Source organism: Anopheles ziemanni, chromosome 3, assembly GCF_943734765.1.
Source record: "Anopheles ziemanni chromosome 3, idAnoZiCoDA_A2_x.2, whole genome shotgun sequence".
In the NCBI taxonomy this organism is placed as follows: Eukaryota; Metazoa; Arthropoda; class Insecta; order Diptera; family Culicidae; genus Anopheles; species Anopheles ziemanni.
This window is the reverse complement of record NC_080706.1, coordinates 19371546-19443634: the sequence shown is the minus strand read 5'-3', so window position 1 is coordinate 19443634 and position 72089 is coordinate 19371546. Positions and strand designations below refer to the sequence as shown.

General features: G+C 45.4%; 3 protein-coding genes across 3 annotated transcripts; 1 reads left to right on the top strand and 2 right to left on the bottom strand.

Annotated features, from left to right (window-relative positions):
* Window positions 1–11650: 11650 nt before the first annotated feature.
* Window positions 11651–14112, bottom strand: LOC131284297 (vascular endothelial growth factor receptor 2-like). Its single transcript, XM_058313152.1, has 6 exons — window positions 14094–14112; window positions 13829–14004; window positions 13082–13748; window positions 12590–13021; window positions 11868–12523; window positions 11651–11785 (listed from the first exon to the last, which is right to left on the bottom strand). The coding sequence occupies exons 1-6, from the start codon at window positions 14110–14112 to the stop codon at window positions 11651–11653; spliced, it is 2085 nt and encodes a 694-aa protein (XP_058169135.1).
* A 7742-nt stretch (window positions 14113–21854) lies between these two features.
* On the bottom strand, window positions 21855–22317 carry LOC131284296 (uncharacterized). The gene is made up of 2 exons (XM_058313151.1): window positions 22102–22317; window positions 21855–22034 (listed from the first exon to the last, which is right to left on the bottom strand). Exons 1-2 carry the CDS (start codon window positions 22315–22317, stop codon window positions 21855–21857), a joined length of 396 nt encoding a protein of 131 aa, XP_058169134.1.
* A 6494-nt stretch (window positions 22318–28811) lies between these two features.
* LOC131286287 (uncharacterized) lies at window positions 28812–71693 on the top strand. Its single transcript, XM_058315221.1, has 19 exons — window positions 28812–28924; window positions 38965–39000; window positions 47615–47717; window positions 50390–50712; window positions 53016–53637; window positions 58977–59105; window positions 59183–59491; window positions 59596–59736; window positions 59813–59965; window positions 60039–60169; window positions 60315–60398; window positions 61343–61496; window positions 61564–61964; window positions 62037–62351; window positions 62423–62714; window positions 63925–64125; window positions 66115–67972; window positions 70194–70495; window positions 70572–71693. Exons 1-19 carry the CDS (start codon window positions 28812–28814, stop codon window positions 71691–71693), a joined length of 6789 nt encoding a protein of 2262 aa, XP_058171204.1.
* The last annotated feature ends 396 nt before the right edge of the window (window positions 71694–72089 follow it).

Here is a 72089-nt window from a genome sequence, read left to right as displayed (position 1 = left end):
ACTATGCTTGATATCTGAATGGTTCCTTTTGCGAATGTTTTGGTAAGAGGGGTTTTTCACACATCTTCATTTCAGGTTTTTGTTCAACATTATCGATAGGATTAGCATAACATTTTGTTCGGAAAAAGTGGGAGGTTTATCAATATTTGTGAAGAAATAAACAATACACTTTGAATTATTTCTTTTAGTTTTGTTCTTTTTGCATAGAAATTAAAATTACCTTCACCATCAACCCAGGGACTCACTCAATTTCTCCAGCCAAACCTAATAGATTACGTCAACAACTTCCCAGCCAACTGAAGAACGCTCGATACTGGTTCCACATTAACTTCATTACCCTCCCATCCGATCACGTTTCGCGGCGACACTGGAAGCGAACTTCGCGTCCAGAACGATTGTCATTAACCTCAAATTGGTGGAATGAAATGGCGGAAGAATGCAAAGTATTTCTGCCTGTTTCATTTATGCGACCATTGCCACCGTTGTGCGCACTTTATCCACTTGATGCTGCCACAATGGAGACGCTTCGAGAATGTTGACGCTGAACCGGTTGTCCTTCGTTGGTGGGAAAACGCTCGCCGGAGCTCGTCGCTTGAAAAAGGAGTGCGAAAAATGCACCATTAAGCGACGGGCGTTGAGAAATTGCCCACGCATTGTCGCGTCGGTTTTCCTTTCGATTCTAATTCTTTCCCGTTGGAATGTATAGTCCTTGAACTGAGATGGTTATTCAGGCGAGGACGAGTGAAAAGTTTGTGGAACGTTATGGATTAGCCGGGTAGAATTTAATCTAGAAATAAAATATTTTTTGACAACAACGATTGGCCGCACCACTCGTTAATATCAACATCGATTTGGCTACGTGACATACTTGTTTTATCTTCGTAATTTTTCATCGTAATTTATGTTCCATTCCGTACCAACAACTATGCTTCTTGGTACTTGGTTAAAGAAATATTGTTTCGAGCTTTTAGTCTTTTGTTTTGTATTGGAAACCCACATTGAGGCCACGGGATTCACGGTTAAAGGGTATGATTGAAAAATCACCGCCATACTTCTTACACAACTTTTATAAAGCCATTGATCAAAATACTCGACCTTAGAGCTGATGTCCTGCCTTCGTTGAGTCATACATCGATGCAAATTGAAAAGTTGCCTATTGTGTCGTTTTCACAATTTTTTTTCATTTTGTCAAGGCTTAGAACGTTCAAACCGCCGGTTCCCGTCGGGTTCTACACGCGAACCGGTTTCAACGAGACGCGATAGTCCCTTTGGTCAATGCGCATCGTTGACAGCGTCCTAATCTGGCCGTCCGCTTCCGAACACTGAGAAGGACCTATTTTTGCTGTTCTATGCAACTAAGCATAGCAATCAACACTACGACGCATTTTCCTTGTACGTCGAATATAGGCGCCCGGTGAATGACAGTTGCATACAAAAGCGCATCGTGCGATAGCAAGGTACAGCAAGGTACGGTCCTTTCCCATGCCCGAGGGAACGTTCACTAAACGGATTTGGGATTGGGTTTTGCTGGTGTAACGAAAACTGGTAAAAAACGAACCTATCCCAGCCTACCATATGAAATGTTTCTGTTTTTATTGGGCAGCTCTGTGACATGAATTTTCTTACAAAAAGAATCCATATTGTTGTTTCCTGCAGTACACTGTTGTACGGATCATTCCGAACAGGGTTAAGGCGTGTCCTTATGCATTTTTTTACGATCCAAAAGATCGAGGATAACCCATAGTATTTCAAATGTATGTTTGAAGGCTCGTAAAGGGCACTTCATGAAAGAGTTACAGATCGAATGGGCTTAAAAGTTGTATAAAACTTATGCTAATGATAATTCATCCTATAACCTAATCTCCAATCTTGCGACGTTTTCAAAAACATGAGAATTTTAAGTCAAATGTATTTATCAGTGCGGAAATTCCCAGAATCATATTGGGTATTCTTATATGAAACAGTAGCATCTGGATTAATATTTATAAAGGCTATACCCTATTATGTTTTTTGGAAATATGTCTATTGTACAAATTCATTCGTATGTCCTAGGTATCTAAACGCCATGCAAACATGATAATCTAACATAAGTCATGTGGTTTTAGACGATGAAGTCATGTTGTGAGTGTGAGGGGAGGGGTGAAATGAGTTGTTAACAGATCTCAAACTGTATAGTGACTGGATTGCAAAGCTGGATGTAATCAATAATTATGCCTTACCAATTCACATATTCATACTCACTGAAACAGATGCTTGTCCAAGCCTGAAGTGCAGCCAATTGGCAATAATTTCAAAGAAGGATGGACATCCTACAACAACGATGTCCTTGTCCGAGCGCTTCAAATACTCCTGCCCAAGGCCGTCCAAGAACGGAACGAGCGATGTGTGAACAATTTGGAAAGCTTTTTAGCAAAGAAAGCTGCACCGGATTGATTGCTCGTTGTGCGATGGAAGTTGTCTCGGATGCAATGCAATCGAAACAATCACCGAAAAAATTGCAACCATTTTGCTGTGGTCCGAACGCCTGATGTGCCTGCAGTGCCAAGCTGCCAGTGGTGGTAGTAATGTATTATGCATACATCGGCACCATCGGCCAGTCGTTCCCAGCGTCGACATTGTTGTTTGACTTGGGACGAGCCCGACCGAACGAGGAAAAACTTTGGCAAACTGCCTACTGATGCCTTTGTCGGCTGGACTGAAGTCCGTTAGAGCCGGGACCGGATCGGTTGACGGGATTCTCGTAGCCACAGAAGCCACCGGCTTACAGTTGACCTGATTTTCGGGGTCGAGCATCTGTTATTCTGCTGCCCAAAGAGATGCTCCCACGCTTTTCCGTAGATTTTGGGCCGGGGTAAAAGTTTCCTGTATGCCTCAGCAGATATGGGCATTGCATCGAGAAACTGCAAGTGCAGCACTCTGGAAAGCTCTTGAAGGAAGAGTTTTTGTGTCAATGGCTTTGGCCATCATCCGTACAAAGACATTCTTTTCGCAGTAATACCTGACGACGTAGAAATTTTGTTGAAGACGTTTTTTGGGATGTATTTCAAAACGAAGTTACGTAACATTGTCATTGCTCGGTGTTACGACGAAAAGAGTAACAAACGCCATGAAGGCAAAAAAAATGTGCCATCACACACTCGATGATATTCTACAAAAAGAATTTGTGTCAACCAGCGAACCATGGAAGGCCAGGTTAAAGCCGTTCAACCAATAATTAGAAACCTAATAAAAGAACAGGTTGAAATGGTAGTAAAGGAAGTTCAAATGGGATAAAAGCGAACACTATAAAACCGAATGTCGGACAGTTTGAATCAATTTTTACCCCCTGACTCGGGAAATGGCTGGGATGGGCATTCGAGCTGGCGAACGACCCCGGTTGACACTTGAACCAGCACACGGTTGTGGTGCCATTTGTTGGTATCATTAAACGTCGAGTTTATTTGATGGTGAAACATGATTTTGAGTTCTCCTCCGATGAGATTTTGATGTTTTGCGATGTCATGGGACACATTGGTGGCTCATTAAAGTGGTTTAAATTAAATTATTGAATCACCGCTCGTTAGGGTGAAACTGCAGTGTTTACTATCATGATGTGTTCGATAAACTCCTTTTAAAGGGCAAATATCCGCTCTTAGAATAAACCCGGTAAACATGTGGTACATTCCAAAAGGAAACTTATCGATTTCCTTAAAACATGACACACAAAAAGCGCTCTGCTGTATCCTATTTTTTATTTATAAATTTCTCGTTACTATGCAAGATTACTTTAAATTAACGTATCACGGCGGGATCGTATCTTTCAATATTCATTAGGCAACAACGATCCTTCGACGAAATCCTTCACGCCCTACCTGTTATGTAAACCGAGCTATTATTACGAGTGGGTGTACGTTTTGTTTTTTTCTCCCCCTATGTGTGTAAATCTATTAACACCCCTTTTATCAGTTAATGGGAACAACGGATCGAAAACGCACGAACATGGTGCTGCTTCGAGCCGGGGATTATTTTCAGTCCGGTCGATAAATCAGGCGCACATGAGTCTTGGGAGTTTTCCCTGTCGTTCCAGCACCTCGCTGGTTTCTGCTCTTCGCTCCTTAGCGGATAAGCGCAGTGGGAGGACGAAAAACGAGGCTACCGGGAAGGTCAGGATTAACAGCTCGTTAGCATAATTTATCCCATGAAACGGCGATGGCGAACGGCGGAAATGGTTGTGACGCGAGCGAGTTCCGTCGTTTGGAGAGCTCCATCAAAACCGAAAGGCAATGGCGAAGGAGCAGCGAATAATGATGTGTTTCAGGGCTGTTTTCAAACACCAGCCATCACTCATGCCTATCGATGATGTCGCTAAAATGCGCCCAATCGATGGGCGTAATGGGGAGTTTGAAAAATATGTATATATTGCTTAGGTTCCGTTTTACGTTTCCCTCACTTTGATATTTTTATGTTACGAGGATCTTCCGTCCGGCGCCTCGGGCCCACTACCACTTCGCCATTGGATCATCCTCGCGTTGACTCGGTGGGTGGTGAAAAATTCCGCAAACCTCGTCGAAAATCAATCACAACCGAATCACTCGCATGGTGTGAACTGTGCAGGATGCGGGCACCAAATGGGCACCGATTGGCTCACGCACGCACGCCGGTTTTCAAAGGATTCTTCCACAAGGAATACACCCTACGATGGGTTTCCATTGCGGTGCACGCGGAGAAGGGTGCGAGCAAAAGCACTCGTAATGCGGGATGTGTTCAATCAAATTTTTCGAATTTGATTGATGGAGTGCCCCGGGTATGGATACGTCGATTTACTTTGGTGCGCGCGATGACGTAAGGAATTGAGCAGTCCACAGATCCCGATAGAACTACGTTAGCATTTTATTTCGTTCCCCTCGGCCTTCTAAGGACTCGTTACGACGTAGACATAGTTGAAGACGCTCGCCGCCGGGTAGTGAGCAATAAAAAAGAAAAAAAAAACCGGAGGTAAATCTGTGTTCTCAGTGACAGATCGATGAAGTGATGGAGTTTCAAAATCTGTTCCGACAAGCTGCAGTGGCAAGTACCGATAACAGACGAACTACGTTTGGTAGTACAGCTTTAGTAAAACAAGTCGGAATATAGTGATATATTGAGTCAACATTTGCATTATTTCATACATTATTTCAAAAAACAAAATAACACATGAAAGACGTGAATAAAATGTTGAATCTGGATTATCAAAACACGTTTTATCCTAGTTCTATCTCTAGATGACTTTAACCTCTTTTGTAACGAGGTTGTTTCTCGGTTTTCGTCAACAGCATTGTGGTTCATCCCATGCAGCTTTAAACACTTAAACCACTATCGACCTCAGACGTCAGACACTCTAGTCCCCAGCTGCTTACCATTAAAGGGTCAACCATTCCGAAACTGCAGCTTGTCAGTGACAGGTACTTGAATTTGTAGCACCCTAGCATAATTTTGCGCTCCTTCCCCAGCACTTAATGGTAGCAGAACACCTCATTAATGGTGCACTTACGGGACTCCGTTTGTCGGGTGTCGGTGTTCGGTATTGCTACTGTCGGAAGTAATATGGAAATCAGGAGGAAAGCCCGTTGGAAGCGAGAAGCATGCAGCTTTCTGGACGATGTGTCGGGAGCGACTTTTTTTTTTGTTGCTCCCTTCCATGTCAACACTGCTTCCGGCCATGGGTTAAGCGCGCTAACCTTTTACCCACACACTGTCGACCCGGCTGCCCTCACACTAGATGGATCTTGACGAGTTCTTCCCTCGGTAGTGCGATGAACATTGTGGCTTTTTGCATTTGTGGCAGAGAGATCTTCTTGATTTTTTCAAGAACTTTAAAGCAAACGGAACATAAAGTTTTTTTAATTTTACTGCCCTCCTTAAAAGGTAAATATGTATGCAAATCAAAAGTGTTCATAACATACAAATATCATAGGCAAAGGAATATGTTCCAAAACCAACAATTTTCATCAATTTCGTATACCAGCAAATAATGTTTCGTATACCAGCAAATAATGTTCCTTTTTTCAATTTATCTCCATGCATGTGTTACCTCAGCCTGCAAGTGGTTCTTGTCGTTCCACAAGGTAAGCAAAGAACTTTTTCTCCGTGTGGCATGCCCTTCGTTTGAACCCCATTGAAGAACGTGCCATTTGGCCACAATCAAAGAGAGTGTCGAAGGAGGAAGCGCCCACGAGAGGGAAAAGATAAACGTTCCATCGTCCCATGTGTGACCCGGTTGGTCGGTACGTCTTTCACTTTGCCACATTGGGGTTGGTGCAGCGAGTTGATGTCCTTTTTTCCTCTATCCGGTCTTTATCTCCTGTCGCTAGCGGTAACAATAGCGCTAATTAATTAATTCTGCTAGCCAAAGGGAGCACGTTCCATGGGCGGGCGGGTGCGTGAGACATTGCTCGAGGTAATTTTCGTTTTTCCATTTCGTAAAAATGTGTGTACGTGTGTTTGTGCATAGAAACTAGCGTGTGACTTGGCAGGAACTGACGGGTATGCAAACCTGGACGACGCAGGGTCGTTGAAACCATGGTCGAAAGAATGAACACTCGTTGCTTTGATGTCTGATGCTTCTTCTGTTCGGACTTTCCGAGGTCAAGCAGCAATTGGCAAGGTGCTACTATAAGGATCTAATGTTTAGTCAGCAGAGTGTTGGGAATCTTCAGATGGCATCACTTGGGACATCACTTTGATGCTCAAGTCATGTGCAAATTATTGTGGACTTTTTTCTTGGACTATTAAGAACATGTGTCGTCATAGAAACAGATTACGAACTTTTTTCCAAAAGCATTACCCATACCAGTAAATACTAGTTTGAAGAGTAGTTTATTTTTTTCACAAAACTACGATCTATTAAACAACGTAGCTGTTACATTTTATATTGATGTTGGTTTTATTCATTACCTTCATCATAAAAGATAGTTCACTAGCGAGAGCTAATGATGGAGGGAAGGAAAACTTGTTCTTATTGTCATTTCCAACCAAGACATAAATCTCCCATCAAATCGTCTGACCCGTCCATTTGCTTAATGAGTGGATGAAGAAAGTTTAAAATTTTCAAATTTAATTACCAACTGCGTTCCACTGTACTTATCAACAGTAATGATCGTTTGCGCGTTTTCCGAAGCAACGCTTTAGTGCTGAAACTGTGTAGATAAAACATTTATCAATCCTATGAAATCGCTCAACTGTCGTTAGTAAGTGTCGGATTTTTTCTCGATCGCGTGGTGGAGAAATGTTAAGAACGAAAAAGTAAATCCCAATCAACTGCAAGAGCTGGTTCTAAAAAGCGCTTTCGCGGAGAACGCGATGCTCGGAGTTGTAATAAATGATTACAGTGCCGTGCTGCAAAAATAGATAATCGTAGTGAAACTTTTCCATCATGTTTGCTTGGTACACTAGTTCCAAGTTCTTTTTGAGCCACGAATCATCACTGGGCAGCAATACTTTCCTAGCAGACATAAAAACAAAAAGCGACAAGTAACTGATCGGAAGGACAAGAGTACAGAACGCGCCAGCAAGGTGCAGGATAGCACTGAAGTCGTTGGATATCGATGAGCATAAAATCAACAAAGTCTCGAAGGCACGCGGAGAGAGACGGGATCCATCACACGGTCGGATGCCAACGCACTTCCGCATGACCACCCGCCCATCTTCTGATGGTACTTGGTCACGGCTCTTCCACGACTATTGACGCAAGGTCATCAATCATGTTTATCTAGCCCACGCCCAGCCCTCCGAGTGCTGCCTCATTGGAAGGGAAGGCCTTCGTGGCGGAAGTTACTAATGTTACCGAGCTTGGACGCCGCCGGAGTGATGGCACTATCTGTGATGGCGATTTTTCTTTCGGTGTCTTTTTAAACCCGCGCCTTTGGCCTTTCCCGCTCGGGCCGTTCCGTCCGAAGTGGAGCGAAACCGTTGGCAGCGAACGAGCCATCCGAGGTTGGCATGGTACTTATGAGAAATCACCGTCTGCCGCCGAATGAATGGCCTTTTCATGGCAGTGCCCAGCGGTTTGCGTTCGCATTGAAGGCCGAGATAAGCGATGGATTGGCGAGTGGTGAAATTGCGGTTGCAAAAATGCAGCTTCATCGGTTTTCGCGTTAGAAAACTGCATCCGAAAAAAAGGTCAATCGAGTGGGAGCTACCAAATGGTGGACCTTGGAAAGCCATTTGTACTTTTGCTGCCGAGAAGGAAGCGGTTTTTCTTTTTACAAAAATCCCCAACCGCACCCTTTCGCTGCATTCAAACGGTCACGCAAACATGCCGTCTATTTTTAGCCCTTCGTCCTGCGGGATGAATTGAGCGATTGCGATGTGGATCGGTCGGTTTCGATTGGTTCAATTGAAAATATTGAGATGGCACAAAATTGCTTCCGAGCGCTTGGGATGTACTGTAGCCATGCGCTGGTCAACTGGTAAACGCCAGTTTTTTAGAAATACAACACGAACGAATCTTGCACAGGAAGCTTGATACAAAAATAAATCAGTTGAAATAGATCTTATTATCTTATTGGGATTCAAATTGAAGACAAATTGATTTCTTATGTGTTACACAAAGATAGTCGATCTGAACTGAGCTACACAAATGTTTGTTTAATTCAATCCTTTCCGCGTGGATGTAACATTTGATCAACTAAGCTTTCTCTTGCAGATATTAAAAAAAAAAAATACTGGCAGGAAAACTTCCATCGGAACTATGGCATTGCCTCTTAGCGCTCGAACATTCCATGGGATCAGCGCAGTAAAGAGAAAACGCTACAGACCAGCTATATCACTAATTGTTTTCTCATGTGTCTAGTGCGATTGGTTTAACTCATCCCTTTGCCCGGACTTCAATGTGGGAGGACGATGCATGCAAAGATAAATTGGATTAAAGATGGCACATGATTGCCAAGAGTGAAATTTTTAATTCCGAAGTAAGGGGATTATTGCGGTAAATTGCAATTACGACGAATCAACACTGAGGCAATCTGAACGTAGAGCAGTTGTGTGAAATTGTTTTTCTCTCTGATACGTTAATTATCAAGCCAATATAATAGAGCCAGGCTCTGATCTTTTGATTCAAGTAATTATGTTTACATGCCACAGTCAAAGTATATGAATTCAGTATTTGAATTCTGGATATTATGAACATGGTTATCTACCAACGATGTATAATATATGTATAAATAATTGACCATACCAAGCTCGGACGATTGCTTTTGTCGCTTTCTGCTTCCATCGCTTATCCTAAAAAAATTGGTTGCTAGCTATAAACGGTGTTTGTTTTTACAACTTCCAATATCCTATCGAGCCCGCGTTCAAAGCGAGAGCCGCCGAACCGTTCGACAATACATTAAGGAAGGATAAATCCTTCTAAGTCCTCTGCCATCCCTTGATGGCCGAATGGAGTGGCAAATGGCGGGCCGATTTGAGCCCGCGCCACCATTACGGTTCAATAAATTTATGCCATCGTCGTGGCCAGTGCGGGCAGGACTCCTGGCATACCAGCCACCAAGCCCTCCCCCTTCATCGACGAGGCCCCGGAAAGTGGTAGCATAAAATATGAGCCATTTATATCGCACTCAAGTGACGACCATTACGGCGACGGGGCCGGGGTCGACGAAAGGCGCAACATTATCCTCGGAGCCTCATCCCCCTACCCCCCGCTCGGGAGGGACTCAAGTGGAGCGAGATTGGAATACAATTTAGTCGTGGGATGAATATGATTTTTCACCATCCATTATTGCAGCCGCCCACACCGTTCCGTTCGCTCTCGGCCACAAGGCTTCTAAGGCTTACTATGGAGACGATGTTTGAGCTGCCGGGAAAACCCACCACGAAGCCACGCAAAGGACGTGTGTGTTTGTGGGTGCCTGTGCATGTGTGTCGCATCTAGCGACACAATCGATGAACGTTGTGCCTATTGTTGGTGTGGTATTACACCATCGTCGGGATGGAAACATGGGCTGGAATCGAGCGGGCCGGAAAAGTGCTACTGTTCCCATGCAGCTTTTTACCGATACGTCGGCCTGGGCCATTCTGGTTCGATTTTCCGTTGCCCTGACAGATGGACCCGGGGAAGCTGCACAAAACATTATACATTGTTATAGGTTTAGTTGGTTCCATCCGGTGCGTTTGATTTTGTGACGGATGTTGCTTCTCTTGTTTCCGATGTAAGGATTTTTTTTTGCGACATTCATATAGCACGAGCTGTATATTAAAAATAATGATGTCACAGGAAAACAAACTTTTTATTTTAGTCGGGTCGTTCGACAAACAATAATATTGAAAATACAAGCAAAAGATCATTTGAATGTTTTATTAATTTTATTCTCTTGAAAAATGTTAGGTAAGACTGAATTTTCCCATTTAACGTCAAAATACAATTTCATTCCATAAAGAGAGACACTATTTCTGCGCGTATACTAAGCTTAGCACAAGCGGTCGTAGTTCTCCATTACGGGTACCCTCGGAGGAGTTATTTGAACAAACGACCCCATCTTACTAATGTTTTACACACGCCCGTACTAGTGTTATCTTTGAACGTTCCAAGACCACCTGATAATGAAAAAAATCTAAAGCGCCACATAAATATAGAATAATATTTCCCCATCAGAATCAACAAGGTAAGGTTGAGCTGAAAAGGAAACGATAAGTCCCCGCGATACAACCGCACGGTCGCCCTGGGAGTTGAAGGGACATGAAAATGTAATGAGAATCAATTTGAAGCCATTGTGGCCCGGCTTCTATTTTCCCGATTTCGCTACACGATTTGGTCCTGCCAGGCGAACGGACGGACGGTGGGGAGAGACATCGCACGGATCGCCAGCGCCCATTACTTATCCAATCTCGGCAATGGATGGTCATTACACCGGTGTGAGGCTGTAGGTACACCGGTCCGTAAGATTGGCGCTCCGCGTTGGGGGACGGACTACACGTTCGTCCATATTTGCCAAACTAAGGGGCCAGCCGGGTAAATTTGATTACCCTGCCTGCCCTAACGAGAACCGCATGCGAGTAGGTCATAACGCTTAGGGCGAGGTAGGACGGCGGAATGGTGGTTGGAGAACGATTTCATTAGCCTTCCGATGTCGAGGTTGACCCGTCGGCTTTTTTGCTTTTCCAATTTCAGTTCAATGTACCGAAGTGTCGTAAAAGTAATAGGAAGCTTTCGCGTTGATCAAGAGGAAAATTAATCTACGTTTGGATGAAAAAATCTACTTATTTTAAACATGATTTTAAGGTAAATATTAAACTTGTGTGAATCAAAGAACTTTTTTCAAATGTTATGGAGGATTTTTTTTAGTGCTATTTATGACCAGATATAGTTTCTCGATTTGGGTGTAATAGGCATGTTTTTTTTGTGGCACGACATCGCTTAGTAGGAATAAGGCCTCTCTCCGATGAGAGTTTCTGCTTCCGAAAGACGGTATACTATAGATCGGCGATCACCCGTTCGTAAATACCGGAGGGTGCCGGACTCGAGATTCGATCCCACACCTGTGGTGTGGTGTTTCTTCGCGCTACCGCTGCGCCATGGTCAACCCCGTTGTATGCACTTAGGATTAGAATAATAATTGCATTGGTAAACAATATATAAATATTTGAAAAAGTAACGTTGCAGGAACTGCTCCAAATTGCGCCATAGATGTTTCCTTCAACCACGCACATAGTGATTATTATCGACAGGCTCCGGAAAGTCATCGTCGTCCTCCTCCGGGGTTCGGCCTTCCTGACGCGCGATCCTTCTCTCATTCGCTCTCATGTACCGCTTGTTCAAGGAATTGTAGAACTAAGTAAGAAAGAAAGCAAGAAATTCAACAGCTTGAGGTGATTAAAAGAGTGGAAAAGCAGGGGGATAGTTTCAAACATACATCTCTGATTCTGTGCGAAAGCAGCCGGTGGAACTCGTGCGTTAATCTTTCGAACGTTGGTCGAAGAGTCGGATTCACGTACCAGCAGGACAGCATGATGTCGTACAGCTCCCGGTTGGTGTGCTCCGGTTTCTCCAGCCGATACCCATCCAGCAGCTTCTGGTGAAGGATCTGCGCCGAGCTCATGTCGGCGTACGGCGTTGCACCGAGTGAGAAAATTTCCCACAACACCACGCCGAACGCCCACACGTCCGTGTTGGCGTTGAACACCAGCTTGGGAAAACTCTCCAGCGCGAGCCATTTGTGTGCGGTTGTCTCATCCTCGGCACGCTTGGACGCGCTGCTGCGGAACACGGTCCGGGTGAGGCCGAAGCCGCAAATTTTGACCACACGCTTTTCGCACAGCATAATCTTGCGTGCCCTCAGCGAGCCGTGCAGAATGCGGCGCGAGATGAGATACGCCATACCGTTGGCGATCTGCGAGGCGAAACAGTGCAGATCCTGGGTGGTGTAGCTTTGCAACATCTCCGGCGTTTCATCGTCGGGCAGATAAAACCAGCGCGCCAGCGGTCGGGAGATGAAGTTGGCCCTGTTCTGCCACAGGAACTCCTGCAAGGTTCCGTACGGACAGTACTCGTACATGACCATCAGATCACCTGGCATATAGGAAGATTAACAATTAGCACCTCGTACAATTAGCTCGGTTCGAATGCAATTCGCACCCATGCGAACGGTTTCCGTAATGGCCCCGAGAAAGTTGACTATGTTCAGATGCTGGCCAACTTCAATCATCATCTTAAGCTCCGCAATCAGCACGTGCATGACGGAGTCGCACTCGACGTTAGCCACTATATGCACTGCCACCGCTGTGCTTGGCTCCCGGGGTACGATCGCGACCGCTTTGGCCATCATGATGACGCCGAAAACACCATCGGCGATCTTTCGGCGAAAGCGCAGTATCTCCTTGGAAAATTCGTACTCCGGTGGAATCTGTAGCACATGCTCTTGGGCCGGAGTGACCGCTTCCATTTCCGTTCCCTGATGATCGCCCTTCATTTTCCTTCTTTGGCTGCTTTTCAAGTAACTCAACGGGATGAGCAAACCCAACAGGGTTCCGATTGCACCAAAAAAGATGAGAACTCCAGTCGGGTACCCTTGAAGAACGAGAAAAAAAGAAATAGTTTCACAACGTTTGGGAAGATTTCTTAACTAACATTGAAATTGTGGTCTGACTTGGATGTACCACGTCGTTGATCGTTCTTTTCCACGGATCTTCGTGAAGCATGCTATAACGGCGAAGTTCTCCTTACGCTCAAGCGTTAGGGTTAGAGTCCCCTCCTCGTGCTTCAACGAACGGCCATTTTTGTACCATGAAACCGACCTGTCTCGGGGAGTGCAGTTCAGCAATACATTTTCTCTAACGAAGAGTGTTATGTTGAACATGGCATTCTCAATTGGCGGGTCATTGAACTGCTTCATCAGGTTCACTTTTTTTTCAATGAACCCACCATTGATGTCCCTAGATTTCGCTTTGCACGATATGACATAATCGACCGTACGCAGGGTGATGCTTGCCGACCATACGTAACCATCCTTGGCGGCCAAGACCGTCACCTCGTTGCCACCAAATTCGAACGTGATCGCATTAGTGTATTTGTAAATGTCTACCAGGCATCGCACCTTCATCGGTGAGGACAGTTCAGGTGGAGTTTCAAGCACAATTTCATCAGTGAAATTACGCACATATACATAAGTGTATGCTGTTTCTGAGCCATTCACGATCCAAGCTTGGACGTCTAGTCTACCAGGAACATTAATATCATCCAAAACATTTACTTTGAAACAACCCTCTCCTACTTGAAACAAATCACGATGTATTGACTGTAAAAGAAAATGTTCAATAGTGCATTAGTTTGAAGTAATCAAAATACGATGAACTTCTGTCGAAACGTAAAACTTACATACTTAAGACCTTGCGATGGCTCTAGTTTGTTTTTTGCACTATCATAGTAGAGTGGTGTGAAGTAAACCCCCGTGAATGGTTCTTCGCCGTACAGCGAGCATACTTGGAAAGCAATAGGCATGGGTTCTTGAAGTATTAACACCACTTTTTCATCGAGTTTAATCTCGAGCAGTGCTACAAAAAAGGAGAAGACGAGAGAACTGTCTTGTAAAATTGTACATAATTTGAAATAAATATTTGTCCAAGAGTTTATAATAACTCACGTCTGATGCTGATGCGCATGCTATGTTCCTCCGATATCTGTAAAGCCCCTTTGCCCTTTGCCGTGACTAAGAACGTACCGCTTTGCTCTGGTCGTGCGTTTGTAACGGTGTAAATCACCTTATCTAGTCGCTCATTTTTTTTGCAATTACTTCCAAATTTGAACAGCTCACAAAAGTCAATATAGCGTTCCCATGTTTTTTTCACGATGTTTACGATGATGTCGACACTGTGGTAGATTGTGATAACAAAATTCTTATCCACAAAATTAAGCACCATCGGCTCTGGATTGATACGTCCAGCATCTGCTAGTTGTTTGCTATCGGTTGCTATTATCAAAAGATAATGTACATCACAGTTGTAAAATTGATAACAGCATTTGTCGCTAGTTGTTTGGGTCCTTGTAATGTTCTTTAAGGTTTGCTGTAATTGTAAGAAGCACAAATTATTCCATTATATTCAAATTCAAAGCAGAAATACTTCTAAAAATATGAACCTTGTTGTTGTTTCTGAAATTCGAGGACTGGAGAGCAACAGGCATGTAAATGTTGCAATAAATATTCAAATTACTATTTTCTAATACAAGCCATGTGTTTCTGGCGGCGCTCGGGGGTGAAAAGTGTATATCTCGTGCAGTCAAAACTGTGCCTTGAATAAAGAAGAAAAGTTTGAGAAAGTACAAAGAACAGAAAAATATACAACTTGCCCACCTGAACTCAGCACTATAACAATATAGGTGAGGAAACCGCCAAGGGAAAAATTAAAATAAACCATTATCACTACCCTTAGAACCAGTGCAATGATCTTCTTAACTATCAAAAACACTCCAATTTATCACGAGCGCTCTATTTTATCCGTTGTCGTTGCTTAAAACACAGAGTTCGACCAATATGGTTCGAAGTTTAAACTATAACTGAGTGTGTAACATACAACTAACTGCGTCAATGTGATGAGGCGTTTCCATAATAATTTGCATTAGTCACATAAGAAACACCACCACTGTAATCAGTAAACTACCGTTCGTCACAATCGCACCCGTAGAGCTACTGGAACCTATTGCCCTAAATGTTGCAATGATATCGTGAAATCGAAAACGAAATGAGTCACAGACAATTTATATACAATTATTGAAAAACAATTCTAAATTACACATTGTGGGAAAGTTTATTTCTTTGTGATGTTGAATTGTTTACAAGGTAAATCTAATGATAAACAGCCGGCCCGAAATTCGTCACACCCGGCAAGATAAATTGTTTACCCTAGAAACATACTGTAGTTAATGTGTTTTGCAACATAAATGTCTACACAATTGTTTTTTTTTCAGATACATATTTGATTTTTTCCTAGCACAAGATTTTTCAATTTATTTTTAAAACTAATCTTGAAACTAAAACGACTGAGATAGTTGAGTCTTTGAAATGGGAGTAAATTAAGTTATATTTTCATACTGTGTTGTTAATCTTAAAGTAATTTTTTATGTCATTTTATACTGCCATATTCGATTCGACTTCGATATTTGATTTGAAAGTTGAAGATGTACTGAACTTCAATTTCAAGCTATCAAGAACTATTGCATAAGTAGTTGCGCTACGCTGAATGGAGCAAAATTGGTAATATTGCCGTGAAACTGATTATAATATATGCCTGCCTGATGATATGACGATTATTCAACAGCAAATGAACAACGGTTTTTTATCTTATCTACAGTCTCTTTCTACCGTTGCATGAACCCGAATCGTTACCAGAATTCTTTTATGTATCTGTCATGTTAAATACGAATTAGTAACCTATACCTTGCTGTGACTATTATGATAAATCATTTCTTGCCCACAGGATCCAATCATCCTTTTTTGCGTACAGCTTTCGAGACTGAAAGGTTTTTCTATGGCTCCAATATTAGTTGTCTTGCATAGATTGAATATGCTTTTTCTTGGAAACAGCCTTACAAATGCCTTCTTCTACCTTCCATCAGCCGGATATTAAATACTTTTCCACCCATCCATTTTTGGACTCACTTTCCAATGGCGTATCCCTTCTTGAACCAATTAATAATTTATTACGAACGCAAAAAAAAAAGATTTCGTCAAGAAAAACAGGCTGCAATGGATATGACGCGGCTAGCGAAAAGAAGTGCAAAAAATCGCTTCGTTTTTATTGACAAATAAAGCCACTCAAAGCCATATTGAACCGAATGGAAAATTTGAGGAACTCAAAGAAAGGCGATAACCTGCGCATGTAGAGGATTCCCCGGATCACAAGTACTATCACAAGTAATTCTTCCACACCCTGGTCGAACCCTAAATCAAAATTTTCCATTTCCGTACCTTTCCTATCATTCTTCTCTTGGTAGAAATGGATCTCATTTCGCCATTGCTTTAATGGGGTTGCCCAAAAACAAGGATCCAGTTAAATCACTGACACAGATTAGTTTTCTACAATCTTGCTCATCGCAAGTTGAGGGCTACTTTTCACGCCGTTGAAAATGGTTTTAAATGAAAACAAAGCGTGGGCCAAGTGGTTGTGGTTAGGAAATAGGAACGAAAAATCAGTTCGTTTTTTATTCCACAGTGTGCAGTTTTTTCTATTAAAACTTAAAGTAGAGGATGGCTCAAGTTCCACCTGCTTTCATCTGCGTTAAGATGAGTTCAAATGGGTGTCTACGTTTTTCTCTGCTGCCATCCACTGGCAGAAGTTTGCCAACCGACATCCAAAGAAATGTTTCGTTAGCGCTGTTTTGGAGTTACTCTTCCCACTAACGCTTTTCTTTTACAGTTCATTGAAGTGGGTGGGTAATTTTAATTAGTATAAATTCCCAGAAATACCAACTCTTGTTCTCTTTTCCAAATTTCCATTACTCAGAAAAGGGTGGATGAAGAAATTCAATAAATGCTAGCAACCTTTTCTTATTGACCATACCAACCTCTGGTTACACGAATTATTCTTAGGAATACACAGTTGCTCACACTCATAAACCGTGACTCATCCTTGCAAATATGTAGACATGTTTGAGTTGTAAGTGCCCTGCTGAGTTGTGCGAGATTTGATCACGTACATTCGAAACAAGCAGCTGTTTTCGAGTTTCTTATCCAATCTCTCAAGTATCACCATTTCGCTGAAGGGCTGTCTGAAACGATGATTGGAGATGTATCGTTTTGGAATATGCTTCCCTGCCATTGCCTAGACATCATAAGCATTCGGAGGACCTGGCATGCATAATTAAACTGTGCTCATATGTATTTTTCATAATTCGAATATGCCATATAGGAAAAATACTCTATGTTTTCGCTGGAATTTTTGGAACCAAAAAAACAAATACGTTCCCTCAAGATTCATCAAAACCTTACGATACCTGCCATCCGTACATTTGCAGCAAAACATCTTACATTGAAATCCATACTTTCACATTCATGCGTGATTCTTTTTATTCCTGTTTTGTATTTACGATTCTTTCAAAAGCATGAGTGTTATATCCGTTTTGAATTAAACAAGTTATAACTCAACCACCATTCGAAAGAATTTAATGGGCCATATCCGTCAACACAAGGCGAGGCTTTCAGTCGTTGTGCCGAGGAGCGTTGGTGTTGCCAGGATCCTGGGGTCCTTCCAACGCCTTATGTATTTTTTGAAAAGTTTCAACAAAAGATGTCGAGTACCACGGTCGAATGATGATGGTGGCTCATGGCGTCCCCTTTGCATGACCCCAAACTCGTTGAAATGCTGTTGGTTTATAACCAAGGGGCCACGAATCAGACCGCGAGGGAGTGCTTAGCGAGACGAAGCATATGAACATCCAGCGAATGTGGTCCTGTTGCCAAGTGTCGCAAAGATGACGACGGGATTATCGAGAAACACGCCTACGTCAGGGGGAAGTCTTAACCGCGACTCAGCGCTCGTGGCTGATTACTGCATTTAAAAGCTCCCAGAATAGAACGTGTACAGTGTGACTGCTGGAACTACACCGCAGTGAATTTTTCCTATTAGCAAGAGTAACTATTTCATTCACTTCCTCCGCACTGTACAACCACTAATGGTTTCCGTCAGCAAACAAAAGTCCTTGTAGGATGGCAACCGACTCTCACTTGAACGCTTACAGTTGAAGTGGGTTGAGCTATTTTGGAATTTTACTCGCCGAGTGCAACTTGCTTCAGTGTGTCTTGTAAGTAAGACTTTGGGAATCTTATTTGACGAGATAACACATCAAGAAAACTTTGGTTTCGGTTTTCCTATTCGGGGATTGAAAATATAATACAATAGTGGCCAGTTTAAAACAACTTTTCCAATAACCAAAGCAAACTTTCGAAAAAATCATGCCAGAAGTGTTTTTGTTCTTAACAGCCTTAATACAATGCTTTTGATTTTTTTTATTGTGACTTAGCTGTAAACCAGCGTCATCCAACGAAAAGTTCTTTTCACTGCACGATTCGGATAAAAGATGCGCTAATTCAGGCGAATGTAATAAAGAAGAATACATCACGCTGATATTTTCACCCCCGGGGAATCCGATGCTTTCGAAGCGGAAATTGTAACGTAGTTCAAATTGCAAAAAGATACTTCTTCCCTCCCCATCCCCGCGCGCTGGTAACAATGTTTCAGGAATTGCCAACGCCCCGCCCAAAAACGGAAGAAAACACATCACAGAACCGCGCGTGGGCAACCGTCGTGCTTCCGCGCAAAGTTCAAACAACCTTTTGACCTACTTTCGACAGCCGACAGTCTTTCGGGATGGTAAATTGGCGCAATGTGCGTAGGGAAAACTTAACGTCAGTTCGGGTCACGCAGGGTTGGTATGAAGCAGACGAAATCAAACATAAAAGTGCAAAGCAATGTTTGCGCTGTTATCTGAAACTTTACCCACCGAATGGGGAAGACGCCAGCCACGTACGATTCGCGTGGGAGTCGGTGTCGGTTCGTTGACTCCTCGGTAAAAAAGTATGGAGTTGGTTAGGGCAGCGGAATGGCCCGAGGCGGTGCTGCGAATACTAAAAAGATCTTTGGCGTCACTTTGGTGGGTTTTTGTTTTGGTCGCCGTGAAATATGGTCGTCCAACGTATCGGAACATGATGAATCATAACTCACGCCGTGGCTCAGCGTGGCGACGCCTTGAAGTTTGACCCCCGCGATAAATCTACTCTCGCACTGAATCTCGTCAATGGTCTGATAATGGCTCCCTTTTGCCAGTGCCATAAACCACCATCGACTGCCGGGGACGTTCCCACGGGGGTTGGCAGCTTGACGTGCGCTCGTTATACTACAAGTTTACTTGATGTCTCTCCATCTTATTACGCCATTTTTTAGCCTCGCCCATCCAATGGGCCCTACCGGCCGTGCGGAAGGAAACGGTTCCGGTGCCGCCCAGTGAGTGGAGGAAAACATGATGTTGAGAGCAGTTACCATGACGGTGTGACCCGAAACAAGGGAGGAAAAAAATGGACAACTTCTTGGATGCGTAATAGCGTCATTTATCTCTCCATCCAGAATCGATTACTTCGGGGTCTTCTTTTGGGTACGCCGAGCCCACTAAAAGGCCTGTGAATCTCCTAACGGTACAGCAACAACGGAACTGAACCTTTTGAAAACAATAAGAGCTAGATCTTCGGTGGGACTCTGGGGAATTTGGGTGCAAGAAACCTTTACAGCGCTGCTTTAAAATTCCTTTTTACGCTTCCTTCCTTTCACAATCGGGTTTGCTCCAAAGGCTGCAGCAAAGTTTTATCTGCTTCCTGCTAAAGGCGGAAACACCGACTTGCCCAATCCATGTTCCTACAGGAGCCAATCGAGCCCAAATGGAATACTACATTACAAAGGGACAGTTTGTTTGTTCCTACTAAGATCCTCAAAAATCAATTTCACAAAGATGGGGCTCCACGTGCAAGGCAAACGCGCCTTCCTAAACCCTCGGTTGGAGTTTCTTGTGCCTCAATCAATCCTTGCGGAAAAGGATAATTTTATTATAGAACCAACTCGAGACAGTTTCCAAACGGATACCGGATGGGTGTGTTCGGTAGTGTAAAGTTAAGGGACCATGAATTCAGGATGGACGCAACATTTGTCACAATCCATACCCCGTCCATCCCTTCATTTGATGGACTCCCCGCCTTCCTTCGCCGGGGCGTAAAGTTTTCCCAGGCCGCTTTCCTGTCAGGTTTGTTGTAAGCAGAAGTGGGTGTCGCGCAGAAGTTGTGTTGGCGACCTAATTTTGAGGAAAACGTACGTTTCGGTCAATCAAATTTGGGGTTTGATTTGTTTGTCTATCGTTGTTTTCCTGGCAGGGGAAAAAACACAAACTGACATCAGTAGAGGGCGTCGGGTGACTGTGTTGTTCCGAGCATGTAAATTCTAGAGACACTGATTGGCAGCTGTGCAAATGAGGTGGAAAACTTGTGAGAAACACGAACCGTTTTATAATTTGGATGTTGTTTTTCATTTTAAAACAACATTGCTGTGAATCTAGGGTCCAACTTTCTTTCTGAAGGTTCGTTTTCTTACGGAGAATGCCGGATATTTGCTTCCGGAAATTTTTCCCAGAAAATGATACCCCCGAGAAACCAATTACGTTAAGCGGAAACCGTTTGATAAACCGTTTCTCCGTTTACTGCTGCCCCTTTTTCATCATGCCCGCCGGCACGTGCCCTGTGCGGAAGGGTGGGAGGGTTAGTTGGTTAAGAATTTTCTCGGCGTTCAAATTTGGCACATTTACCTTTGGCATCAGATTCTATCGGAACCCTTTCCGCGCTGGGCTCGGGAATTTCCCGAAGGTACTGGTTTAATAAATGTCACTCCGAGCCCGAGGGTCAACTGTCAGATAATACCGGAGGCCGATCGAGGGAGGATGCTGGGAGGAGTCGACGCTGGCTATGGTCAGCCACGTGACACTAATCAGCTTTTCCGAGAGATATTTGCTTAATTTTTCCTTTTTATATTGAGATTCCTCCCACACCATACGCGTCAACAATTTTTTGGAGCCTGAACGTTCTGACCGTTTGTATGCGCCGGCTGAACTTATTGCCTTCTCTTTTGCCGGTTATTGTTTTTAATTCCCTTTTTTCGGATGCCTAGGGCTGCTGTAACGCGATATGGGCAAATTGTTCGATTTACTGTTATTTCTTTGTTTTTGCTGCCAATTTCGTTGAACAGAAAATGGTATGAGAAGTAAAGAACGTTTCCAGTTACTGGGCGAATTTGGAGAGTTTGGATAAAACCGATTCGATTTTTTGGAACATTTTTTTACGTAACCGTTGGGTGCTACAGAATTCTTAGATATCTTTTGTTTTCGGCGTTTCCGATTTCCAAAACATTTTATAGAAAGTTCGCTAGCTCCACGTTGGGTATTTTAATCAATTCATAATTTTATTACTCGGCCCGCTTATGTAATTTGATTATATGCAGTGATGCATTTCTTGTTGTTTCTCTCTAAGAAAGTAAAATCGTGTTACAGATTTTTGTTACAACATGTTTCAAAATATTGGAGTCTAAGACATTATTCGCTATTGCTCGGGACGTACTGCGCATTCTTCGTGGGGTGTAAATATTACAAAAACATTTACCAAATTAGATGTTGCTTTAAATAAAATCAGTTCCAGCTTTGAGTATAATCAAAAATGTGTCAAAAAATGTGCCCAATCAAAGTTGTTTAGTTTTAGGTAAGTGATTTTTCTCATAGTTTAGCATTTTTTAGATAGTTTTGATATTTTTAATGTATGTTTTGAAATACTAAACAATAATCTTAAACAATTGCAAGTGATTCACACCACAAAGTTGTACTTCTAAGTCTCAGGCTTTGAGCAGTAAATAACAACGTTCACGAACAGCATCCAGTGACGGCTCAGCTGAATGGCGGTTGTCGCTGGAGCCTTCGTTCCGACGCCTCCATGAACCAGATCGGCCCGAAAGCGATGCCAGGGCGCATCCGTCCAGGGCCGAATATATCGGACTGTTTGATCAGGCTGTTGTAAAAGAGAGGTGAAATGTAAAACGAAACCTGCGTGCTTTCAACACACCGGCACAACTCACCGTTGGCGGAATGAAGGAAACCAGTCTCGTTACGGGGCGAAAAAAGTTAAAGAACGCTTCCAAAGTCGGTTCGATCACGACCGATTGCGAATGGCACACGCGATCCGTCCGATCGTCACGGTGTCCCCAGATGAATTCCTCCCGCAGGCGCCCAACGGCGGTGCACTGCGCCACGAATGCACTGAGCAGCACAATCTTCACCACAAACGACCACATTGTAGCATCGATTCCAAGCGACTGCTTGCAAACTTGTTACACGCACTCCGTTTGGGATGGAACGATGTGAAATGAAACAAAAAGATAAAAACCAAAGGCTTCCTGTCCTATTTTCGAGGAGAAAGTTGTGATGCCGTGGACGGACCGATTAGCGATGGAAGTTTCGTTTGCTTTATGATTTTGAAGTACAAATATTCATAATTATAAAGATTTGTAGCTTTTTCAATTCAATTAAAAGTTGTAAAAATCGATAAGAAAATAAAAGCTCTCGACAGTTGGAAGCTTAACGGCTAAAAGAAACATTAACATAACAAAAAACAAAATATCAATATTAACTTTTCCGTCTCCCAATATTTAAAGCTGTTGTATATGATTTCCACGTTACAGGCAAAGTAAAACAAGAAAAACATAACAACCAATAATTTAAGGCCCACTCACCAACACAAACGAGATTAAACATACTTTTACCTGTTCACTGTAATTAACCAGCCGGATTCACATTGTATGCTTTCTGGTGCATTCCGAGCATGCAAACTGTCGCCATCCAAGTGGACGCTGTAATAAAAATTAAGGAACTTTCATTCATGGGTCTTTTTCCCCGCACGGCTACCAATTTTTGTGTCAACTTGATTTTGCTGATCAAGCCGAAACACGAAACCAATACTGTTGTATTCACACATAAAGTCACAGGATATTGCATTTTTGTTAATTTCAGTTGGCAGCCAGTGATTAAATTAACGCCAAATTTGAGCATGATTCAAATCAGATAAAATTGTTTATACATTTAAAAAAAATTTGAACATGAATATAAATGTATAAGTGTAAGTGCTAAAACACAGAAGTGATTTAAAACTATTAATCCGGTGCAAATATTCGCAAATAATCATGTCCTTCATCAATCCCTCCCCGCAAGACCAGCAACTTTCCTTAAAAAAAACGAGGGAGCAATGAGAACGAGCGAAAAGTTTCTTAATTAAACACCTCACAGGTTTTCTCAATTAGTGGGATCTTTTCTGCTTCGTTGTCCCGAGCAGCACAACAATCTTCCAGATAAGTGGATGATGGGGAGAAAGGGGGGGGGGGGGGGGGGGGTCGACGGTTCGCGTTCTTGCGTGGCTTCCAAACAGGATGGAACAACAAAAAAGTTCAATTATATGCCACTCGTCGCTGGCCGTTCGGAATGCGGCTATCTTACCACAATTGGCAGGTCGTCGTGCAGACGCAACGCGTCGCCTGTTCATTAATTCTCCTCCAAAGGGAAACTTCCGGCGACGGCGGCGAAGAAAAGGATGCGGCTAAGGAAGGCAAAACAAAAACTGTCCGCCACGCTCGGACCGGGTTAAGATTAGATCCACATTGTGCGTTTTATTTATTTGCTGGGTGGACAAAAAAAAAACGAGGCACCATCGCAGGTGAACAGGAAAGTGGGGCAAGATTTGTGAGGGCTTTTTTTTCGTAAGGACCGAAATGGGGAGGGAGCAATGCTCGCCCAACTTCCGGGCAGCGTTGTAGAACGTATTAAGATAGCGCTGCACATTATTAAATTTCTTTCACTTCCTAAATTCGCTTCGCAGCCGCCCGGAACAGTAATGGCGGAAAGGTAATAATGGCCCAACCAGACACATAGTTCAGCCGTTCCACGTAGAAATAAATTCGCTCACAATCGGACCATACCGGAACTGAACACTCCTTCCAACTCACCGAAAGTGGCCAGTTGCTTGGACAGTTGTACTTTCGTGTATTCGTAAAGGGAGGAGGGAAAAAAGCCGGAGGCCCCGATCGGAGTGGGTTCGTTCCGCAACGTCCTTTCGAGTTAAAGGCATTTCCTCAAGGCAGTCGGGTAACGGAACGTGCAGCCCGGACCGCAAGACAAGCGAAACTCGCTGGATGATTGGAGCGCCCGGGTTGGGTTTATCGATGGGTTGAATTGTAATACCGTATTTTTATTCGACACGCATGATCGACTCGCAGTAATCAGTGCCAGAACAGCGTCGTCTGCCCGGTCGGATGCAAGGACGAAACATACACACACACGGACGGACAGCTCGCATAGTGGGGCCTCAGAGGGAAGGGGGTGCGGGTGGTTGAGCGACCCATCGAATCGGAACGAAACGGAATGGAATTTCGGTACGAAAAGAAACGACCATTTTCGAGGGCTTTGACTTGTCGGAAATGGTTCACGTCCTGTTTCCTTCCACCCGGTTCACCCGGTCGCGATGGTGTGGGTGTTTGAATATTTCGGACGGTCCGAGCCAGCGCCAGGGCGTCCTAGGGCGGGAGTTTGTGTTTGTTTGTGCCACAGTTTCGTGTTTGATTACATCGGTCATTTGTGTGGCGTTCAACATGGTATCGTGTTTCTTTTCACAATTTACCTCCCAAAGAGCGCGTTAGGATTTCGAATCGTATAGCCAACGAGTATTGAAACGTCATATTTTTGAAGTGATTCAGTTTTAAAACTTCTAACATGGCGAAATAGTTGAAGAACTTTTCAGATAACAGTTTGACATTATTTTTACACTTCGACCAATAACAATATGATGAATTTAATATAAGTTAAACAGCAATCAATGAGTTTCAGAATTGCTCCTGCTTTCGTTTTAAGATAGGTTATAAATAAAACCTAACAGTTTTTGTGGAAATACCATCCAAGCCTCAAAAGAAATCAAAGTGACCCCCACACATCTGGTGGAACATTGGCGGCCGACGTATGAACTACTTTCGTGACGGGTTGGAAGAAGGGCAGGGGGGCCCGGAAATGGGATGATAAAAAATACATACCAACATACGGCGTCAACGCACCGATAACGCAAAACTTGTTCGAATGGCATCGGACCGTTGCGTTACACTCCGCTGACGAGGGGGTGTGGGAAAAAGGGAGAAAGTGGGGGGCTAGGGTTGGGGCGGCGGTTGTTTGTTATTTTCTGGCGGATATTCGGCGAGTCACCGCACGGATTCGATAAACAGGAGCCGCGTGGGGGCATGATTAAGAAGCCCGTGACAGACAGTGACAGCGATAGGGTGGGAGTTTTGGTGAAAGTTCAAATGAAAAAGTGGTCAGCTAACAAGCGGATGGCGGTTCTAGCGTGATGTTATGTGTGTGTGACGCTGTAGGGCAGCGGAAGAGAAAAAAAAGGTAAAAAAGGTGGAATGATGTTTGGGAAGTTACACTAGCGACTTCCGACGTGAATGCAAGCCAAATGCTGTGGTCAATATCGCCGCACTTAACCGGCACTGACAGAATGTTAATAAAAGATTTGATTTATGGGAAAACCAATTCCGAGTGCCTTTATACGAATCGATTGTTGCCTTTTTGTGTACAAGAAGAGGCATTTACGGTAGTTTTCGAGATCTTAAACTTGTTCGCATGGTTTCTTTTAAAACAGAAACTAACTGAGCACTGGATTGGATGGCTTTATTACAAGAATGTTTTGTTTATTTACCAAATTATTGCAGACTAATTGAGATTAGCAATCACAACTCGGCTTGTTGACCCAAGTAGACGAGTGTCGGTATTCCCTGCACAACTCTCACCAAGATAGCGAACAATTTCAAACTCATTTTAACCACGAAAAACTTTCATATCGGTTGTGGACTTTTCCCGTGGTTCCGTGGTCATTATTGCAACATGTTTTTAGAATTTACAATTGCCACTCTTGAGATCATTAATCATCCGTCTCCGTCCTTCGTTACGTACCCAGTCCGAACCATCAAGTATAATTATTCAGCGGTTGTATAACTCAACGATGATAACTACTTCGAGTGGTTTCGAAGATTATCCCATAAATCCGCCAACATCCGCGTACTCAGCCCGGCGTATCACCATAGTAAGAGTAATGCAGCAGACAATAACAAAGAAGAGTGCTCAAAATAGCTCTCCCTTTTTCGGGTGACACATTTGAATAAACACCATCGTCAGCATGTTTTTGTGTATCGAATCGTTCATTGAATAATAAAGACATTAAGACCGCAGCGGGGAGAGGGAGGTTCGGGGGAAGCCGTAATGTTGTCGCCAGGATGGCAAACACCGGTAGGAACAACACGAAGGCTCGTGAACAACATGAAAAATAAGCCATCAAAATCGGGTTTGTTCGTTCGACGCTGATGGGGCGGGTTTTTTTTTGCGTTCTGCTCCATCTCTCTCTCTTGTCCCGAAGGTTTGTTCTTCTTTCTGGATACCTTCATCCAAAGCATCTTCGATGCTATTTAATGATCAGTTCGATTCGATGAGCGAGGGCCGGCTAGCAGATACATAAGAAAAAAAAGAGTGAATTCCTGTAATCCCACCGTCCAAATCCGACCCTGTCAAAACCGCTCACACACCATCAATCTTGTTGGAGTTTCACATCTGCCACAAATAATGGCAATAATGGCGCTAATAAAAGACGTGGCAATGGCCTCCGGGAGGAGGTGGAGGCCGGAAACATCGCGGTTCACCGTCCCAGCTGGCTGAAAATGGCCACTCCGGCTAAACGGCACCTTCATTAGGCGCTTCCTTCGAGACGCCAGCGATCGCCAATGAATCTTCGCCGTAATTTCTTAACAAACACGGGACCCATATACACACATACACACACACACACGCACACCGTCCGATAAGAAGCATCGCACGCAACCGATCGATTAACGGTCGAATTTTTTATTCTATTATTTTCTCGCACGAAACCGACCGCCACTTTCCGATTGTTTTCTCTCAGAGGTGGGGATGGTGGAGGACGAGATTTTCATTCCCACCCATCGAAGGCCACGGGAGTCATTCCCTTTGCTTGCCCTTCGATTTCCTAGCCACCATGATTATTTATGTTTGATTTATGCCGCGTCCTTGCCGTGCTCGGTTCTCATAATCTCACCGAACGACGGCGGTGGTGGTGGTGGTGGCGGGACCGGAAATGGGTTCTTAAAACGGGCATTAATATTTTCAGGAAAGCGGACGGCACCGTAATCCCATCGTGGATTAGTTTTCCTATTGGCGAAGCGTTCCGAAGCGTTTTTTTTTATTTTATTAACGCTTATCGTGTGCGCGGACTGCTTTATTTCCCTCAACGGTGCGGGGTTTTTGTTTTGGTGACGGACTATTTTTCATTACAGATGAGAGGTTTTTTTTTCCATCAAGCCATTTTCATTCCATCGGCTTCTAGTCGCTAATGTTTTTTTGTCCCACCTCAAGTCCGAAAACAACCTTGCTTATTATCTAATCCTTTCTGAGATAATGCTCAGCGATTTCTGCTAAGCTTCTCAATCAATCATGATAATTATGCTGTTATGTGTATAAGATTCCCTGTTTTCCCTGCTAAATTTCCTCCTCCCCACACCCAAGGGGGAGAGGGGAGTTTGTGCCGAAACTGCTGCCAAGCGTTATTAATTTCATTAATCATTACAAACGAAAGGTGCACGCTCATTTGTTTCACATACAAAACGAGGGCGTGGAAGGAAAATAAAGGATAGAGAGTTTCCCGCGTCAATTCATGTGATTCGGCCAGCTGGAAATTTGCTTGTGTCCGTTGCTGTTGCTCATTTTCATGCTCGTGCCTGTTTGTTTTGACTTCCTTTTTTCTTCACTTCTTTCAGAATTTCTCTGTCGACAACGATCAGCGACGTGCAGCGGAATGGCTGTTTGACGAGTGAAAGCGGACGACGACGTGCCGGCGACGTGTGAACTGGGCGTGAGAAAAACCAGCTCCCCGGGACACACACCGACCGGGCCCTCACTCCCATGGCTTCCAAGGTCGGTGCGGTTCATCCTTCTGGCGCTGATTACTGCCGCGATGAGGACGACGACCACTTGTCCCGGGGTATTCTCCGGCAACCGGCAAAGAAGGTGCACCACCGTGGACTTCCAGCCACCACTGGTCCCCTCTAGCCAGTGGCCAACATCGTGACGGTGTCGTGAGCAGTGAATCCGACCGCTCGTGCAGCCTCGTGTCAAGTGTTCACCCCGCGGAAAAGCGCCGGTTCGTTAAGTGTGCATTTAAAAAAAACGAATGACGCTGCAGAGCGAACAAAGCAGAAATCAAGCGCAAAAGAGGTGGGCTTAGTGCAACACGACGGAAAAAGAAAGGAAAAACCAACGGGAAAAAAGTGGGAGCTCAGGCTCAGGTGTAGCTTTTTTACAAACAGATACCAATACCGCACCAATGCCGCTTCCAGCCGCTTACCCTTTAAGTGCTTACGACCAATAGAATGTCCTAGTTTTTCCAGGCGCTTTTTTAGTGCCATTTAGCACATCCTTCCTGCCTACCGACACGCCGTGAATGTGTGTGTGTGTGTGTGTGCGGCGAAGGAAGCAAATAAAAAAAGTAAAAAAATAGAAAGGAAAAGGTGCGTGCCACCCGCAAAGGCCACCCAAAGTCGGGGAGGTGGAGTGTCTATGAGTGTGTAAGTGTGTGTGTGTTTATGAGAGCGCATATGCGTGCTAAGTGTACGTGCTTCTAGTTTCCGGCCCGCGTCCTGGCCCGTGTCATACACAATGAAACTCAGTGTCAGTGCCTATCGAGCCCATGCATCAGCACACAAGAAGATCCTCTCCAGCAGTAGCTATCAGACACAGTTCAACTACGGAAGTACGGCGGCCGCTTCCTGCTCGGCTCCGACCTCGTCGGCACTGTTTTCAGTAAGTGTGCGAGGGATCCGTCATCGCGAGGAACCTCACATCCCGCACCCGGGATCGCGATGCGCCACCATTGTTTGTTCGTATGCGCGACACAACAAACAGCAAAAGAGAAGAACAACATACACACGAGGCACTGCAAATAATATTCAGCACATTTTTTTTGCGTACTTGAGATGTGCCCGTTTTTTTGTTTCGGTTCTTGTTTCACTCCCACCTAACCGCGCCGCATTTCCCGTTGAATTTCCTGTGTGCTTTTACCCCGGCACTTACCGAAACTCGTTTTGATAAGCACAGATTTCCCTTTTCGTTATAATGCGTGATCGTGTGAGTGTGGCCCCGTTTTTTTGGTTTTCTTTTATTCATGGAATATATGGTTACAGTAGACTGTCCCTTGTCTTTATTATAATCAAACGTTTCTTTTCCGTAGCTTGTCTAACAAGGTGTCCAGAAAAGCATAAATTGCTACACCATACCCAGCTCCTTTTCAGTCGTAATGATCGTAGCTTGTAGTCGAAACACGATTTACAATTAATTCCTCTATGTTTGAGCTCTTAACACTGGTCCCTGGGGTTTATGATCAAACCTGCCGGATCCTTCTATTCGTGGCTAGAACAAATGTTAGTTTTGTTTAAAATTAATTAAAATTAACTAGAAAGGATTGGTTTGAGTTTGTCCTTTACGTTACCACGTTGCAAGTACTAACCGGAAAAAGGTTAACGAAAACTTCCCTTAAAATCCATCCATCCGTACGCTTATGTTCGTGGCATCTTTGCCGAACGCATTGACAACTCCCCGTTCCAATTTGCTCCGGTTGTACGTAGACTAAACCCTCTCGACCGGGAGCGCGTTCCAAACTTCCCTTTTGGCGGAGGATAAACAATTCTTTTATCGTGCAGTGACATCAACATGGCACATGGAATAAAAGTTGACAGTTACCCAGGAGGAGCTCCAGCGGACCGGAGGGTTGCACTTGAAATGGGATTTGTGCGCATATACGCTCCATCGAAAACAAAAAGGGATAAACAAACCGAACCGAAAACCCCAAATGCAATAACGGAGTTTGCCCTTGGAGTGGCCACTTCACCCGTACAGTACGCAAGACAATGGTGCGCGATGGATCTGCATGCTTTGCCGAAGACAAACAGTACGTTTCACTTAGGGAGAGAGCTTTTCCGGGAACCGGGAAAATTCGTTTGGCTTTGGTGTTGAGAGGTTTTGAGTTTGGAGGAAAGAAATCAAATCGTGCGGTTCGGAAATCTTTCAATCTTTTTCGATAACATTTAGAATTGGTAGAAACTCGTGCTACGAAGAAATCCCTTACGGTTTGGATTGGTTTGGCGTAGTTTTGATAAAATCCATTTCAAGATTTAAAAAAAAAATAAAAATGAAATCAAGCAAAAAAAGAAAAAATCCTTAACCTAATTCCACATCCACGAAAGAATGTATTTGTGAGGTATCTCGGTGAAGCTTAAAGAATATTGATATTACTTTTTATGACCCATGTTTATTACCAAACTCCAATCACAAATCACCTTGAACGGCAGATGAACAAACAGCCGTAAACAAGCATATACACATTTATTGAGTTAAAGCACGGCATGGCAAAAACAAAAACGAAGCAACCCGACCCGTTAATCATTACGAATCCCATGGTCGTTCCCGACGACGCCCCAACCCAGCGACGGCACAAAAAGCTACATTCTTTCACACACGGGCCGCTTCGTCAGACGCCCCCGATAGATCGAATAACCGATTAGACGCGGAGCGGACGGAACGGTCGAAATCGACATCCGGTGGACGTTTCCGCCCCAGAAGCACCTCGTCGAGATCGAATCTCCAAGAAAAAGGAGGCGAGGAATCGATTTCGTCTTTTTCTCTTTCTGTTTTGCCTCCCCCCCCCCCCCCCCCCCCCTCATGCCACCTACAACGTGACCTCGTTCCAGAGGCGCGCTTCATCAAAGATTGGGCAGGATGTAACGGCCATCGAATGGGTTCGCAGGATCGATCGATGAGGTGAAGCGGTCCTTAGGGCGATTTATTTGACATTCCATTCGATGTCAGCGGGAATTCACTCGAGCTCAACGCTCGTGACAAAATGATTCCGATGCTTGCTTTTATCGATTCGGTTTCGAAACGTTGCCACCGGATCAAGGTCGCTAGACGGGAGAGGTAGAATCTGCGAAGGGATTTCGCTTCGGGCCATTGTTTCGCACCGTGTCGTACGCAGTTTCACCTTCCACGGAACCCGACACACAAATGAAAAACACCTCGGAAAGGTAATTTACTTAATGCCAGTTCGTGAAAGTCTATCACCCCAAAATGCCCATCAAGCTGTCGTTCGGAGCGTCGCACGATAATTGTACGACCGTGAACGTGAGCCACGGGATCCGCCATTTCAGCGAAGATGTTCGAACTCAGCACCCGCCCCCTTTTTCACCTCCCTTCACACCCCCAGTACGAACACGGTAACGATCAAAATTAACCTGCAATAAAACCTGCCCCGAAAAACCAAAGCCACCGTTTGGGGGTGGGAGGGAAGAAAACACAGGGCACACAATCAAACACTCTCTTTCGCACTCACTTTTGCAAATCCCACACCGAATCCTATTATCGTCGGGCCCCCTCCCCTTTCTGCACGTAGTCAATAAAACGGGTGGCATAAAAATTCACTTTAAGCCCAATAAATGTCCCTCTTCCTGGCGCGTTTTTCCCCGGGTTTGGTGAGCCGGGTGGATGCGGAGGAAAATGGCGGCGAGTGCTAAAGCATGTTCAGTCGACTAAAAATAACTACCGACGAAGAAGCGACCAGAGTGAGCATAAACTGCGCCGTTCTCCGCGCTTCTCCGCGGCGACCACGACGATTTCAGGCCTCCTTGGGTCTGAATGTATGTATGCATACATCACCCGGGACCGGCGAAAAGCATGTAACCTATACACAGCCAACCGGAGTGGTGTGTATACTTAGCGTGTCCTTTCGATTTTCTTAACTCGCCCCTCATCGTTCTGCCGGATGCCTTCGTAACGCCAGGACTGGCTGTTCTATCTTTACGCCAAATTAGATTTGCCAGTCCTTTCCGGCTCGCTTTCCGGGCATCCCGTCCAGCGGTTCTTCGGATAACGCTGAAGATAGCTGGAGGAAAGGGGAGGGAGGGGGTTGGAGGATGGCAAGGACGAAGAGGCATCACCTGCGGCCAGGGTATTTTCGGGCACGCACGAACACAAGTCCATCGTTAGATGGTTTCAGCCGTGAACGATGGGAAGACGTGCGTCGAGGTTCCCGTCTTGATGTCTCCCGGTTGACTTGGACATGATAAAATGTTTTCCCAGGTAATCGTGCGCCTACGAGGGGGGAGAAGGGAACGGGGTTTGCTAGGGGCGAGGAAATGGTAAACTGTTTTTGTTTGCTCTATCGCTCAAGTGTCATCCAATTTAGCTACCGTACGTGAATTTATCGCCCTTCTGGCGGTTAAGGTGACCGAGCCGGTGGCCTTCGTCAGTCGCTTCGCTAATAGATCGTGGGTGTGTGTATGTGTGTGTGTCCTTTAGATCCCTTCTTCCCGGGTTTCTTTTGATTGGTCGCGTTGCGAAACAGTTGAGCATGTGCGTCCTTTTCGGTTGGCTTCTTCAACCTCGAAGAAAACTAAACACCTCCTCTGGCAGATCAACGTCTGTTGAAGCCGCAAAGGATTTGCGAAGGAATGCGCACTGCCACGGGGCAAGCTAATACGCACGGTTATCAGCCGCTTGGTAAACGATACGTTTCCTAGAAATGCTAGCTATGAGGACAACGTTTCAGACGTTCCAAAATCCCCGCCGAAGGCACTGTTTGTAGGAGGAAAAGTTGTGTTTTGATGTGAGTTGGCTGGATTGCCACTCGACTGCTGTCCGTCGCCATGAGACCTAATACCACAACCAGATGCTTCCGGCCGTACTTGGCACTTATTCTGTTAATTGCACGCAAGCACACATGCAGGGGTAATAACTTTTCCTACGACGTTTGCTGCCGGCTTCCAACCACACAGACATCCTGTTTCCTGCTAAACCGTGCCGTTGGTAAAAGGGATTTGAGTTTATAAAAATCAAGAATTTCCACCGAACGGCTCGTTGCTAATTCATCGAGAACCATGTGCAATAAAAGAAGAAGAAACCTGTTGGAAAGTTTTTCTAAAGAATTAATTTATTTCGTTCAGCCCTTTGGCTGAAACATGTTTCTCATATTAAATAAATGATTTTGAATCAACTTTTTGAAGGGGAAACTTTGCTATGGATACATCCCCAGGACTCGCCGTCCACGAACTTCATGTACAAATATTAGGAAGCAAACATTCGGGAGAAGTTAATTCTCGATTAAAATCCATCACAGCTCACGGTGAAAAGGGTTATGCTTCAATTAATGTTTCCAAATTGAAACATTAGCAAGGGTTTCAGCATAGCACACGCTACGTTTGAAACTCTTTTATGAAAGGAACATTTCCATTAAATGAAGCATTCACGATGAATGATGAGACATCAAGTTTAGTTAAAAGTTAAATTGATTAGAATAATTATTGGTTAACAGAAAGGGTTTAAAAAACAGAAACTCGTCAGCCAACTGACTTTAGAGGGCTATCAAATATACATTTACATAAATATAGCTTCAAATATCCTCTTCTAGATAATTCGTTACAAGTAAAATAAAAAGATCCATCTTGTTTGTTAAATTACTTTCCACGAGAAACTACGCAAATTATTTAAGAATTTAATAAACAGTATTCAAATTCTGTTTTATTTTTCCTTTTTAAAGACCTATCAAATTATTTATTCCACTGTAGACGGCGGTTCGACGATTAACAGAATAATCAGAAGATATTTTACAAATTTTGCGAAAATGTCTAAGCTTGTTCCAATAATCCAATAAACACGCCGTAAAGCATCTAAACGACATGAAAATACGACAATTCAATTATCTTCGTGTCTCTTCGTGAGCTCTCCCTTAACGCAAATTGCGCATTAAACCATGTTTATGCTTCATCACCCACCAGATTTGAACCGCAACGTTCAGCACCTCAGCCGTCCTCTTCCCGTAGGAGAAGTTTCATTTCGATTTTGCTTTTTCTGCGATTCTCAATGCTTCGCTTGCTTTCAGCCGTGTGATTCGACGTCGGGTGGTGGTGGTAACGTCTTTATGGCGTATCATGGGACTTCAATGAGCTGTGCAAATTTTTATCGTAGCACTTTGGGTGGGAATTGTATTTAGGTTGTTTCGTCCAGCGGAGGAGGTAATTAATATTGGTATTGGGATGACAGAAGCGCTTGACCTGAGACACGTTGAAGTTCAAGTTTCCAAAGCATAAGCTATAACAAACAGGAAGCCGAAAATGTTCCACAAAGCACACATTCGTCGGCTTCAATTAATTATGGCGTCAAAAATTGGGGAGGAAAGTGTTTCCCTCCAGAACACTTTGAAAGGACCTACACCAAGGCAGCTTCTAAGCCGCGAAGTATTACTACACAAAACTTCAAAGCCTCGTATTGCCCTTCCGAACAAGAGAGCACAAGAAAAAACGAGGATAGCGGACCGAAACGTGTCCTGCCTGGTGTTGGTTTCTCGCAACACGCCTCCACTTGCAAGACCATCTGTATCGCGAGTGATTGTATTTCCCACACTTGGCTCTTCGGGGGCTTCGCTAAGGGCGAAAGGACAACACGTTTTGTCTATCGTAGTGCCACTCTCGTCGACACCACCGTGAAGGATATCATCCACAGTTTTCGGCCTGAAGGTACGCCCTTCACGGAGATGGGACGTGTCCCGGCTCGAGTTCGCAGGCCTATCGCCTTGTAGGAGGAACTAGTTTCTTACACTGCTTGGCGGCCCCAATAGAACATCCCCGAAAGCCAAACTTTCCTTGTGCAGCAGATGAAAAATTGACGCCCTTTGCCAGCAAACATCGTGTTCAGTTTCGGTGGCTTTCCGGCCAGGAGATAAAGACACTGATACGATGGCGTTGGGTAAAGTTTTTCATTGGATTTGATATTATCGTTTTATTGAAACGCACACACGCGTAAGCGTGCACTAGTTTGAACCCACATTTTCTTTTTCCAAACCCTCGGTTTGACATTCCAGTGGTTCCTTTGTTTTTACGCGAAAACAAGTGGCCACAAGAACGAATTTGTCGTGTTTGCTCACGTCCTCTGTTGAATTATTAAAGCTTACATCCTTACGCCTTCATGACTTTGTCCGTGTCCGCATTTCCTTTGTTTTAGAAGCCAATTTCATACGCGTGCTCCATTGCCTTTTCCTGCTACTTTTTCTTCTTTCATTTTTCCTATTTTGCTCCTAGAAAGGACGGGTTTTCCGACCCCTAGAACGGCTGCTAGGTGCTAGTGAAATAGAAATAGAAACAAGATAAAAACCCTCATCTTCCTTCAGGGGTGTCTATAAGAGATTGCAAACCCCTCAAAACAAGCTTTTCTGCCTGTTCTCTGCTGTCCCCGTTTCGCTCCGTTGGCCTACAAGGCAGAAAAACAACTTTCCTCTTCCATAAGGAAAGAGAAAAGCATGGCAACCCCGTATGGCAAAAACTTTATGGGGTTGTTTTCAACAACCACTGTACGGGCGGGCCGGTGTGAGTGGACATTTCCACAAGGGCAATTGGCAAATTGTACACAACACTTGGGCTCACCATTCCAACGGTCCACACACCACCACAACACAGCCTTATAGTGTTACACAATCTGGCAAAGAAGATTAAATTTTCATCACATTTGCATTTCGCTCGTACACGCCGTCAGACCGTACGTCCGAAGCGCGTTACGCGCTAGTCCTCGAAGGGGTGGGTTCACTTTTATTTTACGGAGTTTCCCCCGATAGTTGGCAACTGAAAGGCCGTTCCGTGGAAATGGATAGAATGTTGGAATTTTGTTTTTGTTCTTTTTGGTTTCTTGTTTTCTAATCAACGATATGCAACAATTTATTACATGTTGCTGCAGAGGTAGACATTTTATCTACTCAGAGACTTTGGGGAAAAAATGTTGTGTTATTTGTGTTTCTTTCGCAGAATAGTAACGTCCCAATAGATGTGACACTTACCCTTACCTCAACGATCAAAATTGTCTCAGCAGAATATTTTATTCATGTTGCCCGTCAGTCCAGCAGTTCTATGTTTTTTATTGTGCATTTTACCTCTGTGGTGTTGTTCAAACAATTTCATCCCTGCTAAACCCCATATCAACTCCAATGTAGAAGCTCCTCAAGGACGTGTGAATAGTGCGCACTATTCGGAGCTAGAAACGGGCATGCTTGTCAGACGTTGTCCTTAGCTTCTGTACAGACTACTTGAAACATGTTTCGTCCTTATCTGCTTCTTCTAGCTTCCCGATTTAGAGATTTCCCTTTTTTCATTACTCGTTGAACTGTTTTTTGTTTTATCGTTTGTCAACCTTTCATTTCACATCAATGTTATTATAAGCTTACTATATCAAATTCTGCGTTTATTCACATTGTTTCTTCATCTCTAATTACATATTTTCTCTTTCTTTCTCTTTTCTCTTGGCAAAAATCTTTCATATAGGTATGTAAATGAGTCTACAGTATTTATTATTATCTACTACTTTTCCATCTTTCTTATCTCTCTCTCTCATCTTAACAATACTATCTTATTCATAATTTTTCTATGTTTCGTTTTCTCTATCTCTTCTCTACTCCTCTTTACGGTGTTTAAGCTATCAAAGCAGCTTTTGTACCTTAGGCTTATTATTTGTTAGTGTGTTTATCATTCAACAAAGTGTGGTTGAATATAGCGATCGATCTATTAGGGACTTTAAACGTTTAAACGTTTAATATGTTGCAAAAGATAGATGGATATATTTCTGAGATCGTAAATCATATTAAGTTGCTGCTAAATCAATGTGATAATGTTTTAAACTAATCGTAGCTACACGGCATTTAAAAGATCAATAAAAGTGGTTGGAGATATCATGACTATCAACGCAACGAATACAATCCCTTCCAGCGGAAGTAACGCAGACCGTTTAACACTTCAGATCATTTCTAGATCATCACAACAGTCACCATCATCTTTGTCGAGCCGGACTTAGCATCGAATAAAGGACGGAGCAAAGGATCTACAACAGATCAGCGACAGCATCGTCAGCCTTCAAACACGAGAGAACAGTCACTTTTCTTCTCTCGCCTTTCTTCTTCATCTCTCTGTCTCTGTTCTTCTGCATGTCCCACGCCATGGAGGTCAGAAGGAAAATCAAATTTCTCATACCCTCGACCATACGCGAGGTCAAGGTATGATAGTGCTTATCATTATTCTTCCCCAGTACCTCTACACCACTTCTTAATCCTACTTTTTCCGCAATGGCTGAAACCGTCTGTTTGAACTTCCTTTATATGTTCATTCTCACTGAAACAATCTAAATTCTTACTGTGCCACATATAGTCGGCTTTTTTCAATATAGTGATTCTATTGAACCTCCCGCACACCAAACAATTGACCTCGTCCGTGATTGTTTATGAAATGTTTGCTGTTCCATGTTGTCGATGTTATACTCGTTCCATTCTTCAAAATATGTCACCTTTTGTCCACCTCTTAATGTTGTATGAGTGTTGTTGAATGGTGTACGTTATTTGATGATTTTTTTCATTCAATTCGTATTATTCCTTCCTGTAATGTTCTTGTGATGTGATGACTCAACAACGTGCCCCTTTGGAGACTGATTTTAATTTACCTCCTAGAAATGTGGAAAAGTGATCGACTTTCCTTAAAATCATTAAACACTCCCACCGGATAGTTCATGTGGATTTTATATAATTTGTTAAAATATAATTCATAAATTTAGAGTCTCAACGCAATTGATCTTGTCAATAAACAGTTAAACTAACCAGAGCACTTAAGCACGGTTTTAAGTAATTATCTACCTAAAACAAACAATCAATCACTAGTATAAATGCTTTGAAGTAAAACACATGTTTACATGTACGAATTCTTGGAAAAAATGATAAAAACAATTTTGTGATTCCATGAGATCTGATAAACAAATGTAGGATTCAAATTTTCAAAAACCAAAACAAATAAGAACAACACACCCACATTTGGTGTGTAAGCTTCCGGGTGGAAAAACTTTTTTGCGTGTCACTTTGATTGCTCAGCTTAGGCATAATTCGCGAGCGCAAACATTGAAGATAACCATAAGACTCACAGCTTCCAACCATCATCAACGCGCGGTGCAGGACTTATCAGACCGAATGTGTATTCAAACAAAGTTTTGTGTTTGAAAGGAAAAGCATTCAACCAGTACGATGAAAAAACAAACCTCTGCATGCGAAAGTGTCCCACAAAACGAGAGCTTGCCTAAATGCGGGGATATTTTGATTTTATTCTCAACGGACCGAAGCAGGGACACTCGCCCGTGCCCGTCCTTTTGCTTGACAGGCACCATCCGGCAAGGCGCACTGTGAAGCCCGGTGATTTATGTTTTTCTGTCGGGTTTGTTGATTCATTTCCTTAAAATATACCGTTGTTGTTCGTTTTGCGAGCTCGAGTGAGCGAGGGAAAAATTATGTACAACATTCTGCGAAGGTTCCAAACCATTGCCTCTACTCTGCGAAGCGCTGTCGAGGCGATAGAGCAAGTAGTTTTGCTACAAGATTTAAATCTCTCTCGACCAATGCCGTTTTCCATGAAATCAGTGTACGTGTACGTCCGTCGGTAGTGTGTACCGTCCCTGCGTGACTTGTTTCCCAATGTCCGCCGTTCGTAGAACATTTTCGTGTGCCCGTGGCGTGCAAAGTTTTCCATGGTTGCGAAGTCTAAACCAAACTTTGTTAGATGCTTTCTCCGAACCTCTCCCGAACCCCGTGAACTTATCGACATGATTCTGATAACAGTAGAGCTGCTACCCATCCCTACGCCTCTAGTTGAGAAAACTTTTACTGATCGTTTGATTGGCATTTCTTTCATCTTCCGAACCAACCCTCCGGTGCCACCCCGCAATGCCTCATGTTGCGTTGGCTAACACACGCGCCGCACGTTAATGAATCTTGAATCAATCAGGAACTGGAGCACCTGTTGGCAGACTCTGAGCCGAAGGTACGTATTTTGTAGATTCGTGTGTGGCTTTGCTCGCCCCTCAGAGACACATCTGGATCTCTGCCTCTCTTGGGATCAATCAAGCAAGTGTGTTTAGTGGATTAGCGTGTGCGGCTTTTCAGTAGAGAACCTTCGAACGGTCCGGGCGAGAAATAGTTGCAAAACGGCTTGTCATCCGCTTATCGCCACACTCCATGTTGGTTACACGTGAGAAGCTGCTTTTTATTCTGAGTTTCGAATCATCCCAAATGTAGTTTGCTGTAGAGTCCACAATTAACACCTCACGATGAGTTTAGCCAAAGTATTTCAATCAATGGAGCACGATTTGTTCGTAGCGTCAACACTGGAACATAGCAGGCCCTGGCTCACATGGGTCTGATACTTCAACGCGTAGTCCGTATGCGGTATTCAAATGTAACTTTCACCACGATTCCCCCCTTTTCGCTAATTATACCATTGTTAACAACCACTGACGCGTTGTGCAATAAATGAGGATTTAATGACGATCCAACATTGATTCAAAACTCAATTAATGAACTCCAACGTGGCAGCTCTATTCTATGTGCTCCCTTATTGCGCTGAACCCAGCCGATGCGTTTATTACCAGTGAGCGTTGATGAGTGTGTTTGCTGATTAGCAAAACGGAAACCAATCAAAGGTGGGGTGCAAACATTTACCAACCTGCGGATTCCTTTCTGCGGTAATGTCAGTTGATCTAACTGGATTTAACGAAAGCATACTGTAGCTCTACCAATTAATCTCTTTTATGTGGTTTACCGCCTTAGTTCGAAGTGGAGGCGCTTGGAAAGTAGCCGATAAATAGCTGATTCTATGTCAGTGAGGATTAATTTGAAACGTGCCAATTATTTGAATCAAATTGTAGATTCAATTCCCATTAAATTCCATGAGCGCTTGCTCGTCAAAACCGCAGCCTCGTTGAATTGTGAAGTTATCGATAAATGAGGCATTTTGGATTGTTTACTTTGCCACTTACTTAAGCATTATCTCTCGACACATTTATGTTGAAACGGGGCGTACGGTCTGTTGAAAACGCATGCTACAAATACAAAAGGTTTCAGTTTGTCCTAAATATACTTTTGATTGCTCCCATCTTGTTACAGCCAATACTCTGTATAACGTTTGATTTGTGGTACATAGAATAAAGGACAGCACTAATGAACATTTTGTTTATATTCCTCACGGTCATCTCAATAAGCGCTAAGAGCAAAGGCAACAAACCACCAACAGGGTCTGATATCATATTTACGAACTCTTTTCCTTAATTATAATAAAACAACCCTCAATCCACATGCTGCAAAACTGAAATATGTACACGAGCGGTTGTATTATCAAAATTTAACCAAACAATGCCCCATGTACAGGGAGAATCAACATTGCCCGAAGCCTGTCAATGGCAGCCATCCATCGTCGCATGTCGTCTGCTAGGATGTACTCTGCCGAAATGTACGGTTTCACTAACCCAACTTTACAGCATCCCTTTCGTGCAGCTCCAAAAAAGAGGTTCTTTGGTGTGTTCATCACTAAAAAATACGCATACACACACATACCAACACTGACTAACAACAAAGTTTGGCCCATGCACACCCGCTTGTGGCGTTATATCGTTGAGGCATGCAATGGCCAGCATCGTGCAAATTTGCATCAACCCTTCCGACAACAAATTCATCAACCTGACTATCATGCATGAAAATGGGTGACTTTCGGACGGTGAAAACTTCATCCCGGGCTCGCCACAACGTTGGTTTTGGTCGAAATACTGGCTATCGGAGGAGAGTCGCGTATTGTTACGAGAGTAAATAGATAACATTTGAATAATCCTGGTGTTCATTTATGACGGCTTGGTTTTTTTGATCATTCCACTCCGCTCTGGACGGGATTGGTTGAATAATTAAAAAAAAACCCATCGATCAAAGCTAGTAATCTTTATTCATAGTTTGTTCTCACTGGGACACCAGTTAGTTCAAAAACATTTACTCATCCGTTCGTAGGATACATTAAGCCAAACAATTTGACACGTGAAATTAACTTTGATTGCGGTCTATATTATTTTAAATCTCCCGACAGATTCACGAAAAAATCAGCGAAGAAAATGGAAAAATAAACAGTTTTATTGAACAAACACCAATCAAAACTCACCCCACAACGGTTTTATCGTACCGTTCATAACGCAGTGGGAGGAATTTATTTGATCAGCACCATCCCCAGAAGGGCGGAAGGATGAAACATACATTCGCTGGCAACGGAAGCTGCGTGTTTTATTTCTACCCTACGCCTATCGCTCCACAAAGCGCTGTCACACGAATGGCTCCGTTTGTCTCTACTTGAGTCAATTTAATTTCCCAAATTATCGTCTTTTCATTTTCTGCCCCAAAGGCTCACACAGCAGGAAAATCAGCACGCGAACCCTCTTACGGTGGTGAAATAATAAAAATGAAAGGGCGCAAGCACGCAGCGTCCCACAGTCAAACGCGCCGTAACATGAATCATTTGATTGTTGTTTATTGGTTGGCTGTTTTACTTTTTTATCTCAGTCCTTAGATCCAACAACATCGCACACGCACTGGGTGCGTACGGGTGTGTGGGTGCTTTTATTTTTATAGCACTGCTATCAATTTTCGCTGATCCCACGTTTTTCCGCTGCTTGTGGCGCACGAAGGCGAAATAAAGAGCCTCACACGTGTGCGGCCACATGTGACCTGGTTGTTGTGCACGGGCGGCATTTACAATGAGAGCTGATTACAAAATCGATACGGAAGCAAGCGATGCTGCGTCGAAATAGATTTAAAAGCGGTGGTCGATTCTAAAATGTTCTGCAAAACTACCCACACGTGATTGAAATGAGAGTCACTGTACAATCTTTGACATTTATTAGCACTAATTTCTTCTTTCCTTTTCCTATGTCTGACGGCTGACTACAAATTTCATGTCTACAAAAATAAAATAGTTATTCCCGATTCGAATGATGCAGCCTGGTTGGCAAGTCAAACCTCAATTCCACCATCCACCAGGCGCCTCCATCGGGAAAAGGTCATGCAACAGCTGTGAGGGAATGGCCTTCTACACCCTCGTTCACGCACGCTGCATTAGCACTGTAGTTCTCGGCTACGGCTCAATCGATGCCAATTCGATCATTCGCCGCCGAATAAGATCTAATAAAACCGATTTAACGGCCATTCGATATGTTTTACGAGCGCAATGTTTGCCCGTTTAAGCGCTGCGCTTGTGTGCGTACCTTCCTTCCGCTCGGCCCCATCGGTAGTGGCAATATCAAACAACGTATTTTCAGTGAGTTTACGCAGATTTACAAACAAAATCACACGACTCGGTGCGTCTTACCGTACGCAACGCTGGTTTCGTCGTGCTGCGTCTTGGCCGGGACGCGTCCATCCGTTTTGGTGGAAGAAATTTTCCTAGATCAAGCTTTTTCGCACCAGTCGCTCGATTCCGCTCCACGGAATCCATGATGCGATGGAGTTTGTTATTGTGCTTGAGCGCAATCGACGTGCTGATGCTTTTGCTCTCGAGTTCAAGCACAAATAGAACGGTTCAGTGACTTCTTTTCCACCGGTTTCACCGATCCCGGGGTTGGATTTCGGGGTGAACGATGCATACATATTTTACCAGTTTATTGAGTCGAGCAAGGAATCATCGTGTTTTAGTAGCGTGTTTTTAACATTTACGTGAATAAAGTAAGAATATGTGCTTCCTTCACATATAAGCCATGTATAGACAATGAAAACAAACAATAGAGAAAGTATATCCTTTACTTGCCCTTTCAGTTTAGTGAGTCAAAAACATTCCACTATTTTTAGATTAAACTAACTTTTTCTAATCCTGCAGATACATTATTTCTTTCGTCATTTGTTTTGGACGCTTATGATCGTGGCGAGATACAAAAATTTCACTCCAGCACAATTGCTGCAATCATTCACAGCGGGGTAGCATTTATTATATGCTCTCCGTTTGCTTCTCTCGTCCACAAACGCTGTAGTTTTTGCTGCCTTTTTCCCAACGAAACTGTGAAAATGATGTATTGAGATCAACTCATTAATCTTCGGTGGCATTTTGAAGATAAAAAAAAGGTCGTCTTTTAGGAGCCACTGGAGCAGCTTAGTTTAATGCACCCGTAGTAGTATGCGTAAAGATATTTGTTGTTTGCTTCAAACACGCAGCATCCTTGTTGTTATTATTGCTTGCGCTGTTAATCGCTTTTTCATGATTCTGTGTCAAGACTCTTCGCACAATAAACGCTATTCTGAACAGCTGTTTATGAATGTTTCAACATTAATACCGAGTAAAGTTGTACATGCATCCGTCTTCTCATTCTCATTGATATTTTTCTGTTTTTTAGTGTTAATAAAGTGGATCTAATATGAAGACATGTTTAACTCGTATGCAACCAAATGTGTGTTCACAGGTTTCAAGTCTAAACAATCTACCCTAACATGCGTGAAATTTGTATTTGTACCCTAACATTTAAAACTCTTTAGTATTCGATACACAAACAATTCAAACTTTATCGAAAAACGATCCTACATTTGTATTCTTCTAATTTAAATAATCTGTTGTGCCTTTTACAACTTCTCTTAAAAATGTTGAAAGCATAAAATAAATTATTTTCTTTATTTGCTTCATGTTATTATCTGATTCAAAGAACCGATGTGTTCAAACACGTACCATTTCGATAGACTGAGAAACCCATTGATAGACCGAGATACCAACGATTGCCAATTAGGAATCTTTCGTTTCAACACGACTACTGTGACAAAATGTTGCGCAAATCTTGACAACATCCAGCCTTCGTTTCGGCGAACTTTACGAGAAGTGCAAATTGTAACCCAACCGTGCCCAGACGCTTCAAAAGCAGGCGACCAATTTTCCCAACGGTCGCAACCCTGCTGAAAGAAAGCTAGCAGCAGAACGAAACCCATCCAAAAGGTGGGGGGGAAATTCGCAGCCATCAGGCATCAGGCGTCAGGTTCGCTGCAGCCGGCGACGGTTCGTTAGCATCGCTTCTCCAATATCGTGGCACACACCGTGTTCTTGCTGCTTCCGGGTGCCAACGGCCTTCAACGATGCCATAAATCATGCTAATAATGACACACCGTGGTGTGACCAGCTTGGGAACAGTCGCCCTTTGTGTGTGTGTTTGATGGTGATGATTTTGAGACCGGCGTTCGCGAGCGATGCAACCGCTCGAATCGAGTTTCCATTTACTGCATCGTTCTGGCCCAGTTGCTTCCCCATTACAGTGTGCCCGTTGCCAGCTGGTGCGACAGTTCTATAAACAACGCGTGGCCTGAAGCATGTTCGGGACGGGTTGAAATTCTCGTTAGCCTTCGACAGTCCTGGTAGGATTGGTGCTATCGATGCAGCCTGCGAGGAGTATCCATGAAGTTCATTTTTGAAAGCCGGCCATCAACGCTTGTGAAACAAGAGATTTTCACTGAACTGAAAAGCTTCTCGCTTCCTATCTAAGAAAATGTTAAATATGCGGTTCGAATTTCTGCTGTTAGAAATCTGCTCTGAGTTGCTAATTATAGCACCTTTCTTTCAGTTCATCGTTTCTTTCAAATACTAAATTCCCCTCTTTTGTTTACAGGTATTTACCGTAGATAAAGTTGATTGTAAAATCACGATAGAAAAAATATTCCAGTTGTTAAATATAGCTCTAAACATAACCTAAAAACTATGGAACACTTTTGAACTTTCTATAACACAGAACAGTACCAAACAACCAAAATTTGTATAACTATCATAAATCAACACTCTCGAGAACAACGTGTTGTCTGAGGGAAATGTTGAAACTATCGATCTTGAAGTTAATTATCCTTTCCGAACTCTTTTTCACTTCCATCACGACAAACGATTTCGACCTGCTTGTCCGCACTGTCATGCACAATTCAATCCGAAATGTTTACCAAACACCCTTGTCACTTCCCAAATAGCTCATCCGCCACCAAAAACACCGAGGGGAAGCTTTCTGTGGCGAAGAGAATAAAAAAACACATCATGTTGGCCACGAAAAGAAAGCGACAAAAATGCTTCCAGCACAATGTCATAACGTTTTATGGCAACACATATGAGCGCGTACGACATGCCAATCTTTCATATTGCCAATCTGTTGCCTGAAAGCGAGATGGAAAAAAGAAAACCTCGCCAAACCTAAATCAAACAGAAGTACTGAAGATTGCCTCGCTCGCCTCTCACCTCTCGCCATCCATCCAACCCTCCCGTCCACGAGCTCTTGATGCCCATCGGGCAGGCAAAAGGTCATTGCCGAATCATCACCGACCATAATGCTTTCACGTTCACGCTCACCATCTGCGTGACTCTGCGTGACACTTGTCGAACCAAAACCGGACCTCTTTCTCACCTCCGCCCCTTTCACGTTGCCAGATATGGCTCCCAGCTTTGAGCCGCTGCTGTCGGTGATGTGGCGAAAGAAGAAAACAACCATACCCAAACACACATCTACACGCATCAGGATCAGTGGAAAACAAAATCCTAACGATCCACTTGTGACCGACGGACATCGTCTGGGGACGAGCCCAGTGTGGACAAAGTTGTTGTCCACTGTGGTGCGTACTCAAGAGGTCGGTCCGTTTCGTTTCGGGATTCGGAAAATTCCGTAAGTGGATTACAGCGTGCCAGTGCACTGACAAGTGAATATTTTGGAGTCGCTGCGCTCCGATGGGAAAATGGGGAAGGAAACTCCATCTATCGAACACTCGCCCTTCTTTAGCGCGTTGTTTCGACGGAAAGCGCCAGTCCACATCGACTGTTCGAAGCACAAAGTGGTGAGGAAGGTTTCACACAGCATTAGGTCATGGTTAGACACCCGGACCGATTTTCTCGTAACCACTGTAAGACCCCTGTCAGCGCATGCCATCGTCGAGAATAAAATCAGAACCGATCGGTCGGGCGGTACAAAACGTAAACTGGAAATTCTGGTGAACCCATAAATTATTCCACGCACACGCACATCTGCCTATAATTAGGTTTTACTCCAAGGCAACACCTTTTTTCGAACATTTCCTACTACACAGCCGCTTTGTCCTCATAACGCCAATGCATTACACGGCATCGTCCATTGCCCTCAGGTATGAAAAAAGACGGTCTGCTTTCGTGACCTCGTGCAATACCATTTACATAACCAATAAATATCAATTTGTGTAAATTGTCGTTTAAATTTACTGCTGCCGGATGGCAAAACGGGGGCATTTCTGCGTTCCGGAAGGCTTACCTCTGGAAAGAAGCGCACTTTCACGTACGCAAGCGGTACGGCGAGCTTTCGCATTCTTCAATTCAAGCGACGAAATTACAGACCATCGCATTTTCCTTCTCCGATTGCAATTCATCACAGCCACGCTGGTATTTACATGCAGGCAAAAGGCCTTATTAGTTTTTCCTACCTCCCAATAACGAACACGATGGCCGATTGCCATCTTTCGGTCGATTGAATAAAACAATCTCGAGAGTAATGCGGAAGCCTCAAGCACTCATGATCGTTTGAAGGGAAGACGGCAGTGTGATGGCCAAGACATGTATAAATTATTCCCCACAGAAATCATGTTAATGATCCACTGCCGGAACTATGTATAGCTGGACTTTTCCTTTCGCTGGATCGCCAGGGTTTCTTCCGTTTTCCCCTCTGGGAATGCTGTTTCTCTTCGCAAACAACGAGGCTCGTAATAACATAGGAAAAGCTGATTTTAATAGGCTCTTGGAAGATGACTGTATTGAATGAACAGAGAGAGGCTGGTAAACCTATCCTTTTCCTTTTCGATCTCGAAAGGCGGTGGTTCCGGCCTTGACCTCCAGGTATGATATTCATTCGTGGAAGAAATATTCATGAGTTGACCTTGTTAGGATTTTTTTTCAATCAACTTTTACGTTTTCTTCCTTTAATTGATTGGAAAGGTTGCATCAACATTGAGTTACTTTCACCGCACAGAGCTTATCATGAAATTGGATTTGACGACTTTCATACATTGTATGTACTTTCCATGCGGGTTTTCCAATGAAAGACTACCACCAATGTCTCTTATCAACGTCCCATTCCAACTTCACCGTCCATTTCAAACTTATTCTGATGCATTCATTTTTTCTCACCATCAATAGATTTTATAATGCTTCCCTGCTGGCTTTTCTTTGCGCTTCGCTTTGTAAATGGCATATTACTTCGAAGCTATGAAAAGGATTGGCTCTGACTCTTGAAAGGCTTTTTTGGCAGCATTTTGTGCTGGCAGGATGTAATCGGAAGCTTGTTAGCGATAGGTCGAACTTCCCCTTGAATAAGATCCTGGAAAGAATCCGTACAAAAGTGTGCTTTGGACACCCGCACACCAGAGTTGGACTTTATTCTTTGAAGGGAAATCATCCTATTCAACTAGCGAACAGCAGGCGTCGGTTGGAGGGAAATCGGGAAATCGGAATGACGTGTGGAAAATTAACCTTCCGATAGAGCTTCAAACAATTTGACGGAAAGAATTTCCTGCTCGATTATAGTTGACACCGCCCTGCACCATGTGCATTCCCGCCGGAATTCAATCATCTTCTCTCTTTCTTTCTCTCTCTCTCTATCTTTCAGCAGGATAAATGTTGACGTTGAGGTGTTGTTTGTTGGTAACCGTCTGGTATTAGCCTCGACGGTCATCTTGCACGGGATTCCTTGGGCAAACGGTACGACGACGGTACGTTCCAACCGAGGCTGGACTGCAGGGAAGTGTTCGGAAAAACCCTTCGGTTCAGCGTTACTGCATTCGATATTTCTCTCATTCTCTCCCACTGCCTGCCTGCCTGCCCATTCGAACGTTTCTGTTCTACATTCTCCTCGAACGTGCATCCGCTGGTTTTTTTCGCGAAATGTTCTTGTTTAACTGCTGCGCTTCTTAACCTGTCCGTGCCAAGCCTTTTTGCCAACTTCTCTCTTTTCCTCGAGTTTGTTATTTTTTTTTTTTTGGGATTGGTTTATGAATAATATTGTATGCAACCGAACCATGAACAGTTTTGCTGCTTTTCCAATAACATGCTTGCTGTACAGATATTTCTTAACCTATGCTTTCGTGCCTGTTTTTGAACTTGCTTTACATTTGTTTCAACTTTCTAGATCTACTTTTTCTTTTATCTGATTTTACTGACTTTTGCCAAGCTAAAGGCGATTTTATCACATTGCTTTTCGATTTCGTTTTATTTGGAAAAAGGACATTCGTAAATTAACAAAATTTATAAAATTTTGAATCATTGTGAAAAAATGGACTGTACAAACAAGGGACCTAAACCATAGGTTGTACATTTTCAGAACATTTTAAATTAGTGTAAGTGATATTTTTCTGTGTTACCGGAACCAAAAAATTTTCAATCAATCAATTAATGAATTGAAAAAAGTTCTCGTGAGCAGTCCGTACTACTTACATATCAAAATAACACTGTTTGATTAATGAACGTAAGCCAAATATCAATGATCAATAATGTTGTGTTAGCCAAACGTGCCACAACTACCTTCAATCCAGCAATCTATCTTCCCAACATGTCGGCACCAATTGTTGGCTTCAAAAACTCGTCGCCAAAGGGACAGTGCAAAGTGGATAGATATTTGATTTGCCATCCATCATAGCCTCACCCGGATGGGGTCCGTTGTCCCGCGGGAGGAGCGTTTTTTTCCAGGGTGTTCCCACAGGATGGAGTAATTCGTGGAGCAGGTTGGGTCGTCCAAATCATTGAACTGCAAGAAAATCGTTAGCCCGATCACACACCTCCCCCAGCGGACGTTTCCGGACGGAATTTAATCCTCGAACTGCCATGGTTAGGAGGAACGGAGAGGAGGATTAGTTCGCACACAAACACAACCCACACATACACACACACACACACATCCGCACACGATTGTATTTTTGTTCCATCCATTGCAATCGGCAGTGATCGATAGGCTTTTGTCCGATTTCGTCCACTCGATGGAAGACTCGAAAATAATAGAATAATTCGAACGATTCCCTCGGGCGGCTCAAACCCGGGAATGCTCGAAACCATTCGGCTTCGAGTGAAGGTAGGCAGGAAAAAGGAAAAACAAGGATTTACCACACACTCATTGCCCAGCATGGGGCTGACGTGAACGTGGATGGAATTTTCTTGTAGCATCAACGCGAACTTTCACCAAATTTTTGGAAAAATCCTCTCCGAGCGTTCCGCTAAAAAAGGTTAAACCGCTCTGTGCTCTGTGAAAATGAATCGTTTCGTTTTATTTTAACTGACTTCCATCAACTCGCCTGTTAGCGAGTTTTGTCAAATTGACATCTTCATTGGTCAATCGGTAGAGTTGACTGGAATTTTAATGCTTTTAATACAATTTAACCAAGGGAACTATGGGCATTAGGAATTAACCGTATCTTATTTATAGGAAAGCTGAAAAGTTTTGCTACCAATTTGTAAAAATCACCTAATTTTTTAAGACGCACCATTTATACTCAACTATGTTTTCAATATTCACAACGTTCTGTACATACACATTTTTCTGGATTTACTAATCGCTGCACCTAACCGAGTTGTGCAAAGACACTTTCAATAGAAGTACTTATATTTCGAACTGTTCTACGATCAATTCACAATGTCCAACGTCCATCAAATCTATGTTTCGTTTAGCGCACTTTTAGAAATATACCCTAGGCCTAAATGCACGCTTTGCCAAGTGACAAACATCTCCGGCCAACGGCGCAACCCGTCCCGCAGCACGGCAATGTCGCGAACGTGCTAATTGTGTAGCTGTATTAGATCGCATTTTGCGTAGTTTGCACCTTTCTGCCAAGCTGCGTTGAGCTAGTTCGTGTCTACATTGTAGTTTCCTCCTAATCCCGCGCCATTTTACGGCCAACTCCGCTTACCGCTCGTAGGTACCTCGCACACCGCACCTGCCCCCCCGCGCGCGCCGGACGTATAGAATGCGCACTTTCCGTAGGGAGTGTGAGTGAGAAGGGGGGAACATCTCCCTCGCTTCATTCATCTCCACCACGATCTCTCCCCCGCAATTGCACGATCGTCCGTTAGCCAGCTTTTCCAGCGCTGCACACCCGCTGCAAGCAAATAATAAAAATTTCCCCAGCCCCCCCCAGGGCGGGAAAACATAAAAAGAGCTACAAAACTAAAAATGAAAACAAACCCGCGACCGCAGCGGATTGGAGTGCCGGTAGTTGCCTGGCGGCCACCGTTTTCACATGCGGTTGCACTAAAACCCGACCGACGTTGATGATGACGATGGCGTACCATCTGCATACCGTCTGCGTGTGTGTGTTCGGTCCCGATCTAACACCCTCCTTCTTTTCTCCCCCAATGTTTTTTTTCTCTCCTTCCCGCGCTGGCGAACGATGGACAGATGGACCCGCCGAATCCGAGTGCAGCAGGGACAGCATCCGGAGGCGCCATACTGCCAACATGCTCGACCATCTCGTCCGCCAGCTCGCAGATGCACCCGGCCGGGCCGCCGTACGGGACCGCGTCCGGTGGTCACGGTGCCACCGGAAGTGGGTCCGGCGGCGGCGGCGGTGGCGTGGGAGCGGACCACGGTGCGACCCTGCTCAGCCCGACGCTGCTGTCGCCCGGGACCAACACCGGCACCGCCTCGATTGCGACGTCGCGCGACGAAGAGGACGACTCCAGCAATCAGGCGTCCTCCGGCAGCAAGGGTTCCGGCCAGCGGTAAGTGTTTCAATTATGTCCGTGGGCTCCCCCAACCGAAGTGTGTGTGTGTGTCCCCACCATGGTTGTGTGCATTCGTGAGCGTTTTCAGTGTGCGTGCGTGTGCGACTGAGGGTGGTTTGGCTTATGGTCACGCAATCGGTGTGGAGGATATCGACACCGATGCCACCTTCCGGACCATCGCCATCGGATCGGACGGAAACTATTCCGTTAAAACAATACCCGCCACAGTGTACTCACGGACGGAAGTGGTATCCAACGGGAACGCAAAACTAATGGGAGTGTGTGCCACCGATAGCGGAAGGACGGTTAAAAAGAGTGCCGACATACTTCCTTTGGGAGCCGTTGGCAGTGTGTCCAGAGGCGGATCTAGCTATGAGCGGACTGAGGGGCCGCAGGGTGCCCGAGCATAAGGGGATCCCGGGATGAAAACCTAAGAATCCACCGATATTATTTGTAACTTATATTTTTCACTTTTAGATATCGATAGCGAGCGATATCAAACATATTGTTTCTAGTTAGACCTTCGGTATAATTTGATATTGCTTTATCATTTTTAATTTTCACCTTCTAATCCTTGGTAGAACTTCTTTTCTTTTGCCTTGTTTTGGTCTAATCTTTCTCTTTGAAGTGCCTCCGATTTGGGCAAAAGTGTTGTTACTAATATTTTTTTTTTCTTAATCGATGCTCAAATCAATGTATTTAATAATTGAAAAGCGGTTTCAGATGTACTATGCGACCATTAAAATTAAAATATTACATTGTAGCTTTTTGAACTTTATAAAAAGATCCACTTTTAATAGTAACTAGATTCGAAATTGATAAGAGAATTGGAACAGAAATAAATAAGAAAGAGAAAATAATTAGAAGTAGTTTCCATTGACCAATTATTATGTCCCCTCGGTTGAAGATTTGGAGGCCATAATGGCAAACAGCGAAATACGGATTGTAGGGAAATGTTTTTAACTTATTGCTTCGTTGAATATAATAAATTTTTAAAGTTATATAGACAACAACATGCTAATAGTGGAAAAAAATTCTAACTATTCTATTCTATTTCGCATTTTTTTTTAAATTCTTGTACTTAAGTACTTGTACTTAAGAATTTATGTACCGCTTCTAGAATTTATTTCTATTGATAAACATAAAAACCATATAACAACACTGCAAACATGTGTAATGGATTACAAGCTCTTACCAAAAAAATAAGTCCACCCTTGGCCTTTAGTGTAGACACATCAAGGATAATGGAAATGTCTGGAGGGCCCCGATTATCCCCCTGCTTGGGGTTCAGTAATAGATTGATCCGCCTCTGAGTGTGTCGCTTCTCTAATTGATCCTAGCATATTTCACGCACCCGTTTTCACCATCACCGATTGAAGATATCTGCACGCCGAGGTTTTGTCCAGTGCTTTCCGTTGTCGCGTTCGTTTGAAGAGCACCTCCAGAACTCACATTTGGTAGACGAAAATACACACATAGACACATCGGGAAAACTCCCACTGTACCACACACAAGCCAAACACACAGTTACAGTTTGCCTTACAAACACAAAAAGCCTCCGGGACCGGAAGCCCTTTGAGGCGCAGTAGAGGATGCAATTTATGGTTCCAGCAAAGGCTCAATTAACAAGATGGCGGGTGCGGGCGATGGTACGATGTTGACCCGGAGTCGCCAAAGATCGAACCCGTTTCTCCCTTTCCCAACCCGCGCACGATACGATACGACAGTACCGGCCGTCCACGCACTTCGTTTGGCCGGACGACGCAAACAGCACAACAATCCATCCATTACTGCTTTCCGGCCTCCGATTCTGCGTCCCCCGAATCGGTCTGTAATTAATTGGGCCTCCTCGAAGGTGATGAATCAGCGCCCACAGCCATTGCCTTCTTTTCAGCGGCTCGGGTTGTGTTCGTTTCGTCGTTCGGTGGGTGTTCCGTCCACTCCACGGAGGGGACTCCCGGTCCTCGTCCGGTGTGACCGCTGTCAAAAAGGGGAGATTAATTCGTACTGCATGCTGCCTTCCGTTTAGCCCCACACCTGCCACCGTCGGAACGCACCGGATGGGTTGCCTTCTTTTGTACAGCTCTTTGTCTCTGTCTGCATCTCTCTCTCGCTCCTTGAACCTCTCTGTCTCTTCTTCTGAATCTTTTCTACCGTCCCGTGTACCACCAAACCCCTCCCCGGTGTGCCCCCAGTTTGGTGAGCCAGCTCCCTGCCCTGAAGCATCCATTTTGTAAATAGTCCCTTCTTTCGCCCTCTTTTTCTCCGGAATACGCCAAAAACAAACGCACCACCTCTAGTATCCGCCGTGGCTCGTCCGCGTTCCGCACGCCCCCGGAAGTTCGCACCTCGCTGGTGTCCCGCACCGGCAGCGGGGAGTGCGGTGGCCCGCGGGGCCGGACCTACCAGTCGACGGAACCGTGCCGCAGCACCGCGAGTCGCTATCAATCGATCGACCGTAGCCACAGCTTCACCGACCAAGACAGCGACGCCATGTCGCGCTGGTACCGGTACCACCAGCAGCGCCACCCGCTGTCCCGCACCGGCAGCCGCACCGGAAGTGGCCAGCGGCGGCGTTACTCCCTGCGCGACGACGTCGAGCTCGAGGACCGGGGCAGCCTCGACCGGATGGTGTCGCTCAGTGACAGTGTCGGTGGTCACGGGTCCTGCGGTGGGCTTCTGACGCGTCATCGTGTCAGCCATCCGTCCATGACCTCCTCGTCGCTGGACCCGTTCGAGCCGGCGGGGCTCGGGCCCAGCCAACCGAACCAGCTGCATCCACCGTCCAGCTCGCACCAGCAGCACCAGCAGCAACTCAGCCACTCCGTGTCCAACGGCACGACCCGTGGCGCTCAGAGCTGGAAGAACCTGCGCGCCGTCATGGCCTACTACTGTTCGCTGCGCAAAATTAAGAGGAACGGTGCCAAATCTATGCTTCACTATTTTCTTTTTCCTTGTTCGTTTTTTCTCTCGACTCTTCGACCGGTTCCGGCCGGCTGTGTCTGTAACCCACGCCACCACTTTTCATAGAGATCCTCTTTTTTTAGATTTTCTTTCCACTAACTTTAAACTTGCTTACGTACTAGTCGTCGTGTTAAAGTTAACGTTTGTCACTAACCTGTCATTGACCGAGGCCGTAGGAGGACTTTTGACGGACGACAAATCAATTTTGTTCCTTTCTACCTTTTCTGTTCCACGACGGAAGTGCCGATGTTCGATAATGGGAAATAATTTTATGATTATTAAAAATAGTACAACACACAATTCGGAGGCTAAAAGGGGTAAAAACACGATACAAATTATTCATATCCCGCCGACTATCTTGCAACCATCGTCGTTTCTTTCCACGAGAAAGATGCATTCCGAAGTAAATTTACAAAATTGAAACACAATGGAAGTATTGAATATCGTTACAAAGTGAATAAATTTCAGTCCACCGATGGATAGCGTTGTGTTTTGTCGGTTTTGGAAATGTTTCCGCCGATCTACCTCCTCCGCATGTTCATTGAAATTCAATTATTCACCTGGGAGTTGTACTTCCATTCAGGAGCAAAATGCATCACGTCTAGCCCAGCCCGTACTAACGACTGTGTTTGAATATTCCGTCGGGAAAACGGTGAAAAATAACTCTTCCCAGTTCAATTAGCGTAATGGTTCGGAACAACAGTTCGCGTTTTTGAATGCCAGTCAAGGTGGAAGATAGACAAAGGGAATTTGATTTTTACATAACGTGATAAAATTATTCCCATATCGAACATGAAACTTATGACCAATTAATTTTGAATTAGTTTTCATTTACGATTTACTATTTATGAATTTCTATTAAACATTTCAAAATAAGACTTTCAAAACGAGAAACATAGCCAAAAGCACCTCCAGTAGACAACGCCCAGCTCGTACCGACCTATGCCCGTGTAGTTACAAGGCACGACTCGCGTCTTTGGACCCGTCTGCTTGACCTTTTGTGTGTGTGTGTTCGTGCGTGTGTGCTTGTGAGTGTTACACTAACACCGGAAAACGGTGGAAAATTGCCTCTCGCTAGAACAACCTGGTGCTAGACAATAGTCCGGACAGAGAAAAAAAAGGTGTTTGAAAGCTGAAAGCGAGACATCTACATATCTACTTCCCGGAGCTTGATAGTTTGTCATCCCGTATGCATCCACCAGTAAGAACCCACGTCCTTGGACACCAATACACCACCAACAAACAGTCAGAACGATGATACAATCGAGCAGCCTCCAAAAGACCTCCCCCCCCTAGGGAACGCCATCATATTGCATAAGAGGTGTCTTCCATAGAAGGACAGAAAAATCCAACTCCCTGGATTCTGACGCACCTGCCTTAGTAACAGGCCGGCAGCCCCCTTAATGAGCTTAGCCGGTGGTAGCTCCAACTTATGATCCTGTTAACGAAGTCAGGCTAAAGGAGAACAAGAACTAGCACGAGGCAGAGCAGCGGAACACATAGCAAATACTAGGAACGCTTTGGGGGAAGCTAAAATCGCCCATCTTTTGAGGACCATTTTCTAGCACCAGGTCAAAGGTCGTTACGAGCTGGCGGAATTCATTCGCGTGGCACGCGAGAGGAGGATTGGGGCACACGATTACCGAATATCTGACTGTAACTTGACCGGAACCCGGACACACACACACACACACACACACATCGCGTTCAACCACACGACGACTTTCGGTGGAGCTGGTAGGGACAGCGACCAAGGACACTGCATACAACTGTTTGCCACGGCATGTCACACCTGAGGAGGGCGCGATATTGGCTTGATCGTACCAGAATCGTACGTTCGTTAATTAAAAGCACTTAAATGAAAGGATGGGAATGTTATTGAGTGATCTTAGGCAAAATCTCACTCGGCCATTGCCTCTTTCCCACAGACGCGAATGTCCTTTTGACTCCGCTAAACGCCCGAGCAGAGGGAACGCTATCCTCCCCTAATGGTGCCTGCCTCAGTAGTTCAGGGCCAGCTGATTGGAAAAGTTTTCCAATTTGTCTTGCAAAACCGCTCGAACGCCGAGCGGGTGTTATGATAATGTACGAAATTTCGCCGCGAACACGATAAAAATGGGAAGCAATTAAATTTCAATATGCCAACGCTCCGGCCGAAGTCAAAAGAAGTTGGTCGCGCGCTTTTCGCACCCAACGTCGCCCCTTCCAGCGTCTCCCACCGGGCCCAAGTGTCAATTCGGGGGCGCTTGTGGGGATGGAAAAGCTCTGCTTCGAATAGCGATAAATATCTCCTTTAATCACATTTAACACATCAAAACACGGCCCGCCTCCCCCCCCCCCCCCCCCCCCCCCCCCCAGATTAGGCTGTGAATGGTTTCGCGCCTAAAACACGGCCGCTCAACCGCCCGGAACTAACCTCTCTTCATTACACGGTCCTGTTTTTCTTTCGCCTTAGCGCCAAACTTTCGACATCAATCAAGTGGCGCTGCACACTAGAATTCCTTTGATTCTCGGCCTTTGGGGCAGCAAACGGGTGAGCGGCGTTGGTCTAACTTTAAGATTAATTTCCTCGCCCACGGCTATTTTAAAGCGAAAGTTCACTCTTTCACGGTACCTTTTTCTTTTGGGGGCGGGCCCAGTTTTAGGATAAATTCCACGCCGAAAGATGCGTCCCAAAGGGTCAAAAGTTTACGCGCTTAGATTCAGGTTAACCATAATCTACGAGTCGGTCATAAATCACCCACCTGAAAGAGCGAATGGTGGCGGTGGGTTTCGCTTCAAACCATCATTAGCATATCTGCTGCTCTCCTGCGGCATATTTTGAGACGAGAAGGTTTTATTTTCCTCTGAAGTTTCATTTCAATGACAATTCTGTTGTCTGCTGTTATTCCTTGTTTTTTAATTATTCTGAAAACAGTGAGTAAGCCTCCGTTATGAAAAACTGTTGACCGATCAATTTGCAAATGAATAGACTGATGGTAGGATTTGTTTGTTACCCGCAATTATCGAAGCTTTTCATTTCCCGTCATAAGAAATGCAAACTTTCCGGGAAAGCGTCCATGTGGTCATCGGTACGTCAGCGACAATTGAGCGCGAGTTTGAAGAGGCAGCCATCGCTTTAATTAAGATGGAACGATGTCGCAATCAGCTTGAAGCGTAGTGTAATCACGCCAGGCGTCTAATCCGGGCCGTTGAAGTATCCACCGGCGGGTTGAATACTGTCATTATCAGGTTGGCATCCGTTTTGGGAACCCTCAGGCACTTTAATTCCATTAAGTATCTCACCAACCCACGGTAGAAGGGGTCAGACTCTTGAGGAGCTGAGCTTTTACCGCTTCTAGCTGCAGCAGGGAAAGGACATCCTTTGCGGATATTAACGTTACAGTCCCCAAGCCAGCTAGACACTGAATCAATGTTAATTGACTATTAATCAAAACCCCTCGAATGGCAGACTACGTTCGTCAAGAGGGAAGCTTTTATTTAGGTTACGATAGGGGGTTTTGATGAATTGCTAATTATTCATCACCCAAAATGCTGATGAGCTTACGATCACTTGTGGAGGTGAAGGTGAAGAATGCTACATAATAATTGAGAATTCATTGGAATTTGAAAACCTCATACTTCTTGCCGTGGCACAGTTTTACTCGACATTCCGACAAACACAACAGTTTCTTTCTTTATTTTTCAATATAATTTTATCAGTTTAAAGAAATTAACTCATTTCCATTTGCCATTTTGACAAAGATTAACGCGACTTAAAACTTAAAATAAAATAGAATCAAGTTTTCAACTAAAACTAGAAAGATAGAATAGATTTTAATCTAATTGATGTATTGTTACTAACTGTATCTAACACCTATGGAAGCTAAAACAATCAGTTTAAAAACATCCCAAATGGGTTTAAACTTTTCATATAAAAACCACTCAAAATGTGTCCGACCTACTTTGATTGTTTTAGCTTCCAAGTGTTTTGTTTTAAACGTTTGTCCCATCAACTTTCTAGCATAAAACAGTGGTGCAACCTGAACACGATTGGAATATGTGCGTTTAATATCTGTTGGCGTGCGTTTCGTCTCTGTCTCGTCTCTGTTCTGATCTCTCACCTTATCTTAGCCTTTCGAACGATTGTTCTACTCTACTAACCACTTTCACTCTTTCTCTGGTTTCGTATGTTGACCTTTACCTGTACACTATCATTCTCTCTTTCCACTCGATACTGATTATTTCTATCTTTCCGACAATCAAATCTTCGCATATTGCTGTCCGATTGTGTAACGTTCGTAACGAATCCGTCCTGCGAAAACTGACTTTTTACAGTGAAGGGTTTAGGTTAAGCTCACCTGGAACACACTATCTCAAAGTCACAAGGTTGAACCACAGGCACACAAATCAGATGTTTTTGAAATGGGAAAATCAAACCAAAGACTGCCAAAGCTAACATAAAACAAATCTTACTCTGAAGTTTGAGAAGCACGTAATACTTATCTGAATAAACAAAGCAATTTCAACTACCACTTACAACCTCTAGATGAAGATCACGAGACATCGTAGGACGTTCCTAGCTTTGTGTTTCGTACCATTTTCTTCCTTCTTCTCTCTCTCTCTCTCTCTCTCTCTCTCTCTCTAAATGTGTTCTTTCCACTTTCTGTATCGTCTCGCATTTTCCCTACTAACAAAAACATACTGATGTTGTTATAAATCCGTTGCAAAAACAATAGCTCGCCCATTCTGCAGCGAACAATTGGGACCTCCGAAGAACAATTAGTGTATGTGATAGAGATGGGTTTGACAAATTTTACTTAGCTGCATAATTAGAGCGTCCTGGCGAACAATGTCACACCAGTGTGCAACACCTCAAACACCAAACACAGCCAATCACAACCAGTGTCCGTTTTTCCTTTCTGCATCGACTCCTTGTCCCCTTGTTTTTAGCGTATTTTTCGTGCCCGAGTGTGTGTGTGTGTGTGGTTTTGTGTGTGTGTTTGCTTTTCTAATCTTTATATCGTATTGTAAACTGCAAACTACACCCAAAACACTTGGATTGATTGGAGCGTTATGACGTCCTGTGTGCTCGAAATTCGATTCTTTCACTAAGCAAACCATAACGATCCTCCTTCTTCTCTAACTTTTCTTTCATCGTAAATGTGTATGTGCTAATTAATTCGAACTAACGAATCGATACACGGTTTCAAAATATGTTTTAACGGTGAATCTTTTCTTTCCCAATTTCGTTTTGTTTTGTTTTGTTTTTCTTTTTGTTTGTGTCCATATGTTGCGCTACGTCCACCAGGACAAAGTCGAACCAGCGGTGGATGAAGCTGCGGACGACGGTACAAATTTCCTCTGCCATGCAGAAGAAACCGCCTCTCAAGCGGGAGGATTCCTTTTTGAAGCGATTTTCCACCCGCCAGATACCAGAAGCTCAGGTGAGTTCTGCTCCGTTGGCACCGTTTTCCGGAAAGGGGCCTCGCTTATGTGACTGCCGCTCCTCTCCAACGCACAGGAAACGGTAGAGGACACCGGCTCGGAAGGTGCAACCGATGCGGAAAAGTCGGTCCGTCGAAGGCGCCGCTTCGCCAAGATTCCGCGCACCGTCGTCAACCCGGACGAAAACTTCTACTTCTACTGGCTGATGATCGTGACGATCAGCATACTGTACAACCTCTGGACGCTGATCGTGCGCCAGAGCTTCCCGGAGCTGCAGAGCAATGCGAGCCGCTTCTGGCTGTCCTGTGATTGCCTCACCGATATAGTATTCATCTTCGACGTCGCAGTACAGCTGCGGACGGGGTACCTGGAGCAAGGTCTGATGGTGAGTCCGTCCGACTGTGTCGTGTGCTTGGAGTACGATGGCGCAGTGAGGCGAAGTGTAGTGAGTCTATAAGCCGGTTTCTGTTCTCCCGCTCGCGTTCGCAGGTGTACGACTCGAAGAAACTGGCCGGACACTATCTCCGATCACGCGCGTTCCTTTTAGATCTGGCCGCCCTAGTTCCACTAGATATACTCCAATTCCGGTTGGGCAGCCAACCGATGCTACGATTTCCGAGGTTCTTCAAAGTAGGTTTGCAAACTCCTAGCGACATTTGGCATTGAGTCCTTTGTGCTCATCATGTCTTTGGGTGCTATTCGGCAGGTCTATCGAGCGGTCAAGTACTACTACATCGTCGAGAGTCGCACCGTGTGGCCGAACCTGTGGCGCGTGGTGAACCTCATCCACATTCTGCTCATACTCGCGCACTGGTTCGGGTGCTTCTACTTCCTGCTGTCCGAGGCGGAGGGCTTCCAGGTAGGAGACCATAGCGGCTCAAGTTAAAAAAGGCACCCGGTGCTAATTTAAGACGCTGGTTCTCTTCACACAGGGCGACTGGGTGTATCCGTACCGGCCCGGCGACTACGCCACGCTGACCCGCAAGTACCTGGGCAGCCTGTACTGGTCGACGCTGACCCTGACGACCATTGGAGATCTGCCAACGCCGGAGACAAACGCTGAGTAAGTACTGCGTCGCCTAGAGAAGACCGCGCTCTGATCTTTGTCTGATCCTAACCTGATCTGAACGGTGCCTATTTATTGTTTTCTCCAAAATTGAAATTGAAAACAAACTCCAAACACGTACGCATATCTCGGCTCGATACAGACCGTCGCAATCGGCGGACGGCCCTAGATCACTTCCCAGGCGTGGCCTCAAGTCCAGACTGTTGCAGTTCAACTCGGCCCGAGGGTAGGCAGTGGCTCAAAAAAACACCCACCTAAATTCTCCTAGTATCCTTCAACGTTTTCGAATATAATGTATCGCACCACCGGCTTTTTTTGCGGGATACATCCTCGCAGGCCGGGTGGTAATAGTTTTAAGAGAGGAAGAAAAAAGAAACAACACACAAAACAATTCCACCGAGCGTTAGGAAGTTTTCTGGAGGCTGTCCGTCGTTTCTTCATCCGACCACGAGTTAAATGCTTGCTTTGTTTTCCCAGTTCGACGCCATTTTGCACAACAGGCTTCTTCAATACTATTACCGAAGAGAGTCGGCTCTAGACATGGTAGAAAAGAACTTTCTATATGATTGATGAGCTTGAAGTCTGAGCGTGAGTCTTGGGGAAATGTTTCCTAGAAGATGTAGAATGTTTTGAGTAACCTTCAAAGTATGGAAAGTACACGGTCTAGACGTTAACCATCCATGTGTGTAAATATGCGAGACGATTTGGCAAATACATTGGAAGAATAAAAAACAACATCTTCTCCTTAAGTTGATGGTTTAACATCAACCCGAATCGAATCAATCAAAGTTTTCGAATATCAATCCTCAACTCAAGTTTGACATTGAGTCAAAAATGTTCCGCTTGGCACGTTCCGAAAAACGTTCCGGATATTAGCTTTCATGGTGTTTCTGTTTTCGATGGCAGCCTTCAGTGTTTTTTTTAACGGAAGTTATTTTTCTATTTGACATGTTGTGATTATTTTTGATCCCAAAAACAACATTGACCTACTGTTTCAAATAGCAAATATGGAGTCGTTCGTAATTGGTTTGTGTAATACGTATTTCCATGATCGCTCTTCCATGTTCCAACCAAACGGTTGATGATTATATTCGAAAACTTTGATGGCTAGCTGTGAGCTTTTGCACGATCGTTGGTTAAAAAGTGACTTCATCCTCTCACCGGCAACAGATACGTGTTCACCATCGTCAGCTATCTGATCGGTGTGTTCATATTTGCCACCATCGTCGGCCAGGTCGGCAACGTCATCACGAATCGGAACGCGAATCGGCTGGAGTTCGAGCGGCTCCTTGATGGCGCGAAGACGTACATGCGACACCACAAGGTAAGTGTTTGCTAGACGAGAGTTGGCGAACCGTGTTGATGATCGGTGTTCCCTTAAACTCCCAAAGGTCCCCGGTGGCATGAAGCGTCGGGTACTCCGATGGTACGACTACAGCTGGTCGCGGGGTCGCATACAGGGGGGCGGCGACATCAACACCGCGCTCGGGCTGCTGCCGGACAAGCTGAAAACCGAACTGGCCTTACATGTCAATTTGAGCGTGCTGAAAAAGGTGACAATATTTCAAGAGTGCCAGCCGGAGTTTCTGCACGATCTGGTGCTGAAAATGAAGGCGTACATCTTCACGCCCGGCGACTCGATCTGCCGGAAGGGGGAGGTCGCCCGGGAGATGTTCATCATCGCCGACGGCATCCTGGAGGTGCTGAGCGAAACCGGCAAGGTGCTGACGACGATGAAGGCGGGCGATTTTTTCGGCGAGATCGGTATCCTCAATCTGGACGGGTTGAACAAGTGAGTGTGGGAGGGGAGTCCGATGGTCCAATGGCATCGCCAACTAATACAACCACTTCCCGTCGGTTGCAGACGAACGGCGGACGTGCGCTCCGTCGGCTACTCGGAGCTGTTCTCGCTGTCCCGCGAGGACGTGCTGACCGCGATGAAGGACTACCCGGAAGCACAAGAGATCCTGCAGACGCTGGGTCGGAAAAGACTGATGGAGGTGCGCTGCGTCAACAAGAAGCACGCCAGCAAGCACGCCGCGAAGGAACACGCCGGTGATCGTAGCTCAAATACCCACAATAACCAAGGTGATAGTAGTGATAATAGTGCCTCAAAACGTATCGTAGATAAGCTAAGGAGCGATGTGAAGGGTTTGAAGAACGTGCTGCGCAAGTCCAGGTATGTATCCGCAAGTCCAAACACACCCCTCCCCAGCCATGGGGATTGATTACTCTACATCGTTTCGCTAGGACCGGCACGACCAGACGTAGCAATGAGTCGATCGAGATGCAACCGCTGCATGGGAACGCCGCTGGCGGCGGTGGTGGAGGAGGTGGAGGGGCCGGCGGCGGTGGCGGAAGTGGAGGCAGTGGAGGAAGTGGCGGCAGCAAAACCCCCAAGACGATGCTGAAGCGCATGGCGCGCGTGAAATCGGACGACATCCACACGGAGGACGAGGGCAAGGACAACGACAAGGTGCCGAGTCCGATCGGCGCGGGGCTTCCGTTGCTGCAGCGGCTCCGGATGCTCAAGGAGAAACAAGTCAGTGGCACCGTAATACACCGCTCATCCGATCACGCGCACACGATCACCATCATCCAGTAGGGTCACACCTCATAAGGGGATTTCTCATCCGAACACCATTTGTATCATCACACGCGCATACGCACTAAACACGCAGAGATTGACAATATACACTCACGCTGACGCATTCAAGCAACTCGACTCATAATTCGCCATGAATCAGCGCATCTCCTCATATCCGATACACACCACAGTCTTACACAAGCTCTCAACCTGCTGTGTATTAGCGCTTACCGAGCCGTTGCAAGACGTCACGGCAGTACTCGTTCCCGCCCCCATGTAGATTCGATTGAGCTAACCGTAGGTAGGATCCAACCCTCACCGAACGTAGGCCACATCCCCGGTACGGGGGATCTCTTTTCCGGTGTTAGTGTTCAATTCCTAACCCTTCCTAAATGCTCGGTACCGAGTTTGGAGTAGTAGATCCCTAGCTTTTTTGTCTTTATATTCCACCCACACTCCAAGCACCGGGTTTTTATGTCCTTCCGTGCGCTTCGCTAGGACTCCGTTTGTTAGTGTTTTTCTTCCCGGTTGTTACGCTTTCGAAAAGAGACAACACAAAAAGAATGTATGACATCTTGCAGCCCAAAAGTATATGCAAAGTTTCATGAAGAAAATACATCGAGGCTCATACAGACCAGCGTCCATCGATAGTTTGCACTTGCCATCGATCATCCGACATCATTGACATCACCCTCATCGCCACCATGCAGCCTTCATACATCGCATTCATCGATCAGGCATTAAACAACACATTGTTGTAAATATCCTCTTAGACCTGCCGCCTTTTTAGCAACATTTGTTTTTCTCTTCTTTTTCTCTTTTTTATTTTCACGTACCCGCGTATAACTTGACATATGTAAATGTGTGTTCGTGTGTGTGTGTGTGTCTGTACCCGTCTCTGTGTACGTGTACGTATATGTGTGTGTAAAATGCACGTGTACCCCACCAAACGAAACAAAAACCAAACCAAAAAAAATGTAAAAAAACACCATCACCACCTTTTAATCACCTGCCACCGAAACCACTACTGCAACTGCAACTGCCATTGTAATTTTTCGGAAACTGCAACAACTTCACCGCGAATATATGCTGCAACAACAACAATTTGAAAAAAAAATAAACCATTGCACACAACAACAAAAACACCACAAAAACCAACGAGCAGGACCGGGAGGAACGAGCCGCGAAGGCGACCGCACAAATAATCTCACCGCCGCATACTCACGTAACCTCTGCCATATCACCACAGGAATCGATACAGGAAGAACCGGAACCGGAAGTGATCGGCGCCGGGTTGCCGCTGATGCAAAGACTGAAATTGCTCAAAGCGAAAGAGGATCGGCTGGCGAAGGAAAGCCAATCGAAGGTAATGGCGGCAAGGGCGACGGTGCAGCCGGTGCCGGGCTGATGGATTGACGAGAGCTTGCAAGGGAGGAGTTGTTGTTTTTTTAGAACGACGGGACCACACAACTAAACTTTTTCAACGAGGTTTAAATTTATCAGTCAATGATTTGGGAAACATTTGGAAAAAAAAGGTTGTCGAGGTTGTCTTTTCCCCATTCACACAACCTCAGAAAGAGCAACGAAACGGATTCAAGAAAAATCTTGATCTTGAAGCGATAGATTGCATTGCATTTAAGCTTGCTCTCTTCTAATCACCTCCTGCAACACGTTGCAATTAATGTGAACCTCAAAGCTACCTTTCTCCGTACAATATGAAACTCTTTCGGGTGGATTAGTTATTCAATTCAACCATTAATCCCTGCCGGAAGGGAGCGAACGTTGCGTCTGTCTAGATCAGGGGTCGGCACGAGTTCCAAGAAAAGGGTCAGATGTTTTGAATGTGATATTAAACCCTTGTTAATGGAGTACGTAAGTACACATGCTAAGAAACATAAACATAGCATAAAATTAATCTAATTCGTACTTCTCATCGTACGTTTTGATACTTATGTTCGTCGAATTTAGTACTTTTTCAACAAATTGTTCGTCATATTTCAAATTTATCATTTACTTAAATTATGCTACCGTATCAATGTTTCGTTGGCTTCCTCTCAGTTATTTAAATACCTCAGTTTCATGAAGTTTTAAATATTGGAAACCATATTTGTTTTGGTAATGGTACCGAAAAATGTTATTATGGAAGTAGTCATTGTGGATGCAAAGTAAACATGTTATTTTGTCCCTTTTCGATACTCGAAGCGAAACAGAGTAGTATTAGAACGACTAATAGTAAAATGCGTACTTATAAAAGTATTTTGATTAGTTGCCTGGTACTGTGCATCGCTTTCAATAGTTTAATCAGATATTTTAACAAAAAAAAAGTGTGACATCGTGAACAAATTTGATAAGAATTCCGAGGTTTTTTTGTTTGCCCATTGGTCTAAAACTTTCTTACGGGCCGGTCTTTGCCGACCCCTGGTGTAGATCATCTCGAAACGCAACGAGCGCCCAAGAAGAACACAACAGCACGGCTGGTGGCATCGGTGTCTGCTGCAGGCAGTCTATTGTCCGAGAGACTGCTCGGTTTTCATTTGGCCTCCACCCGACTGACCTACTTTCTAGCTGACGCTACCATGCGGAAGTCCTTTTATCACGAAGCTAATAGAAAACAACAACAGTCTTGTGTCGTGAAGAAGCTCACCTAAACCTGAGAAGGGCTTAGAAAATCCTTCTCCATCTAAGGCCAAGGCAAAGACAAGGCTGCATGGGTTAGATAACCTCATCTGAAGTTGGCAGTTGCATGCCGATGGTCCAGGAACCCGCATCCCCATTGCAAAACTAGTTCCTTATCTACTCACATGCCCTCTAGCAAACGTTCCAATTGATTGCAGTTTGTGCGTGTGTCTTTTTTTAATGTAACAATTCCGACCAGCCTGTATGGAGGTAAAGATGCATCCCTTTTTCTCGTAGGCACCGCTATCACCACGAAAGATGAAACAATATAAAATAAACCCCTTTTGCACTGTTGCATCCTATCCGATGTAAATTTAAAAACAAGAGTGTAAAAACATAGAGTTTGATGGATAATCTCTAGATTTCTTTGCACACTTCACCAAATTTCCCACCAAAACTAGAGCACCCATCCTCGACCCAAAGAGCAAAGTAAAGTCGAGCGGGCCATCTGTAAAATTCGAGCGCCTCGAGTGAGTGTGCAAATTAGTGCACCTCAACTAGCAAACTAAAGCGTACTCGTACCCGGATACTAACGAGCCCAGTCCACCCTCCTTTAGACATCCGTTCGATCCGGACACGTGACCATTTCGTATCCGACACCGCGGTTACGTCACTAGCGCAAAGTAATGTGTTGTCCGTCATTGTGCTTTCTCTTTACCCTACGCCGGCCGCCTTGCAGCTGCAAGTGACGTCGAACCAAACGTCCAGCTCGCCATCGATTGTACAAAGCATGAGCCCCACGTCGCCGACGGTGAAGGCCCCACCGAGCCCCATACTCAACACGGCGGGCACTGCCACCCATCACCATCCGAAGCCGACGATGCGCGTGTCCTTCAAGGATCGAATACGTAGCCTGCACCATCAGGACTCGAAGCACCACGGCGAGGCGAAGCTGCCGTCCCTGCCCGGGACGATACACGAGACCACCGACCTGAAGCAGCACCTGTTGCAGCAGAGTGCGGCCCCGCAGGGCAAGCTCGCGCACCAAATACAGCCACAGCCACAGCTGCAGCTGCAACACCACGCCAAACCGTCCACTCAGAAGACGCAAACGTTTAAGGATAGGATACGCTCGCTGGGGCATCTCCAGCGGGACGACCAGCTGAAACCGTGGTCCAAGCTGAAGCTGGCCACGGTGGTGAGTCTGGGTGGAAGCTACACCAGCCTGAACAACGCGTCCGCATCGGAGGAGTCGCCGATCCTGAAGCAGTCCAAGCGAAGCCGCATCAAAACCTCGATCCCCGCGGATCTGAACCTAAACTCGCTGGTTTCGCTGACCCCGCCACCGATCTCGTCCGCTCCTCCGACAACCAGTGCCCCGCAAACGGCCTTCCTGCCCAACAAGGTGCTATCCTGTGCGGCCGGTGAGAAGGCGTCGGTCAGCGACAGCGAGGTGGCGAGCGGGAGTGGTACGCAGCGCACCGGCGGAGGGACTGCGGCACACCCAGGACGTGCCAGCCTCGGTGGTGGGGGAGGCAGCGGGACGGGCCCGGCCCGGGTGCGGATGAAACCGAAACCGATCAAGCTGGACAGCGAACCGAAGAGCTACATGTCGATCGACGACCTATCGCCCGAGTACTGCGGCCTGCCGTTCGTGAAGAAGCTGAAGATCTTGAACGAGCGCCAGAAGCTGGCCGAGCTGGAGTCGGCCATCAAGACGCGCAGCCTCAGCCTGGACTGCACCGACTCGAACACCAGCACCGGCAGCGCGCACGACCCGCTCGACCAGCTGACGCGCAGCCAGAGCGAGGGCTCCGGCATGGCGAACTCGGTGCGCTCGAAGAGCGAGTCCCCGCGGCGCTCCGACTCGAACGGGCTGCTGCCGCTCAGCCCGGAGTCGAACGAGACGCTCGAGCGGCGCCAGCTGAAGAGCATACTGAAGAAACTGTCCGAGGACAAGGCGGCGCTAGAACAGCGCCCGACGCGCGATCTCAAGAAGCTGATGCGGGCCCAGACGGTCGAAGGGTACGTTGCCAGACACAGCAAATTCACCAAGAGCGTCACCTTCCATAGGAACACACTCTCTAGCCCTCCCAGCAGCGCTAACCAGTGTGACTCTATTGAAGAACGTAGTCTTTTTCCCCTTCTTAGCGCACAAACGGTCGCCGGTTTCGGTTCCGGTTCCGGTGCCGGTTCCGGTGTCGCCGCCGGGGTCGGTGCCGGTATCGCCCTGTCGCCGGTGGCCGCGGTATCGACCAGCGACGACAGCGTGTCGGTGGCGACCACCATCGAACAGCAGCACGAACGCTACTATCAGGTGCTCCACGAGGAGCACCACCACCTTCACCGCCGGGAGGAACACCACCAGTTCCACCGGGCGTCTCCGCCGGGCCCTCCGGCGGGAGTCGACGGGGCGTCGCTGGTGGGGGAAGACGGCACCCGGCACGCGCTCGCTGTCATCAGCAATGGCGATGCACACCGGGGGTTTCCCTACGATCCGCACGCCGACGAGGGGTTGCACCTCGAGCCGGACGCCACGGGTCAGGAAACGAGAACGTCCCTCTCTGCCCTGGCCAGCCAACGCAAGCTCATCAAAGGTAGGTCGAGGCCACAGCATACAGTTGTAGTTATTCAACTCACACCGCTCACTACTAGACAGTTTTCCAGGCAGCTTTTATTCTTTGCATCGCAAACTCCCATCATTGTCGCCATTTCTGTTTGCCAAACATTTGTAAACGTTTTTCCTTTAATCCGTTTAAATCAGTTTGAACCGGGAATTAGAGCAGTACGAGTCTACGCCACCAGATGACGCTAGCAGCGTTTTCTCAACCAGTTCGAACCGGGAATTACAGTAGTACGTGGCTCCGCTCACCAGATGGCGCCAGTGATTTATGACCTTGAAGAACCGGTTCGACGAACAGGTTTCGAAGGCGCTACGAACCGGTTTTGAAGGCGTTACCAGCCGTTACGCGTAACGCTTACCAATCTCTTAACTTCAACGCTTCGAAAATTAATTAAATCCGATAAATGTTTCATGATAAACGTGTAATAAAATGTCAAACAGTGCTCCTATTGTTTCCCAACATGCATATTAATTTGTACTCGAAGCATGGCTTGGAATGATAAGCTACAAATGGCTAGGAATTGAAACTGAATCAATTAGACACCTCGGTCTGTCTCGGGATTGTGCTTCTCCGAAATAGTTTCATCTTCATGATGCTCAACATGAATATTAACTCCGTTCAGCCGGGTGTTGTTGGATGGTGCCGAGATAATCGAATTCCGCCCCTACTTTCCATAGGCATTCATTGCTCTGTAACCGATAATCTGTGCACCATGCATTAGGAAGCTTTGTCTGTTTGCCAATTCTGCTCGTACGAGAAGCTCTTGTTCTTCGTTATCCTTCGATAATCTACTCCTTTCATTATCATCGACATCACTACAAGTGAGCCAATCTGCTGTTGCCATCGGTTGAGATGGTGTTAGGTATTGAAATTCCTCGTACCTTGGTTGGGCTGATTTGTGATGCAGGAGACGAGACCCATCCGTACTCGTATGAGGAGCTTGTGAAGGATGCATTCCGTTACCAGGACTTCTTCTTCACGCTTCTCTAGCAAAACAGACGGAGAAGCACTTTAGCAAGCATCATTAGACGCATCTTACAGGAAAGGACGTACTCAGGCCAATCTCGATAGTGTTATTTGCATGCCCAAACAACGTATCATTCAACTCATCTAGTCCGTCCCTGCCTAAGCTTGGCCGTGTTGCTTGGCTTGTAGTATCGATGTCCTTTTGCAGGAACCCTTGTGTACGACCGCTTCTTCCCTCCCTCCCTCCCAAACGAACCGAAATTCTATCAATTCTCAATCGCCTTTGCCTTCCGCCACCAAATCACCTCCCACACTCCCTGGTTCCTACCACCGGCCATTAGGGCACTGGCACGATTCGTTGTTGATTGGCTGAACTCCAATGTCTGTCGAGGGAGGGAATGCTAGGCCGAACGGAAGCTGTGTAGTGCCCGGCTTGGTTTTTGCTCCAAGACGGCCTGTGGCCTTTCCCGGCCCAAAATAGTTCGAAGAACGGGTCTGCAAACTTTGTTACGGCGTCCGATATCCGGGGCAGCAGTGCCTTCGATTATGGTCATTTCCGGGCCCAGCCCTGGTCCCGAAGACATCGTGAAGGATACAATCGACAACCGGCCTCGCCTCGGTGCGCTTTATCGCATGCAGCACGATAAAGAATATCCCAACACGCCTTTAGTCCTGTCCCTCCAAATGCGCCTATGGTATCTCTCTCACTCCTACCCCACCGCCAATCTAGGAACACTTTGCGTATTTCTGGCCTGATGCAAACACCCCGAGACCCCCGATCTGACGGGAAGCACTCCGAACAGGACGCCGAAGGAAACCCGTTCTAATTAAGTGTTCTCTTTTCTTTCATTTCTCTTGCTATTGTTTTTATTCTCTTCCTCCTCCTCTTCTACCACTTCTTCTCGTCTTTTCTCGATGCCGAACTATTTTTTTCTCTTTCATAATTCCGGCCCCAAACGAAACGGGATGCACCTTGGTACTGACCTTAATGTAACTACTTGCCCACAATTTGCCGACATTGAATCCGATTCCTTACATTGTTGCACCACTTTATCACTTGGGGCCGTTGGTTCAATTTCTATCCAACCCATCCCAATTCGGCGGAAATCTGTGATAAAAACCAACCAACGAAACACTTAAAATAACCTCCAAAAAAATCGAAACGAAATCGAACCAACTCGACCGATGTGTGTTCCGATTGTGTATGTATGTGTGTACGTGCGTGCAGGTTCGCTGGAGGAGCAGGAGTTCTTCGGCGAGGTGCTGCTCGGCATCAAGCAGGTCATCCAGACGCATATGAAGGAGATACAGGTGAAGTTTCAGGACGAGTTCTTCAACCTGGAGCTGGAGGTGAAGAAACGGGACGACATCATATCAAAGCTGCAGAATCGCATCCTGGAGCTGGAGGCGGAACAGCACCAGGGGTTGATGGTGCAGCTACCGCCCGAGCAGGGTGGCGACGTACCGTACCATCAGTCCGGGTCATCCGGTTCGGCCAGTACGGGTTCGTCCAACGAGCTGCCGTTTATGGTGAGTATGAAAGGTGCAATGTGTTTATATTCACACCATATGTTTTTCAAACGGTCCGACACTGTATTTTGTACAGCGTGGTGACTCGCTGGACACAATATTTGCTTCCTCGCCACACTCCGACTCGGATGCACCGCGCCAACCGAAGGTTCGCAGCAGGAAACCACGCACTTCCCCGCGCCACCGGCAGCTCCGTAATCGACCCACCTGGGACGAGTCGACCGACCAGGAAAGCTTCGATCGGAAGGACTCGCCCCCGCTTGGTCACAGGCAGCAACAGCAGCAGCAGTCCGGAACCCACGCGGGAAGTGGTCCTTCCGGACCGCCACCACCGGTTCCACCGCGGCGAATGTCCACCACGACGACCTCAACGACCACGGCGGTCTCCCTGTCGACGACGGACCGTATCCGCAGCCCGTACCGTGATCTGGTCATATCGGAGCTTACGGGAAACATCATCTCGGACAGCGTGATCCTAAACATCGAACCCACCTCGAGCTCTCAGTCGGAGTCGCAGTCGGAGAACGATGACGATCGCGGAAGTCTCCAGCGGAGAGGCCTCCTGGACGAGGATGACGACGAGGAGGAGGACGAGGGTGACGAAGCAAGGCGGCTGGTGCGGCGTAGACACTCCCGGAGTCACGAAACGGAGGATGACGACGACGATGACGACGATGATTGCGATGACGAGCAGGACATCGGCGAGGCAGACGTGGGTGAAGATGAGGAGGGCGAGGAAGAGGCCGGCCAGGAGATGGAGGAGGAGGAAGAGGAGGAAGAGGAAGAAGAAGGGCTAGAGGAGGTCGAAGAGGAGGAAGAACTTAACCACAACGACTGGGAAGTGCGCATGCTGGCGAAGGAGTTGAAGAAGCGCGAAAGCATCAGCACCGACTTCCCGAGCGAGCTGGAGGGTGGCGATGGGTTGGTGCGGAGACGGAGCCACCGGAAGCGGAGCGACACGGACACGGATGGCAGCGTGGAGAGCACGGAGCGGGATGCCTTCGGACGACCCCGGGCCGCCAGCCTCGATCAGCACAACCAGCAGCGGAGGCCCCTGTTCGGGTTAGGCCTGGGACGCGGCAATGGAAGCGGAGCGGCATCACACTCGGGCAGTAGCGGGGGCAGTGGGCAGGGCTCGCGGTCGCGGAGCGGCATCTTCAAGGCGCTCAGCTTCGACCGGGACAAAGATCGTCTCTGAGAATTAAGACTTCACTGCGAGGTGTGCATGTTCACCAGCATCACCAAGGTCGTCGTGATCGAGTGGACCAGCAATAGAAGCAGCCCGAGCCTGCAGCCCGACGAGTGAGCCTCGTGAGTGCACAACTGTGAGACCGTATGGGGCTCGTGCTCGGGAAAATTATTCACTAGTGAGATGCACATATTTATGCAACAAATTGGCAATTTACGTAGCTACCGTTGAACGGAGAACTAGTCGTTTACTCATTCCCGTCCAAATAAAAAAACAAATTGAGTTTCAAACTTGTACATCGATTCGAGAAACTTCTCTTCCGTTAAACGGATTACCGGAACGGGTCCTATTTTTTTCATCTACCACCACAGATCACTGGAACAGCCTTTGTTCATGAGTACGTTC

Excerpts from the sequence above, each read along its gene's own strand:
- LOC131284297 (XM_058313152.1), bottom strand. Across the intron at positions 13,749-13,828 it reads CATCGCAAGGTCTTAAGTAT|TCAATACATCGTGATTTGTT; the intron begins GTAAGTTTTACG and ends TTTCTTTTACAG. Across the intron at positions 12,524-12,589 it reads TACGGAAACCGTTCGCATGG|GTGATCTGATGGTCATGTAC; the intron begins GTGCGAATTGCA and ends CCTATATGCCAG.
- LOC131284296 (XM_058313151.1), bottom strand. The coding sequence starts at position 22,317 with ATGTGGTCGTTTGTGGTGAAGATTGTGCTGCTCAGTGCATTCGTGGCG. Across the intron at positions 22,035-22,101 it reads TTTCCTTCATTCCGCCAACG|CCTGATCAAACAGTCCGATA; the intron begins GTGAGTTGTGCC and ends CTTTTACAACAG.
- LOC131286287 (XM_058315221.1), top strand. The coding sequence starts at position 28,812 with ATGCATCAGCACACAAGAAGATCCTCTCCAGCAGTAGCTATCAGACAC. Across the intron at positions 47,718-50,389 it reads GGGCAAACGGTACGACGACG|ATGGACCCGCCGAATCCGAG; the intron begins GTACGTTCCAAC and ends AACGATGGACAG. Across the intron at positions 70,496-70,571 it reads CCAACGAGCTGCCGTTTATG|CGTGGTGACTCGCTGGACAC; the intron begins GTGAGTATGAAA and ends TATTTTGTACAG.